The following is a 72,089-nucleotide window of genomic DNA, read 5'->3' on the forward strand; positions in this document are numbered from 1 at the left end:
GTGACCCAGTTTTTCTCCATCCTTGCCAGCGTTTTATGTTGTCATTATTTTTTTATTTTGACCTTTCTGATAGATGTACAGTGATATCTCATTGCAGTTCAAATTTACATGTCACTGATGGCTAATGATGGTGAACATGCTTTCGTGTGTATATGTCATAGGTATATTCTCTTTGAGGAAATTTTGTTCATGTCTTTTGCCCATTTCTTAATTTTTTTACAATTTTTTTGAGAGTTCTTTATTGTATATGATATTTCTTTGTCAGGTATGTGGTTTGCAAATACTTGTTCCTAATCTGTAGTTTATCTTTTCATAGAACAAAAGTTTTAATTTGAAGAGATGCAATTTATCAATTTCTCATTTATGGATCATGCTTTTGGTATCAAGTTTAAAATCTTTTTGCTTAACACACAGAGCCTAAAGATTTTTCTTGTTTTTTTTCCTAAAATTTTATGGTTTTATATTTAAGTCCAAGATGCATTTTTGAGTTAATTTTTGCATAAGATGTGAGACCTAGGTTGAGATTGTTTGGTTTTTTTTTGGCTATGGATATCCAGTTGCCCCAGTACCATTTGTTGTAAAGACTATCCTTCCAGGACTTCCCTGTTGGCGCAGTGGTTAAGAATCCACCTGCCAATGCAGGGCACACGGGTTCAATCTCTGGTCCGGGAAGATACCACATGCCACGGAGCAACTAAGCCCATGCACCACAACTACTGAGCCTGTGCTCTAGAGCCCACGAGCCACAACTACTGAGCCCATGTGCCACAACTACTGAAGCCCGTGCGCCTAGAGCCTGTGCTCCACAAGGGAAGCCACCACAATGAGAAGCACACACACCACAACAAACAGTAGCCCCCGCTCGCCACAACTAGAGAAAGCCCTTGCACAGCAACGAAGACCCAACACAGTCAAAAATAAACTAAAAAAAACCCACAAAGACTATCCTTCCATCCTTCCTCCACTGAATTGCACTTTTGTCAAAAATCAATTGAGCATATTTTTATGGTTCTACTTCTGGGTTCCCTATTCTGTTCTAGTCCACTGATCTCTGGGTCTACCGCTTCACTAATACATTTCTTGATTACTGTAGTTTTTTAAAATATTTATTTATTTTATTTTGGCTGTACAGGGACTTAGTTGTGGCACGCAGGATCTTTGTTGCTGCATGTGGGTTTCTTAGTTGCAGCATGTGGACTCTTAGCTGCAGCATGCATACGGAATCTAGTTCCCCCACCAGGGATCGAACCTGGGCCCCCTGCATTGGGAGCTCGGAGTCTCACCCACTGGACCACCAGGGAAGTCCCCACTATAGCTTTTTAGTAAGCCTTAATGTCACACAGAATGATTCCTCATGCTATTCTTTTTTGTCAATATTATTTAATTATTCTAGTGCTTTTCCCATTCCACATACATTTTAGAATAAGCTTGTTTAGGTCTATGAAAAACTGCTGGGGTTTTGATAGGATGTGATTTTGAGGAGAACTGACATCTTTACTATGGTGTCTTCCAATTAATGAACACAGTATGTTTCTTCATTTATTTAGGTCTTTCTATTTTGATTTGTTCCATAAGCATTTTGTACTTTTCAGTATACAGATCCTGTACACGTTTTGTTAAGTGTATACCTAAATATTCCATATTCTTTCGAGTGATTATAAACGTTACTGTTTTTGTTTTCACATGCTCATTAGCCTGCAGAGAACAGATTTTTGTATGTTGATTTTGTATCCTGTGACCCTACTTAAATCACTGATTAGCTGTAGTTTTTTTTAGATTTCTTGGATTTTCTGTGTAGAAAATCATGTGCAAAAATTCAGCAGCTGTTCCTTAAAGCAAGATTAATTTAGAAACTGTTTAAACATTATAGTTACCCCCCAAAAATAGCCTATGGTGAAATCCTGCAGCCATTTACTTTAAAATTGGAAATATAAATGACTCCTATTGCTTCTATTATTTAACATTTTGGGAAATTATAGCTAAAGAAATAAAAAAACACCAAAAAGTTTTATTCATTTCCAATTTGTATAACTTGGGTTTTTTTTGCATAACTCAACTAAATCACACTTGGAGTAGAATTCTTTTCATACATTATGGGATTTGGTCTGCTAGTATTTTGTTGAAGATTGTTGTGTCTAAGTTCATTAGAGGTAATGGTCTGCAGCTTTTTTGTTTTGTTTTTTTTGGTACTGTCTTTGATTGTAGTATCAGGGTATTACTGGCCTTATGAGTTGGGAAGTATTCCCTGTTCCTGTTGATAAAATTTGTCCTGTTGACAAAAATTACAGAATAGGCCAATTTCTGGAAGAGGCATTTTCTAGAATAGATTTTTTTCTTGCAAGAGATTGTTTTACACTGGTATTAATCCTTCTTTAAATGTTTGGTATAATTTTTCAGTGAAATCATATGGGCTTGGAGATTTTTTTCAGAAGCCATTAAATTATGAATTAAAAAAATTTTAATGGTACAGGGCTATTTAGATTATTTCACATTGATTGAGTTTTGATGGTTTATGTTTTTTGAGGAATTGGTCCATTTCTTCAAATTTATGAATGTAAAGTTATGTATTTCCCTTTTATCTTTTTTTTTTTTTGTGGTACGCGGGCCTCTCACTGTTGTGGCCTCTCCCGTTGCGGAGCACAGGTTCCGGACACACAGGCTCAGCGGCCATGGCTCACGGGCCCAGCCGCTCCATGGCATGTGGGATCTTCCCGGACCGGGGAACGAACCCGCGTCCCCTTCATTGGCAGGCGGACTCTCAACCACTGCGCCACCAAGGAAGCCCCCCTTTTATCTTTTCAATGATTATAGGATCTGTAGTGATTTGTGTCTTTTTCTTTTTGTTATTCTTGCTAGAGGTGTATGTCTTTCTCTAACCAGTTTCATGGATGCCAAGCAGGCAGATTAATAAAGACTGGAGTTTTGCCAAGTGAGTTCAACAAAGAAAGGAACAATGGAGTTGAGAGTGTATGCAAGGGAGCGATTATAAATGATAATGTACTACAGACTCTGGATGAGGAGAGATGTGAGGGTGTGAGGGGAGAGGTACTGTGAAAAGGCACTAGGGTTAAAGGATCGTAGGTCCTAGTGAGGTCTAATGATTGCTGGAGTCAGGGCCTTTCCAGATTAAGCTAGAAAAAGACAGGAGTAAATAGTGAGAGACTAGGATGCTTGAAACTGAGATTAAGGAAGAGTTATAGTTGTTGGCAATGACAAAGGAGTTGCTAAAGTTGATTAGATATTAAGGTCATTAGCAGAGAAGTCAAGGGACTGAGAAGCATCAATTAGACAGTGACAGTGAAACAGAGACTAAAATCTCTGGGGAACGAGGAGGAGTGAACCAGGGATGCTAAATGACTATGGGTGGTATAGTCTGATGATCATGAAAAACTTAAAGCTGGGATATTTAGGGAAGGAGAGAATGGTCTGCAAGTAGCACTCCCAAGATAAGAAAACCATTAGTGGAAAAACAAGTACTAAATGACAGCCTGCAGGAGAGAGCCAGGGTTCAGTTAGAGCAGTGATTCTCAAACTTCAGTGTATATTAGAATCACCTGGAGGGTCAACTATAGGTTGCTGGACCCCAAACCAAGAGGTTTTGATTTAGTAAGTCTGAAGTCTGAGAATCTGCGTGTTCCCAGATGATGCTGATGCAGCTGGTCCATGGACCACACTTCCAGAACAACTCAAGAACGAAAAGGAAAAAAAAGGAAAAAGGTTGATTATATAGAGAATGTTGTTAACACAAGTAAACTCCGTGCAAGAAGTTAAGAGAAGCCAAACAATTTTGTACTAAAAAATAATGCGTAACATAGGAAGGATCAGTCATACATCAATAATTTCTCTGCAGAACTGCCTTCAATCAACCTACTAAAATTTTGTTGAGTATCTGCAATGTGCCAGGCCCCTTACAGACTGAGCAAAGGTTCAAGCGTGAAATTGGTTAAACTAAACACTGATCACCATAACATAGCTCTCTATAAGGACTGCTGCAAATGTTTACAGGAAAACCTCAAGTAAGCCATTTAATGTAAAAGGATATGTTAATGAAGCTGAACTTTCTTTTTAGATATAGACAAAGATCATTCATTGAGCAGTTTTATTAGTTATTGAAAGGCAGTTGTTGAAAGGTTTAATGTGTATGTGACAGAACTAAATTCTTATTTACTATTTTTATTCTCTTCAAAATGGAAAATTTCCCACAGATCATAAAAGCATTACACAATCAATATTTAAATGAACCAGAAAATACTGAAAAGTCTACAGAAAATGGAAAAAAACCAAAAAGCAAAAAAAAAATCCTGTAATCCCATCACCTAGAGGTAACCACTATGCATTTCTGAAGTATCTAAGACTATATATATAAATAAACATTAGAATATATATCTATATGATCTTTTAGGAAAAACAATGCATGCTGTTTAGTATATGCATACTAATTTCTTGGTTAAAAATATAGTTTAATAGGTATAGGTATGATTTTCACTTTAATTCTGGCTATGTTTCATGAAGGTATCGTCACCATTTTAGCTACTAGTTAATCATGTTTTCAAAATGGTCAATAGTTTAAAGATATTTCAAAAAATATCATATTGATTATAAAAATAAACGAAGCCAAGAAAACTTTCTTTTTCTACAATACACATACACTTTGAATTTTCACTTTAGATGATACTGGAATAGTGCCTGAATGTTACACTTCAAGAGATCAAAATTTTAAAATACATGAAGCTGATATACATGACTTATACATAATTCCAACTTGAGAATGATGAAACAAAACTATTTTACAGACTTAAATACTTAGTAAGTAAAACTTTAGATTTCCATTGCTATCACATATGCATATTAAGAAATGTATAGATTCTTATAAAAACTTGCATACATAATTAATATCTACTGCTATTTTGCCTCAAATTCAACATCTTTCAAACCGTAGGTAATATAAATATTGAATATAGAACCAATAGAGAATCTTATGTAACCTGACACTCAAAGAAACCAAGTATGGTTTGTTAGAGGTTCTAAATATTTTTGAAGGCAGACAAATATTTGTTTTAAAAGTTAAAAACTCATGGTGATCATTTTGTAATGTACAGACGTATTGAATCACTATGTTGTACACCTGGAAATAACAGTGTTGTAGGTTAATTATACTTCAATTTTAAAAAATAAATAAAATACTGAAACATCTGCATTACAAAAGGGCCCATCACTCCATAAAATAAGGTTTGAACTCCATTAAATGACAACTCCCTCTAAAAAGCAAAATTAGAAACTCAACAAGAACTATATTTTTGATACCCTTGTATAGTCTTCATATTTTAAACAGGAAGACACCATCTCTTTAGGATTTTCATTGATTAGACAGGGCCTATAATATATAGTAGACTATTTGTAAAATGAATAACATTTGGGAATTTATTCAATTTTTAGGGATCCAGAACTATAAAATTTCCTGTAAATTATGTCATTAAAAAAATGAACATATAGCTATTAAAAAATGTTAAGTGAAAATTGTTTAATCATCTAAGAGCAGTCAAAATACAGTATAAGACTGGTATATTGGTGTCTGAAAGCAATTATTTTACCATTTGCATTTTAATCTTTTGTATTATTCATTTAAGTTGATGGTTAATTAAAAAACCTAGTTTTAATCAAAGTTGTTTTCAAACATTGTCATAATGTCACTTTGAAGAGTCATATCAATGGTACCAGCCATCTGCAGAAAAGAAGAGAAAATGTAAATGTTACTTAAAAAGTTTATACCTTCATTATGTTATATCTATATGAAAAAATGATAATGCAACATTTGGAACATACAAAATGAATGCAATTTATTTAACATAATGAGTTTGTACATAACTTTTAATATCTGTTCAAATACTATCTGATTTTTGTTAAAATACTGTTCATATAATAAATGAAAATAAGTTTAAAACTTACAAGAACACGAAGAACAAGTTTAACCTATCTCTCCAATAAAGTTCTCAGTGTTAATATATAAACATGAATTGAGATTACGTGGTTTCATGTATCTCTCCAGCCAACACAGTGCTAGACACATAAAATTATTTTCTGAATGAACTAGTATCTTACCTATGTGAGAGAACTATACTATGTTTAAAGCCAAGGGCTTTCCATGATTTTGCCAATTACTGTGTAACCTAAGGCAAATGATCTAACCAAGTTTATTTTATATACAGATATTTATGAAGAGCAACCAGATTGCATGTATAACACTCAGTACAATGTTGTTTATTAAATGCTAAAAAGCTAAATAAAATAAGCTAAAGTATAGGAAAAGCTAATTAAGACAAAAGAAACAAATGTTTCTTACTATACTCTGAAGCCTTCTCTAAAAGTCCTTGTGATACAAGTTAGATAGTATTTGCCACATCTGAAATGATACCAACTAGGAAAGTTCAAAAAATGTTTTGTTTTGTTTTTTTAAATCAGTGAAGAGTAGCAGCCCAGAGTAGTAGGTAAAAGCACCAGTTTGCAACCAGTTGGTTGACTTCCTGGATGGGAATCGGTGTTCTCTGGCTATGTGGAAGAAGACTTGGAATTATGACTTAGCTACCAAAAGGATATTAAGAAGCTATGTGTGACTCTTAAAAACTATGAAAATTTCTTTAAACATGCCTTAGAGACAAAAGGGTAAATTCTTAGATCTTAGCCCAGGCTATTTTCCTAATGCCAGCTCTTAGGATACCAAATATCTAGCCCAAATAGTTCCTTAAAAGTTCTATTTTAACCCTCCAATGAGAGTTGGATACACTGTCCTAGTTTAAATATCACTGATACTCCTAGAAGTATCCAAACATACTGCAAAATTCCAAAAATATGTAATGAAACTTGTTTTGTTTAAAAGTACTTTGGGCAATTTGGAGTCAAGATGGCAGAGTAGGAAGACACGGAGTTCACGTCTCCCCACAACTAGGGCACATACCAGACACTGGTGGGGGACCTTGACACCCAAGGGGATGGGAAGAACCCCTGAGTGACTGGGTAGGACGTGGAGGGGAGCGAGTGGGGAGGAGTGGAGACTGGATGGGACTGGCGCTCCTGAGGGGTGGCTGGGAGAGGGGAGGGGTTCCCACGCCTGGAGGGACCCTCAGGAGTTTGGAGGATCAGACTGTACTACAAAGCTACAGTAATCAAGATAATATGGTACTGGCACAAAAACAGAAATATAGATCAATGGTACAGGATAGAAAGCAGAGATAAACCCATGTACATATGGTCACCGAATTTATGACAAAGCAGGCAAGAACATACAATGGAGAAAAGACAGCCTCTTCAATAAGTGGTGCTGGGAAAACTGGACAGCTACATGTAAAAGAATGAAATTAGAACACTCCCTAACACCATACACAAAAATAAACTCCAAATGGATTAAAGACCTAAATGTAAGACCGGACACTATAAAACTCTTAGAGGAAAACACAGGAAGAACACTCTTTGACATAAACCACAGCAAGATCTTTTTTGACCAACCTCCTAGAGTAATGAAAATAAAAAAACAAAAATAAACAAATGGGACCTAATTAAACTTAAAAGCTTTTGCACAGCAAAGGAAACCATAAACAAGATGAAAAGACAACACTCAGAATGGGAGAAAATATTTGCAAATGAAACAACAGACAAAGGATTAATCTCCAAAATACAGAAACAGCTCATGGACCTCAATATCAAAAAAACAAACAACCCAATCAAAAAATGGGCAGAAAACCTAAATAGATAACTCTCCAAGGAGGACATACAGATGGCCAAGGGGCACATGAAAGGATGCTCAACGTCACTAATTATTAGAGAAATGCAAATCAAAACTACAATGAGGTATCACCTCACGCCAGTCAGAATGGCCATCATCAAAAGATCTACAAACAATAAATGCTGGAGAGGGTGTGGAGAAAAGGGAACCCTCTTACACTGTTGATAGGAAAGTAAATTGATACAGTCACTGTGGAGAACAGTATGGAGTTTCCTTAAAAAACCAAAAATAGAACTACCATATGACACATCAATCCCACTACTGGGCATATACCCTGAGAAAACCATAATTCAAAAGGTTTTGACACATGTACCTCAATGTTCATTGCAGCACTATTTTCAATAGCCAGGACATGGAAGCAACCTAAATGTCCAACGACAGATTAATGGATAAAGAAGATGTGGTACATATATACAATGGAATATTGGTCAGCTGTAAAAAAGAATGAAATTGGATCATTTGTAGAGATGTGGACGGACCTAGAGACTGTCATACAGAGTGAAGTAAGCCAGAAAGAGAAAAACAAATATTGTCTATTAATGCATATATGTGGAATCTAGAAAAATGGTACAGATGAACCTACTTGAGGACAGGAATAGAGACACAGACACAGCGACTGGATTTGTGGACATGGGGCGGAGGGGGGGGAGGGGGTACTAACTGGGAGATTAGGATTGACATATATACACTACCATGCGTAAAATAGATAGCTAGTGGGAACCTGCTATAAAAGCACAGGAAGCTCAGCTCGGTGCTCTGTGACTTCCTAGATGGGTGGGATGGGGGGGTGGGATGGGAGGGAGGTCCAAGAGGGAGGGGATATAGGTATACATATAGCTCATTCACTTCATTGTACAGCAGAAACTAACAACATTGTAAAGCAATTGTACTCCAATAAAAAAAAAATTTAAATAAAAAGTAAAAGTACTTTGGGAGCTCCCTGGTGGTCAGTGGTTAAGACTCTATGTTCCCAATGCAGGGGGCCCAGGTCCGATCCCTGGTCAGGGAACTAAGATCCCACATACTGCAACTAAGACTGCGAGCTGCAACTACTGAGCCCACATGCCGCAACAAAGAGCCCGTGTGCCGCAACAAAGACCCAGTGCCGCAACGAAGACCCAGCACAGCCAAAAATGCATAAATGAATTAATTAAAAAAATAAACTAACTTTAAAAGAATGAATAAATAAAAGTACTTTATTTTAGATTCTCTTCCATCTTGACTAAATCTGAACTAGTGGAATACTTATTGATATCTAACTGGTTATTGCCTATACCAATTAACCTTAGATACCATGATTTAAATATTAAGGCTCTCTGCAGCTGACACCATAACCTGGATATTCCTTTTTTCAGTGGTCCTAATATACACTTCAGCCATTCAAATTTAAGATAAAAAATTGGGTCAAAGGAACTGGCAATAAGCTCTGGTAGGGAGCTTATGCTAGATGTCAAGTTTTTGCAGCTGTTTACAATACGGATCTGTCAAGTAGCAGCAGCATTAAGAGTTTGGGTTGTCAAGAATGATAGTAGGTAGCTCCAAAGTCAGGTTTTCAAATGTCAAGCTGCTAGAGGTGGCATTTTTAGTCACATTTCAGTGGGTTCCAGAAAAATGCTTGGGGTTTAGAAGTTATATCAGGTTACCTAGTTGGGTTGTTAGGTGGCAGGTAGGTTGCTGAGATGTCACTTGTGGGTGACTGAAGTCAGGCCCTTGTGAGTACCAAAAGGAAAAATTCCTAGGTCACTAGAGAAATACTTCTATTAAAGTACTAATTAAACTTTAATAAAGAACTCCTAAAAAACAAACAAAAAAAAAACAATGTAAAAACTTTGCTGTTTAAATTAATTAAAATTAAATTAAAAATTTAGTTCCTTAGTTGCATTAGCCACATTTCAAGTGCTCAATGCCATATGTGACTAGCAGCTATTATATTTGATTGTATAAAGCACATTCCTATAATTGTAGAAAGTTCTATAAGACCATATTGCTCTAAAGTAAACTCCACCATATGTTACAACACTGCTAAATGCAATTTGTTTCTGCCTTCATACTATAGATAAGAGGCTGACAAAACTTTTTTATATTATTTCCTAGGAAATTTACTTGTATCATAATCAATATCACAGCCAAAGCCAGTGGATTTTTTCTTCTGGAACTAATGTTTCTGTATGTCCTATGAATTCACATGAGTTTTCCAGGATTACAAAAATATCCAGCACCCAATAAGGTAAAATTTACATCTGGCATCAATGGTTACCAGGTAAGCAAAGAAGCAGAAAAACAATATCTGTAAAGGAGATCAATCAATCAATCGAAACCAACCTGGAAGTGACATAAATGTCAGAATTAGCAGAGAACCCATTAAACAGTTATGATAACTGTATTCCATTTGTTCAAAAGTTTAATAGAGATACTAAAAACATTAAAAAGACCCAAATCACCTTCTAGATATGACAACTATAATGTCTGAGATGGGACAACTTCAAGTGGCCTAATACAAAAGAAATTGGAGTCACTAAAAGGATAAAAAGGAGGGGCTTCCCTGATGGTGCAGTGGTTGAGAATCTGCCTGCCAATGCAAGGGACACGGGTTCGAGCCCTGGTCTGGGAAGATCCCACATGCTGTGGAGCAACTGGGCCCGTGAGCCACAATTACTGAGCCTGAGCGTCTGGAGCCTGTGCTCCGCAATAAGAGAGGCTGCGATAGTGAGAGGCCCTCACACCACGATGAAGAGTGGCCCCCGCTTGCCACAACTAGAGAAAGCCCTCGCACAGAAACGAAGACCCAACACAGCCATAAACAAATATAAAAAAAGGAGAAAAGGGGGAAACAGAAAAAATATGAAGAAATAATGCCCCAAATTTTTCCAAGCTTGATCAAAACTATAAACACATCGCTCCAGTAAGTTCAACAAAGCACAAGACACACGAAGGAAACAATTAATGAAAACCCAGTGATTAACTTGGAAGCAACCAAGATGTCTGTCAATGGATAAACTGTGGTACATTTATACAATGGGATATTACTCAGCACTAAAAAGATATGAGCTAGCAACCTACAAAGACATAGAGGAAACTTAAATGCATATAACTAAGTTAAAGAAGCCAATCTGAAAAAGGTATATATACTGTATGATTCCAATTATACAACATGCTGGAAGCGGCTAAACTATGGTAGTAAAAAGATCAGTGGTTGGCAGGGGTTCAGGAGGGAGGGGTGAACAGGAGGAGCACAGTGGACTTTCAGGAAAGGGAGAGTATTCTGATGGTACCATAATGGTTGGTGTATGTCATTATACATTTGTCAAAACCCATAAGAAGCACAACACAAGGAGTGAACCCTGATGTGAACTATGGACTTTCCTTGATAAAATAAGATTGATAATGGTGTGGCAATGTTGGTTCACAGATCGTGTAGCAAATGTACTGCACTAAAGCGGGATGTTAATGGTGGGGGAGGTTGTGAATTGGTGGGGCAAAGGGGAGAATATGTGGGAACTCTTTATACTTTCAATTTTGCTGTGAATCTAAAACACTTTAAAAATAAAGTCTATTAATGAAAAACAAAGGCCAAATAAAGATATTTTCACGTACACAACAGCTGAAAGATTTCATCACCAGCTGACCCACACCACAAGAAATGTTAGAAGGAAGTCCTTTTAGGGAAAAGGAAAATTATACCATTTGGAAATCTGGATCTAGACAAATCAATAAAGAGCACTAGAAATGGTAACTATGTAGGTAAATACAAGGGTTTTTTTTAAAAATGTCATTTAAAACTTTTAGAGACAATTTGACTGCTTAGACAATGGTCTAATGGCTAGGAGGGGGCGAATGGAAGTACACTATTGCAAGGCTATTACACTAAATGTGAAGTGGTGTGATATAACTTAAGAGAAGACTGTGACAAGCTAAAGTATATATTGTAAACGCTAAAGCAACCACTAAAGTAACAAAACAAAGAGTTATTGATAATAAGCCAATAAAGGAAATAAAATGGAATCATAAAAAATACGATTAAAAGAATGCAGGGAAAAAAAATAACAAGAACAGAGGACACACATCAAAAAATAGCAAGATGGGGCTTCCTTGGTGGCGCAGTGGTTGAGAGTCCGCCTGCCGGTGCAGGGGACATGGGTTCATGCCCCGGTCCGGGGAGATCCCACATGCCGCAGAGCAGCTGGGACCATGAGCCATGGCCTCTGAGCCTGCGTGTCCGGAGCCTGTGATCCACAACGGGAGAGGGCACAACAGTGAGAGGCCCGCGTACCACAAAAAAAAAAAAAAAAAAAAAAAAAGCAAGATGATGGACTCAAACGTAACCATATCAATAATCATATTGAAGGTAATTGGTTAAACACTCCTATAAAAGACAGAGATTGGATTTTTTTTTTATGTCAAGACTACACTACATATTGCCTGTAAGAAAATAAATTTAAAGCACAGATAAGTTAAAAGTAAAAGGATGGAAAAAATTTTTGCACCATGCCAACACTAGTCATAAAAAAGGTGAAGTGGTCATATTTCACAGGAAATAATATTACCAGGAGTAAAAAAGATCATTTTGTAATGAAAAGGGGGTCAATTAATCATGAGGACGTAACAATTCTAAATGTCTATGCACCTAATAACAGTTTCAAAATAACATGAAATAAAATTGATAGAATTACAAGGGTAAAAAGACAAACCTATAATTATACCATTGTAGGTGCCAATGCCCTTTCTCAGTATTTGATAGTGCAAACAGGCAGAAAATCAGCAAGAATTTAGTAGACTTGAAAAACATTACCAACCAACTTGCCCTGTTTAATAAATACTCTACCCAGCAGCAGCAGAATACACATTCTTCTCAAGTGCACACAGAACATTTACCAAGGTAGATCATAATCTGGGCCATAAAACAAGTCTTAGTGAATTCAGAAGAATTCAAGACATTGTATGTTCTCTGACCACAATGGAGTTCAATTAGAAATCACTAATTTTCTATTATTTTCACTAGCCAGAAAATTTCCAAATATTTGGAAACTAAATAACACACTTCTAAATAGTCCACAGATAAAAGAATAATCCACCTCAATAAAAAAAGGAATTAATTCTACTTTTTAAAACATCAGTTTTTAAATATTAAGGACTCCTTAAACACAAGTCTTTTTTTTTTTTTTTTTTTTTGGTTTCCAGTTTTGTTAAGATATAATTGACATATAACTTCTTCATCTAGTGTTCAACTAAATAAACACTGACTAGGGACAGATGGCATATCTTTTAGCCACAATTCATAGGCAGTTTATGGATTTTTCAACAGTAATAACAGTAAGTGATTTTACCTCTGTGCCAGGCATTTTCAGATGTGCTTAATACACGTAAATTCATTTCACCTTTTACCTTTATTATCCATACTTTACAAATAAGGAAATTGAGGCACAGGGAGGTTAAATAAATAGCCCAGGCTCCAACATCTAGTTAATGGAAGAACCAGGATTTGAACTCAAAGTCTAGTAGCCTCCAGGATTGATACTCTATTATTACACTATGCTTGTGTCTTCTGACTATGAAATTTTAATTTTACTCTCTGATTTTAGAACCTGATCCTCACCAAAGAGGTAACTGTCACTGAAGAACCACCCAGAATACATCTTTGAACATGTAAAGACACTGCTCTGTTAAATCTTTCCTTTGTTCGTTAGATTTAATAAACTAAAATTCACTTACTGCTTCTCTTCTCCTCCGCTCTTGCTCTTTCTCCCTTGCTAAATTACGGTCTTTGAGAAGCCAGAGTTTGCCTCCATCTTGAGCTTCCAGTGACTGCTGATGTTCTTTCTGCTCTTCTCCAAGACACTTGTTTTGCATTTTATTTGGAAAAGATTCTAGAGTGAAGCCATGGTCCCTTAAAGAAACAGTGAAGTTCAAAGTAGGTTTCAAGCTCCTTAAAAGTTTTTATTATGAAGATACGTTGTTAAATGACAAATATAAAGCAATGTTCTAGGTACCCTTTTTTGTATGTTATGACATTATTTTTAGTATTTTTGATGTCAAATTTTACATCGGGTAATCTATGTTAATGAAGAGAAGGTTTTAGAAAACTATGACCAAGGTTTACCATCATCTTCTTACACATAGAATGGAAATATTAAGACATTTCTGGAAAATAATGATGTCTTTATAATTTAGCAATATTGGTATCTTTAATAGCTTCTTCAATCACTTGATTATTTGTATCCCCTTCAAAATAGATACTACTACTTACCAATTTTTAAAAAATCAATAAAAATTTACTTTTTCTAAATATAATTTGCTTTGTGGTCTACTAAATAGCTGAATTATAGCCACTTACAAAAACGAAATTTATTTTAAATACATGTCTGTATCTCTCAAAGCCTCCATTAATCCAGTAAATTACAGACCTTTGATTTCCTTGAAATACTTTTGGTTCCTTTGTATTCTGTTCCAGATGTTTCTGTATTAGTTCCTGTGTTCGAGCTCTCACTTCCTTTTCTATCGCTGCTTTTCTAAATTGGTTGAAGAGCTCATCTGATGATTTCACTACCCCTGATGTTTTGACTGGTTTGCCTAAACTTTTCCAAGAATCTGCATTCTTGATCTTTATATCCTAAAACAAATATTTGATTCAGTATATGTCTACAGATGTCAACTAAATTTTGGAAGAAAAGCAATATTTTTTGATATAGTAATAGATCAAAAATAAAGATTCCAAAGGCTTCATAACTTTACTAAACTTAAGTTAAAGGTTACTAAAATAGAAAAAATAGGATAACAGATTAACTAAATTCAACTATTCATCTAAGATCAAATTAAAATAGCATGCTTGACAATTACTTCAATTTAATATGAAACATGTATGTTAAGGGTATGACAATCTGTTAAGAATATAAAAATCCCCATGTCACTGTAATCAAGATATTTATGAACAACAAGGTCCTACTGTATAGCACAGAGAACTATATTCAATATCCTATGATAAACCATAATGGAAAAGAATTAAAAAAAATATATATATATATGTATAACCAAATCACTTTGCTGTGTGGAATAATTAACACTGTAAATCAACCACACCTCAATAAAAAAAATTAAGTTACAAAACTTAAAAAAAAAAAGACATTTATGATCTTATGAGAAAAATAAAGCAAATATACAAGTGATTAATCAGAGGGAAAGTAAGACGATGCCAGAAGAACAGCACAGTGTTTGTTGAGAACCCTCTGACATAGCTATGTTTTCCTTTCTTCGGTATGAAGAAAAAAATTAACTGATTGTGATCACTGTTCTTAACTGTGATATGCCAAGGTCTAGATCAGTGCTGCCCAATAGAAATATATATAGTTTAAAATCTTCTAGTACCACAATTTTTTTAAACTAAAACTTTTAATAATATATTTTATTTCACCAAATATACCCAAAGCATTATTATTTCAACATGCAGTCAATATAAAAGACTGAAGATAATTTTATTTATTTATTTATTTACTTACTTACTTACTTATGGCCGTGCTGTGCGGCTTGTGGGATCTTAGTTCCCCGCCCAGGGATTGAACCCAGGCCCTTGACAGTGAAAGCCTGGAGTCCTAACCACTGGACCACCAGGGAATTCCCTATATTTTTGTAATGTCTTCTAAATTGGTGTTTTACATTTATAGCACATCTCAATTCAAATGCTTAACTTTGATTAGAAATCATTGATCTGTAATTAAACTTCATAAAACTTACAGTTGAAAAAGTAGATATGCATAATCAAACTGTTCCAAACATCCTTACGCTCTCCAATAATTGAACTGAGTATAAGTTTTTAAATTTAAGTTAATTGTAAGTTCTAAAACTAAGTTTCTCAGTTGCACTAGACATTTCAAGGGCTCAATAACTATATGTGGCTAGTGGCTACCATACTGGACACTGGATATTACATGTCTAGATGGCCCTTCTAATAGTTGTCGTATTCTCCAGGATAGTTAATGTTATACCACAAAACAAGTCTTATAAATTTAAGAAGACTGAAATCATATCAAGTGTCTTTCCTTACCACAATGATATGAAACTAGAAATCAATTACAAGAAGAAAACTGGTAAGTTCATAAATATGGAGATTAAACAACATGCTGCTGAACAACCAATGAGTCAAAGAAGAAATCAAAAGAAGTTAAAAAAAATACCTTGAGACAAATGAAAATGGAAATACAACATACCAAAAGGTATGGGATACAGCAAAAGCAGTCCTAAGAGGGAAGTTCATAGTGATAAATGCCTACATCAAAAAACAAGAACTATCTCACGTAAACCTAATTTACACCTCAAGGAACTAGAAGAAGAACAAATGAAGCCCAGAATTAGAAGAAGGAAGGAAACAATAAAGATCAGAGTAGAAATAAATGAAATAGAGACTATAAAAAGACCACAGAAAAGATCAATGAAAATAAGAACTGGTGTTCTGAAAAGATAAGCAAAACAGACAAACCTTCAGCTAGACTCACCAAGAAAAAAAAAAGAGGACTCAAATCAATATCAGAAATGAAAGAGAAGGGACTTCCCTGGTGGCGCAGTGGTTAAGAATCCACCTGCCAATGCAGGGGACATGGGTTTGAGCCCTGGTCCAGGAAGATCCCACATGCCATGGAACAACTAAGCCGGTGCACCACAACTACTGAGCCTGTGCTCTAGAGCCCACAAGCCGCAACTACTGAGCCTGCGTGCCACAACTACTGAAGCCTGTGTGCCTAGAGCCCATGCTCCGCAACAAGAGAAGCCACCACAATAAGAAGCCCACGCACTGCAACGAAGAGTAGCCCCCGCTCACTGCTACTAGAGAAAGCCTGCAAGCAATGAAGACCCAACTCAGCCAAAATCAATCAATCTAAGAAAAAAAGCAAAAAAAAAAAAAAAAAAAGAAATGAAAGAGGAGATATTACAACTGATACCACAGAAATATAAAGGATTGTAAGAGACTACTATGAACAATTATATGGCAACAAACTGGACAACCTAGAAGAAACTGATAAATTACTAAAAACATACAACTTACCGAAAGTGAGTCATGGAGAAATTGAAAATGTGGACAAATCAATTACTAGTAAGGAGACTGAATCAGTAATCAAAAAATTTCCAAAAAGTCTAGGACCAGATGGCTTCATTGGTAAATTCTACCAAACATTTAAAGAAGAACTAATACCAATCCTTCTCAAACTCTTCCAAAATATAGAAGAGGAGGGAACATTTCCAAACTTAACTAGGCCAGCATTACCCTGATACCAAAATGAGATAAGGACATCACAAGAAAAGAAAATTACACAATTTTAATACACAATTTTAATACAATTAATATCCTTGATGAACACAGGTGCAAGAATCCCCAACAACATATTAGCAAACCAAATTCAACAATACAGTAAAAGGATGATACACTATGATCAAGTAGGTTTTATTCCAGGGATGCAAGGATAGTTTAACACCTGCAAGTCAAACAACATGATACACCACATTAACAAAATGAAGGATAAAAATATGATCTTAATAGATGCAGAAAAAGCATTTGACAGAATTCAACAGCCATTTATGATAAAAACTCTCAGCAAAGTAGGTATAGAGGGACTATATCCTAGCATATAAAGGCTATATATGACAAGCCCACATCTCATATCATACTCAGTGATGAAAGGCTGAAAGCTCTTCCTCTGAGATCAGGAATAAGACAAGGATGCTCACTCTCACCATTTCTAGTCAACATAGTACTGGAAGTCCCAGCCAGAGCAATCAGGCAAGATAAAGAAATAAAAGCACTCAAATCAGAAAGAAGTAAAACTGTCACTATTTGCAGATGACATGATATTATATATAGAAATCCCTAAAGACTCCATCAAAAACATTAGAATATAGAAATTCAGTAAAGTTGCGGGATACAAAATCAATATGCAAAAATCCACTGTGATTCTATACACTAACAAACTATCAGAAAGACAAATTAAGGAAAAAATCACATTTACAATTGCATCAAAAAGAATAAAATACCTAGGAATAAACTTAACCAAGGTGAAAGACCTGTACACTGAAAACTATAACAGTGATGAAAGTAATGGAAGAAGATACAGAGAAATGGAAAGATATTCCATGTTCATGTACTGAAAGAATTACTATTGTTAAAACATCCATATTACCCAAAGCAATCTACAGATTCAATGCAATCCCTATCAGAATTCTAATGACATTTTTCACAGAAATAGAACAAACAATCCTAGAATATGTATGGAACCACAAAAGACCCTAACTAGTCAAAGCAATTCCAAGAAAGAACAACAGAGCTGGAGGTATCATGCTCTCTGATTTCAAGCTATATTACAAACTTACAGTAATCAAAACAGTATGGTACTGGCATAAAAACAGACACATAGCACAATGGAAGTGAATAGAGAGCCCAGAAATAAACAAATGCACTTATGGTCAATTAATTTACAATAAAGGAGTGAAGGACTCATTTCATACTTGGGCACGTGTTCTGCTGCAGAAGAAGATGGGGAAAGAGGAAATTAAAAGAGCAGTGAAGGAAAATAGTGTGGATAGGCTAGCCTTCATATAATTTGGCTTGGCCTCAGAGTCTTGTGGGAGAGAGCCAGTAGCCTCATTGTTATTTCATTGGAAAATTTAACTTTCTGTTACATTTAAAATAAAGGAAAATGACCTACAAAAACAAACAAACAAAAAGGAGTGAAGGATGTAAAATGGGTAATGGACAGTGTCTTTAACAAATGGTATTGGGAAAACTGACCAGCCACATGCAAAAGAATTAAACTAGACTATTATCGCATACCATATGTAAAAATCAACTCAAAACGGATTAAAGACTTGAATATAAGACCTAAAACCATAACTATAACTCCTAGAAGAAAACATAGGTGGTAAGCTCCTTGACATCCATCTTGGTGATAATTTTTGGATCTGACACCAAAAGCAAAGGCAACAAAAGCAAAAATGAACAAGTGGAACTACACCAAACTAAAAAACCTTCTGCTTAGCAAAGGCAACCAACAACAAAATGAAAAGGCAACCTACTGAATGGCAGGAAATATTTGAAAATCATATGTCTGATAAGAGATATATATAAAGAACTTAGAAAACTCAACAGCAGGAAAACAAACAAACTGAAAAAAAATGGGCAGAGGACCTGAATAGGCATTTTTCCAAAGAGAACAAACAGATGGGCAACAAGTCCATGAAAAGGTACTCAGCATCACTAATCATAAGGGAATATTAATTATAAGGGAAGTGCAAATCAAAACCACAATGAGATATCACCCTCACACCTATAAGAATGGCAATTATCAACTGTTGGTGAGGACACGGAGAAAAGGAAATCCTTGTACAGTGTTGGTGGGGATTTAAATTGGTATGGCCATTATGGAAAACAGCATAGAGATACCCGAGAAAAAAAAAAAAAGTAGAACTACCGTATTATGCAGCAAATCCTACTTCTGAGTATATAGCCAAAGGAAATGAAATCAGGATCTTGAAGAATATCTGCACTCCCACGTTCATTGCAGCATTATTCATAATAGCCAAGATCTGGAAGTAACACCACGTGTCCATCAATGGATAAACAGAAAAAGGAAATGTGGCATATATACATGATGGAATATTATTCAGCCACAAAAAACCAAGGAAATCGTGGATGGAACTTGAGGGCATTTATTATGCTAGTGAAATAAGTAGACAGAGAAAGACAAATACCATATGATCTCACTTATATGTGGAATCTAAAAAAACCCCAAGAAACACCACTCCCCCAAAAACCCCCCAAATTTATAGATACAGAGAACAAAGTGATGGCTGCCAGAGGAGGGGGAGTGGGGAGTGGGCATAATGAGTGAAGAAGGTCAAAAGGTACAACCTTCTAGCTGTAAAATAAGTCAGTCCTGGGGATGCAATGTACAGCATGGTGACTATAGTCAATAATACTCCATTGTACATTTGAAATGTGCTTAGAGTAGATCTTAGAAGTTCTCATCACAAGAAAAAAAATTTTAACTATGTTGGGAGAGGGAGAGAATAGACTTCCTGTGGTGATCATTTCTCAATATATTAAGTTGTATACCTGAAACTAATAATATTATATATCAGTTATACCTCAATTTAAAAAAAAGAGTTAGCCTACTTATCTGGGGTTAGGAAAGACGACAATGCAATACCTGAACATCCTCTGTTTAAATTTTTTTTGATAAATGTCTCCTTAATAATTATGCTTGATTCCTCTTTTCATATTATTTCCATGAAATATTAGGGAGAAATTTGTCCAGGGTCCCAGGTAAAGCAAAAGAAAATTTATGACAAGACTTTTCCATAAGCCTTTTTAATTTCCATCCTGAAGTAATCTCACCCCTACTGTACACACAAGACCTTCACCATAGGTCACCCAGTTGTGTTTATGAAGTCTTTCCTGTATGCTGCCAATAAAACCTGTTTTCGTTCTTACCCATGGAATGGGCTAAATACTAGTTCCAGACTTCATTTTTCTACTGAGTTAGTTAAAGAATCTTGCCTTCAGATAGAGATTTGAAACAGAACAGGTAATACCTGGTAGTATACTTAATAGGAAATAAAGGGAGGATGAAACCCTGGTCTCTGGCTTGATCCCGGAAATGTCTATCTAATTGCAATAAAATTTTGGCAGATCCTAAAACAAGAAAGTTCATAATTGGGTTTGGAGTACAGTACAGTTTTTCAGACATCACAGAGAAGAATAAGAAGACTTTTGACAGGCAGAGATGAGGATGGAAAGCATTCCTCACTGAAGAAAGAAAATCATAATTAAAGATATTACTAGATATATCCGGAGAGAAATGAAGAGTTCAATTTCAGTGAATTACAAGGCATATATAGTTAAGACTGAAAGGCTAGATTGGAGTCATAAGGTAAAGGTGTTTAATCTTCACTCTGGAGTCAAAGTTAGAAACTACTGAAGGTTTCATACATATTAGTAATGTGATCAGAGCAATACATCAGGAGGAACAGTGTAAGAATGTTAAAAGCAGAATGGATTAGAACAAGGAAGGTTTCAAGTTAGTCTGACCAGTTACAAATATTACAAAGAGCTCAGACTGAAAGCAATGAGGTCTGGTCTCTGAGGCAGAAGTGGAAAAGGAAACATGTTGAAAGTAAAACCCAGAGAATTTAGCAATTCCTTGGCTGTAGGGGACTGAGAAATCAAAAATGATTAAAACTCACAGGATGTCAGGTCTAGAACTATATATTTGAGTCATCTGCAGAGAGACTGTAACTGAAATCACCACAGTGGATGTTCAACCAGAGAGAGAAGTAGTAGAAGACCCTGGACTCCTTACCCTATCAAGACTTTGGGAGGGATGCAGCAATTTTAGACATCATTGGTTCCTCTGATAGGACAAATTACAGGAATGGGGAACAGCTGGATTCTAGGTAAAATTAAGGTACTGCTTCACAACTGGGGTGATTCTCCTTTGCCCAGGGAAGACCTATGGCAATGTCAGCAAAGTTTTTTGTTGTCACGTAGTGGTAGGGGAAAGGGTGTTGCTAGCATCTAGTAGATAGAGGTTAGGGTTCCTGTTAAGCATCCTACAATGTACAGGCCTACTCCCAACAAAAACTTATCCAGCCCAAAATGTCAATAGTGCTATAGTTGAGAAAGCCTGGTTTAAAATGTAAACAGGTAGTGGAGAAATGAGACAAAAGGAATAATAGAGACTATAGAGATGGCAGGAGAGCTCCACAAAAATCTGTTAAATGAAAGAAAATGAAGAAAAGAGATAGAGAAGTCTTGGCAAGAAGGGATACCTTTTCTTGAGGCAGAGGTAAGTAAGAGACGAACAGCAAAGCTAGAGCTCTGAGTAAAACAACAGAGGTTGGGAGCTTGTTGAAATGTTTTATTTTAGTATCAGCTCTTCTTTGGGCAAGATGCTTGAACTGTCTGGGCCACAGTTTGTTCATAAAGACTAATTCTCAAAGATCTGTTCTAGCACCAAAATTCTGTAGCCTTTTTTTTTTCCAGTAAGTGGTAATAACACTGCTAATAGTGAGTGAGCAACGGTAGGAAATAATGTCAAGGATGGAAACAGTTTAAAATCAAGAAAAAAAAAAAAAAGAATGGAAACGGTTTGTTGTGAAGAGAACAAGCCACATAATCCCATTCCTCCTCAAGCTTTCAACATTCTAGTTCTTACTATATGCTAGACATTAGAAATCAACAGAGAGTAGACTTATGTCACTTTTACCTTTAACACAAACTTCAATGGTATGACATATACTTGATGTTTTGCTGCTTATTTTTGCTGTAATCTCTTTGCCCTTTTGAAAATTTTCTTACTGTTTTCAAAATTTATTTTGGGTCAGTCAAAATTACAGTTTTGTTAAATGAGAAACAAAGATTTTAGTACACAGTAAACCAAATATTTGAGAAACTCTGCTGCTTTATTCTTTGCATCCTAAAGGGGACAGATGACACTTTCAATGTTTAAACAAAAAACAATAACAATAAAAAATTTATGCTGGATATCAGGAGAGGCACTTTTTTTAAAAAATTTATTGTTTTTTTATTTTCCCCCTTGGCCACACTGCTTGCAGGATCTTAGTTCCCTGACTGGGGATTGAACCCACGCCCTCGGCAATGAAAGCAAGGAGTCCTAACCACTGGACCAGCAGGGAATTCCCAGGAAAGGTACTTTTTAAATGGTTCTTATCAATAACAAAACACCCATATTAAACATAGGTCATCTTTGATGATAATAACTATTAGCAGAGCAGTATGTAAGAAAGTCAAAGTTTCTAAGAATAAGAAAAAACAAGGGCCAAAGCAATATGCTCCTCACGGTGAAATGTCAGATATTCCTAAGTGTGCCCAAGCAGTAAGATTTGTCCTCTGAAGTACTTACAAGGAAAAAAGAAAGGAAAGAATGGAAGGAAGGGAGGGAGAGAAAAAAGAGGGGATATGTGAATATCTCATTCATAGTCCATTTCTGACAGTTACTAGATTCAAATGTCTAGAATAGTACCTGGTGTATCTAATGTATCCCAAACATCTAGAATATTTGTTGAAAGACTGATCAATGTGTGGTTTGAGATTAAGTGCACCAAAGACTCCATGAGGAAATCACCTACAACAGATTCTAAAAGATTGTTTTATAACATGTTTTAAAATCAGGATAGCTGGCAAATACCAGCATTATAGAATTTACAATTAAACACAAATATGGGGACTGAAGGTAGAGGGTGGGAAAGAGTGTTGCTCACAGGTTAACTTTTTTTTTTAAAAGTAGGCAAAAATTAGGCTTAGAGATCCAAAATTCATTCAAATTAGGGCTTAAAATACCTCCATGCCATTTCTATATTCAATTTTAAATCCCCCAATATTTGTGAGAAAAAATAACTTTACTCTTACCTTTTGCACTGGAACTTGACATTCTGATTCTAATACCACTGTGTCATTATCACCGGACTGATGCATCACAGTTAGGCCATTCAAGTGTTGTTCAGGATTATCTAATGCACACATTTTTAGAATAGTATAGTCAAGTTATTTCATCTTGATTCTCCAGAATTTGACATTTCCACCACCCCCACCCCCCCGCCAGGTCAGAAACTATGAAAATAAAATAACTAGTTTTTTTACGCTTAATTTTGGAGTATTCTTAGTTGGAGAATTGTAATACTGTAAAATAAACATTTTCACTTGAAATTTTACCTCCTTTATTTCTTCTCTTTTTCTTCTTCTTCTTCTTCTTTTTTTTTTGTCAGCATAAAGTATAGCTGACATTGTGGCTCACCTACCAAGACCTATTTTAGCTTTCCCCATGGTATAGCAGTCTTTCAGCTTGTAAACTGACCTCAGCTCCAGAGATGGGTCTTCATTGGCCAAGCTAATTATGGTAATCCTACCCCCACACCAGTGAATCATTTAGAAAAGAGGAGGCCTTAAGCCACTGTAGGGCTTCTAAGGAAAGATGCTTCCTGGTAGCCAAATTGAGAACAAAGAAAATACAAAGAATTGAAGAACGAAGATACCAGACACCTAAACTACCCAGTGGGGAATAGGAGTAAGAAATGCAAAATGTTGTTTGAGGTGAAGAGAACAAACCACACAATCCTGTTGACTGTAAAGCTTTCATACAAATATTTCATTTATTACAGGTGAAAATAATTTCAGAAATAGAGCTTGAGCCTTTGTCAAACATGTCTAAATGACTGACCTACTTCTGGACTACAGTATGTATGATAACAAAATTCCTTGTGTAAGCCAGTTTGGAGCTGAATTTTCTGCATTTGTGACCAAAAGCATCCTGGTGTATGAAATTTAATTAGGTCATTTCTGTTTCAGGTCTCTCCAGCTCTTGTCTATAGGTCCTAACTAGTAGCAAAAGGACAGAGGAGAAAAATGAAAACTTGAGTTGCTATCTTTTTGTTAATTGGCTGAAGCTCATAAAATCCTGGCCACTTAGAGTTATAGGAACTTACATTTAAGCTTCTATCACCCATCAATTCCTTTGATTCTCTGGCTAAATCACACTAGTTGAATGTGAGGCTTGAAGAAGGGAGGAACCCTAAGGGATAGGAGTGAGCACAGGAGGGTGAGACAAAACAGTCAGTGGACGGATGAATGAAGGAACAAAGTTTAAATTTGTGTGTTCCTATGTGGCCCAATGCACCTATTTTCTCAGTTCAACAGGGAATGGAAAAATAGGGAGAAAAAGTCTAAGTACAGAACTACATCCCCTCTCTGCCTGGGATCAGATATTATTTAAGAAGTAGAAAGAGTATTATGTCAAGAGAAGTATATTCTAAACGACTCAGTTTGTTGACTCTAAGTTAGTAAGTGGTGACAGTGCCATTATTAAGAACTAAAGAGGAAAGATTTAAATGTAGGAATTAAAAGGGGGAAATTCAGTTTTGACATGCTGTATTTGACATGCCTATGTGCTGTTTAAGGTATTCAGTAGAGTTGTATAAACATGCCTGGGGCTTGGATGCTTGAGTTGTAAAAATGAGACTAGAAGTCATAGACTCCAAGAAGATCATCCAGGAAGGATGTATAGATTGCTGCCTTCCAACCTTTTACATGCCATAATAAGTAGAAAATGATCAATGTATGGCATACCTGGGTAAAGGGAGGTCTTCTCCAAGCCTATTGCTATGAGAGCTGAGGGGGAGGTCCTAGCTTAGTAAGCCTATGCGTTGGAATACAGCTAGAAAAGCCTGTAGTAAAGTAAAAAGAGGCTTAAGGATGTAACTCAGAGTATTATCAACATTAAAGGTAGGCAGATAAAGTAGGTGTCTGTAAAAAACGTTCAGAGATGGGATGATCAAGAGAAGAGTGTCACAGAAGCCAAGGGAAGTGTGTCAAGGGACCGACTCTCTGAAAAACATTTTCATATGGATGCCCTCTGGCACCTCAAAACACTACAAAACTCATCTTTCCTCAGACATCTGTTCTTCATCTGTGTTCCAGGTCTGTCAACCTGGACCAGTATCCAGCCACTATCCTCTGAGCCACCAAAGCTTATACACCCCTTTGTTATTAAAACCCAGCATATATTCATCTTTTGCAGACCTGCTCACTCCACTCTTGTGATTTCTTTCAACTATACCTTTTTCTTTCTTTCCATCACTTAATTTTTTTGTACTACTGCAACAGCCCAGTTGGTCTTTTCCTTCTCTGGTCTCTGTTCCCCATCTCTCCAACTGACCTACACAATATTGGCAGAGTAATTACACTGAAGCACACTCTGTTCAAAAAATCTTCATTGGCTCCCCACTGACTATACTATTATAATTAAGTCCAAAAGTCTCTAGGTATTGAGGTTCTTTATGATCTGATCCTGATCTACCTTCCCAAATTTATTTCCCTGTATTCCTATTTATTCAAGCAAAGCTTTAATTACATTGAATTACTGGTCACCTAAATACACTCATTCGTGTTGTTCCCTCTATCCAAAATGCCTTTTGATCCTACTATACATCAATACACATCTTTCAAAGAGGTCAGGTAATTCTGCCTTCCTCATCTCCTTAAATTTCATTTTGGGTTCTTTTAGGGCACATTATTTTTACTTTATTTTAATTTAAAAAAAGTTATATACACATACACACATATCCACAGACATATTCATTTATTTGGTGTCTTAGTTGTGGCAGGTGGGCTCCTTAGTTGTGGCATGTGAACTCTTAGTTGCGGCATGCATGTGGGATGTAGTTCCCTGACCAGGGATCAAACCCGGGCCTCCTGCATTGGGAGCGCAGAGTCTTATCCACTGCGCCACCAAGGAAGTCCCTATTTTTACTTTATATACCAGTTGTTTACTTCTCCTACTAGATGGCAAACTCCTTGATTTACCTTCTCATTTGCCATGTTAATTCACATTGATGTGACAGCATAAGTTTTTTTAAAAAAAATTTCTTAATACAACTGAGTGAAGATATTTTAAAGAGCTCTGGAAGGATAAATTATAAAGTTTAGTAATCCTTCATGACTAAAAACTTCAACTTATTTTAAGGAAAAAAAATTAGACATCTTCCAGTTCATGTGGAGATGATGGCAGAGGTTTTGCAGAAAACTGATAACACTTAAAACTTCAACTTCTTAAATATTTATGTACTCTAACATACATTTATGTACTCTATGTAACTCTAATTTATGTACTCTAATTTATTTCCACCAAGATTACACTCCAGAAAAGTAAAATTCTATATACATTTTATAGCTTATATATATTTGCAGTTTCCCTTGGGCATAGTGCCACCTACAGTTGGCAAATGCAAACCACTTTGGTTCTGAAATATCTGCTTAAGTGCAGTAGAACAGCCATTCAGCATCATCCAAACTTCCCCTCTACACAATATTATTACTCACAATCACGTATAAACAGAAATTGAAGGAATACAAGAAACGGAACCCGAATGAAGATTTAGATATTTAAAGCCTGACTTTTCATAGATAGGACGTTTTCTTAAAATAGGAACAAAAGACCATCTTGACTGCATTATTTCCATTATTTTTCAATATCTTTATTCTTCTTCAAAGCTATCCCTATCATTGTCCTAGGAACTTACTATAATGAAAACAGCAACTTTTCCCTACTCTGGTTCTTTGCGATTGACCTCCAAACTCGATCAAATCTCGCCGATTTCAAAATTCAAAACAAAACAACCTCTCTCCCAGTCTTAAAAAAACAAAAACAAAATACCTATCTTCCTGTTAAAGCCACAGCTATCTTCCCATCCTCTTCAATAAAATTCTTGAAAGACTGGTTTACATTCAGATTCCATTACTTCTCAGTTTACAAGAACCTGCTTCCATCTCAATCACAGTAGCCATAAAAGAAGCTTTTGTAAAAGCAAAAAAATCTCACATTGCCAATTTTAATCTTCTCTCCTCATTCCTCATGGTACTTTAAGGCTTTGTATATAGTAGGACATGATACTCGTGATGATGATTTCCTTCGAAAAACGTATCTCCTGGGCTTCTATTATACCATTTTTCCTTTTCCTCTTAGCTTTGATTACCTCTTCTTTTAACTTATTAATTTTTTCTACTTTTACAGAGAGGGAGTTTGGTTACCCAGAATTTTGTCCTTGACCTTTCTCCTCCTGCTCTGTACATTTTCCTTCATTCTCATGGCTTCAAGTAGCTTCTACATATTGGTAATTCCTAACTGTAGTTCTTGTTACACCCTATTAGTTCCAGAAACCTATTTCTAGTTATGTATTTCCAATTAGATATTCTGCAGCATCTTAAACATGTCCAAAATGAACAATGTCTCTTATTTTCAAGCCAACTGTTGGATAATACTCTGGTAAGACACTTATTCTAATAAAGCTTAGTAATTCTGCCACAAAAATATCTAATTTAGCCACATCCTTTCTGTACGTACTGCCTTAGTTTTGGTCCTCATAATTTCTTTCCTAGACTATAGCACCCAGCTTCCTTACTTGGTCCCAATTATATCAGAGCATCTTCATTTTAGTCGATCCCTTATACAGCAAGCAGCAATCTCTTCCTAATGTAAAATCTGATTTTGTTATGCTCTTGTTTGAAGCTACTTTCTGTGTGCAAAATAAAAGATCCAAATGTAGCACTGGTATTTAAGGTAATTTATGACCTAGAACAACTACATCTTCAGTTATTCTCCTGAGTATCTTGAAAATATTTTTCCAGAAAAGAATGGCTATAAATATTTCATACTTTGGATCTTTGTTTATACTTCTTCCTGGGATGCCCCCCAGTGTTGCCTCAGATATTTTTTCTCTTGATCTCCACTCCTTCTCCAGAGTCAAGAGCTATAACTCTAGTTAAATGCAAAACGGAATACTCAAACACAGAATAGTAGGGAGCGTTTACTGGAAGCAATAAAGGAGGATCAAAACTTTTGTGTTCCTCCTAATCTGTGCTTCAGTAAAACAGCTTAGAAATTTCTTCTGTTTTGGAGAAACCCCTGCCATTGGAAGGCCAGGGAGCAGTCTAGACAGAAGGAGACATGGATATGGAATATTCACATCTGCTTCTGTCTAGGCCTGAACACATTTGTGTCTCAAAGTTCAGGCACTCCATAAGCTGGGCTCATCATTATCAGAGAAGTATGCTCCTGTGCCACACATCCCCAGGAGGACCAGGCTGAGAAAGGTGATACGTTCACTTCTGATAAGACTAACAGATAAGACATTTATAAAGTCAAATGAACCTAAAAATACAAAAATTTTCAGTTTTAGAATATGTTTTTAGTAAATAGGAACCACCACTAGGCAAGTATTTCTAGCCCAAGTTTCTTTAACTGTAAACTGTTTTTAATGTTTATAACTTCATTTCTCTACCTATAGAATCTCTATCTTTTCCCTATTCTAATCTACCTTTCCAACCCACACAGACATCATGGAAATTAGAGCAACATTTCGCAAGTCTGCTCAGAGCTTGCTATGAGCTATGGCAGTGACAGGTTTTTATGCATGGCTCACATGCCAATGTATATAATCTGTATGAAAGTAAGTTGTGTGTGAACTGCACATACAATTTTCTTTCATTCAAATGTAATGAGTACCTTGGGGTATAAAGCAATATGCTTCAGGGATTATTTCTAACCTGGAATTTACTAGTTATGATTGTCAGTATTCCAGATACATAACATTTAAGATAATCTTGGCATTTTCATTTAGAAGTCAGTTGTTCAATCACAGTCATTTACTTCTTAATTTCTTACCTGAAAGAGGCAGAATTTGTAAAGGTGAAATGTTTTCCACACTCTGTAAACATTCTGATTCTTGATAATTAAATACTAACTGGTAGGGATTTGGTGGTGTTCCACCTGAACATGTAGTCTGATGAACAAGACTAGTTTTCCCAGAGGCTGTATATTGCACAGATGATTGTATCCGCTAAGACAAAGTTAAACAAAACTATCTTTCAGAGCTTAACCACACAAGAAGTATAACTAAGAAAACAGAAACACAAGAGGATAGAATATAATTTAATACTGTCTTTGAATATGATATTAAATTAAGTCACACAAATTTATAAGGTATAAATATCACTATCTTACAAATGAGAAAACTAAGGTTTAGAACGATTAAATAACTTGGCCATTATATAGCTTATAAGCAGAGTCAAAGTCTATGATCTTAGTTGCTAGTACACATAGACTTATACATGTTATTAAACAGTGTTGCTTATTTTCAAATGCTTCCCTGTGATCTACTGAAAATAAAAACTGAGCTTTTATACCAAATCTAGAGACTAATCCACTTTCTTTACCCCCTTTTCCTTAGTGAATTATAGATATAAAAGGAGGGGTGTTTAAAAAAAGAATAACATGATGGTTGAGCCATAGACTATCAACAAATTCTGATTCCAAACTCTTGTTAACTACTTATTAAGAAAAAGTGTATTATAATAGATGATATTTAGTTAACACTTAAGATGTGCAAGGCACCAGGGTAAGCCTTTTATATAGTTCTTAATTTCTCACACTAATCCTATGAGTTTGGTATAATTATTATCCCCATTTACAGTTTACAATAGGACTTAGATATAAGGAAGGTAACTTAACCTAAAATCTCACATCTATTCAGTGGCAAGCTAAGTTACAGTACCAAAGCCCAGGTACCTTGTCTACTAAGTTCTGAGTTATAGATAGTACAGAGATGAATAAGACAATCTTCCTTCTCCATCTAATAAAGGGGTTAGAGTGAGTGAGCCGATAAGGCAAGTGTATGAATACCTATGCTAGTTTGAATAAAACGAAGGGCATAGGAATGTTTATCCCAACAATAATACAGACCCAAGCCCAAAGCTTAAAGGCAAATGCTGAGATTTAAATCAGCAAAACACCACTTTCTGAAACACACAAATATGTGCATTTATTCATGATCCTATAAATATATTTCCTCTTTTGTCTTAAATGAGCATTTTGTTCTTCAGTGAGTGACACTGAAAAAAACTTGGTCACAAACAGATCATAAACATAGCATTCTATGTGCTATGTACTGAGAATTATTCCAAAGTTTGTTCATAACTTGACATAATTTTCTGATTCCACTAATACCTATGGCAGACAGATCATCTGGATCTTCCTTCCACTCAAAAACCGGTGAGAGCTCACGCCTACCTAACAAATTAAATATTAACACTTTATCTAGGTGTGCAAAACCCTCCCTATTATATCTCCAAAGCCAACTAATCCCATACAAACACCCTCTGCTACCATATTTCCCTGAACACACCTCCTGTGCTTCCCCCACCCCCCACCCCCGCCCTCTCTCTTACTGCTACTACCTCTGTTTAAAAAAGTAAGTCCCTAATCAGCATGTCAATATACTAACCATTTCTTCCCTTTCCCTATAATTTAAAACCCATTTTAAGCATTCCCTCCTTCAGGCAGTAAATATATATTCCTCCTTTATTTTCTCAATATAGTATGAATATAGATGATTATAGCACTAATCATACAATCTCTTAACGGTATGATTATCTCTCTTCTCACAACTAAGAGATACTTCAAGACAGTATTATTTATGTTGTATTTCCCCTAACCTAGAGTTAGATGTTGTTAAGTAAGTTTATGATTTAATAAAAGGTATACACCTGTAATTCTATATTTGGGATGGGTACAAAGGATTAAAAATTTTATGAGGATTAGTAGTAAAAGATAAAATTACTTTTATCCTTTTTAAAGCATGTCAACTACTAATCAAACATAGATGTGCTAAAAATGAATAGTTGGTAATTGGTACGCACATGGGGACACCAAGACCTTCTCTCTGTATTTAGACTCTCAAGACTAAGCTGAAATTTCTATAATTTGTTCTATTTACCTGTTTGACTAAATCATAAAAAAGTCACATCTTGTTAGAAAAATGTAACCAAATCATTTCACTATTCAATCTTCTTTACAAAGAAATCTTTGAACATTTAGTTGACAAATTAAAATGAGTGACAACTCTTCATGTAAATAAAATCAAGAACAATTTTAAAGAAAGCTACTACTATACCAGTGAGCTATAACCTACATAATTTTAAAATTCTAAGGTAAAAATGAAGAATTAACTTACCTTTACTTTCTCTTTAGAAGAAGAATCATTCTGTTCTACTCCAGTAAATTTAGGAAACATTTCTGCAAACGTATATAAATATTTTAATATTTGCCAACTTAAAAAATTACCATTATCTAAATGACACATTTTTTCACATTAGAATGAAAGTGATGATTTTAAGAAAATGGTCAACTTCTTAACTCAAGAAATTCTTTTATTTACAAATTTTTTTGCCCTCTTGGAATCAGTCAAAATTTCTAAAGGGATACTTGCTTTGAAAAGGGATATTTTCTTTTCCACATAATGGAATAAATATCCCCTCACAAATTTCAATTTAGATTATTAGGCAAAAAGAACAATGTGTTACTTCAGAGTAAAGAGCTTGAATAAGCGACAGTTTAAAAAGAAACAAGTTACAACAGAGATAAGGGTTTAAACAAGCAGTACCAATTATACTAAAATCATCTTTAACCAAGTAGCCATTAAGAGGCTTAATTAAAATAATTGAGAATTTACAAGAGAAGGGTATGTCATTACCTGAGAGGATACAGTCTTTTATTAAAAGTGAAGCTATTTGATTATACATGATAAAGTCTGCTCTGCTTGCTAAGCATTATAATAAAGATCCCATCTAATTAATACCCTGTTTACTTCCGAGCTATCTGGCAGCCTCAACTACAGAGAAACAAATGGGTTTTATAGTACCTCCTTTACCTTTAGAAATGCCTTTACAGCTGACGCTGGCAGCAGAGTAGATATAAAAAGAGATCTCTCTGACATGGTGCTCATAGGTTCCTCTTTCTTGATCCTACAATTGATTCTGGTGCTATCCTCCCCAGTAAGAAGCCTAAGTCAGTGTGGTAAAGCACCAAACTGGTAGTTAATGCCTTGATTCACCTCTCCAGCCAGCTTTCATGAGCCTCCTGAGCATTATTTGCCTCAGGCTTCAGGGCACCAAGGCTGGTCAACACCAGGTCTTATTCAAACTTAAAACATTCTAATTTTAATAATTACCTTCTGCCTCCTGAAATGCCATCAGTTTCCGCTGGATGTGTTACTGTTCTTTCCTAAAATGTTTGATGCTGGACACTGTTAAAATTGCTAAGTGCTACTCAATGACGTGCTTTAATTTAAAGAATTCAAGTATTTAAAATGACATGGACCATCTTAATGTCACTCCACTAAGTATTATTTTAAGTGTTGGGGGTTAGGTGGAAAGGGGAAGGGAAGAAGACAGACTGCAAAGATTGAGGGTATAGATCCAGGTAGCTTTCACATTTAGGGGAAAAATTATGATTTCAGCTTTGATCAACAACAAAAAAAACAGACTTCATTAATACGATCATATAATATATGTACATCTATACATCTGTCTTTTTTTTTAACATCTTTATTGGAGTATAATTGCTTTACAATGGTGTGTTAGTTTCTGCTTTACAACAAAATGAATCAGTTATATATATACATATGTTCCCATATCTCTTCCCTCTTGCGTCTCCCTCCCTCCCACCCTCCCTATCCCACCCCTCCAGACGGTCACAAAGCACCGAGCTGATCTCCCTGTGCTATGCAGCTGCTTCCCACTAGCTACCTACCTTACGTTTGGTAGTGTATATATGTCCATGCCTCTCTCTCGTTTTGTCACAGCTTACCCTTCCCCCTCCCCATATCCTCAAGTCCATTCTCTAGTAGGTCTGTCTGTGTCTTTATTCCTGTCTTACCCCTAGGTTCTTCATGACATTTTTTTTCCCTTAAATTCCATATATATGTGTTAGCATACGGTATTTGTCTCTCTCTTTCTGACTTACTTCACTCTGTATGACAGACTCTAGGTCTATCCACCTCATTACAAATAGCTCAATTTCGTTTCTTTTTATGGCTGAGTAATATTCCATTGTATATATGTGCCACATCTTCTTTATCCAATCATCTGATGATGGACACTTAGGTTGTTTCCATCTCCGGGCTATTGTAAATAGAGCTGCAATGAACATTTTGGTACATGACTCTTTTTGAATTATGGTTTTCTCAGGGTATATGCCCAGTAGTGGGATTGCTGGGTCATATGGTAGTTCTATTTGTAGTATTTTAAGGAACCTCCATACTGTTCTCCACAGTGGCTGTATCAATTTACATTCCCACCAACAGTGCAAGAGGGTTCCCTTTTCTCCACACCCTCTCCAGCATTTATTGTTTCTAGATTTTTTTGATGATGGCCATTCTAACCGGTGTGAGACGATATCTCATTGTAGTTTTGATTTGCATTTCTCTAATGATTAGTGATATACATCTGTCTTAATTATCCAAATATGCACCTAAACAAATTATTCAATGATATAAACTCTTAACTACAGTAAAAATACAACATACCACATTAGTGTTCTGACGAAAAATTCAAGGGCATTATCTTAGTTCTCTGACATAAAACTAAAGGTCAGGACTATTATACAAACTAGCACCTCAAAATCTAAAAAGCACTAGCAAAAGGCATCAAAGATTTTTAATTAAAAAAAAAATCAAAAACACCAAATACAGTGTGCCTCAAAAAAGTCTTACAGACTATAGATAGATGAATAATGATAGCCTAAAACTCAGTATTTTGCTTCTCATTCTACTCTTATGTAGCTGACTTTCCAGGAACATAGTAAAATAAAACTGCATATTTCTGTTTATTTATGAGTTCCTGGCCTTTGGAATTAAAAGGCAAACATACACATTTTCACTATCAAGCTTAAGACCACATTTCAATAAATGAAGAAGCCCTACCGGGTCTTACAAACATTAATAAAACTGAGCACTATAGTGACAACATACACGCTTGTCAACTAACTTCACCAGGGATCTGTGATAATATGTATACCTACCTTGTGAGGATCCAATTGGATAAAATATGTTAACTACTAAACAAATGAATATTTTGCACATTATATAATGTGTTTTATTTTCACAGCTCCCCAAAAACCTCAATATAAAACTTTCATTGGAAAACTTTCATTTCAAACTAAGCAAAAATTTTAATCACAGAATCAAGAAAAAGAGAGAGATCTGGCATCAAATATTTGATCGAAAGGTTTGCTAATAACCATCACCTATCAAAGCACTGAGATCAATGCTCCAGAGACACCAAATATTATCAGCAAGCCAGTACTGACTAAAAAATTTGATAAATTGAATATGAATATAATACCATACATAATGTAAAACCAGAATGTAATGCCATTACAGCAGAAAAAATTACTGAAGATTTTTAAATTAGAAAAACAAATCACACTTCTGTTCTATAGGACAAGGTACAGAAAAGTGATTGGAAGTTATTACCTTATTTTATAGGAAAGAAAGTATGTCCAGAGATGTTGAATGATTTGCCCAAGCTTATCCCCTAATGTTCTATTGATAAAAATCAAGTACTTTGAACGAAAGAAATCTGCTCCCTTTAAAGAATGTTTTGGTATTTTGATTTAAGTGTGTGGTGCTTATGTAATATAGAAGAACAAACCAATTATAAGCTGACTCTTCCTTTTACCAAAGTAATTTTAACTAGAGTTTAGAAAGTGGAAACAAACAAAAAAACACCTAGACTGATGATTCTCAAACACTGCAGCACATTAGTCACATGGGATACATTGTTTTGTTTTTGTTGGGTTTTTTTGGCGACGCCACATGAGATCATAGTTCCTGGACCAGGGATCGAATGTGGTCCTCCTGCATTGGAAGTGTGGAGTCTTAACCACTGGACTGCCAGATAAGTCCACACATGGGATACTTTGAACATTACATTTACCTGGCCCCACTCTCCATTCAATTCAGATTTGGACACTATTTTTTAAAGTTTTACAGGTGATTCTAATGTACTGCCAAGGTTGAGAAACACTATTCTAGACAGCCTGTTTATTCAGTAAGACACAGTTTGAACAGAATATTTTTAAATTCACATGACAAAGTTTATCCCTATTTCTAAGACTCGTGGCTCAAGTACAGACCTCAATATATGCAAGTTTTTAATCAAGTCTGAGTCCTTGAATTTATCCTTCTGGGGCTTTAAAAACACTCTAATTGATGAGAAACTAATGAAAGTTTAAAATATTTAAATGATGAGCACTAATCATTTCTCTTAAACTTTCTAGCTTGAATGATGAAAAGTACTCCAAACTGTCATTTCATACTTCCTACATTTACTAAACCATTCTCCCCCTTAAAAGGTAAAATAAAATCTAAACTTGGACAAAGTTTGTCCTTTTTCCCTTGCATGAAAAAAAAATGCATCATTGTCACTTCTACAGAAGATGTGGGTTGTAGTACTAAAGAGAAACGGTTATTTTACTCCTTTTAAGTCACCATAATTAAGAAAGTTAAAAAAAAAAAAAGGAACAATTGGTACTTAAAGAATTTCATAAATTTCACTTTCAGAACATTACACTGAAGCCAATAAAAGCAAAAAGTCCAAAATATGAAGTGACAAATTCACTTTGTCTTAACCAGGTAAAGAATTGATGCCATAACCATTCAATTTCTTTGTGTATAACTGTTGTAAGAATTGAAATGATAATCATTCCTGAAAAATATCCTATTCCACACTAATCAAGTATCTGAGCTAACATTTAGACAGTTCCTGAAGTTATTTCCTACAAGGATAGAATCAAAAAAGCACTATTACCTATGAGCTGCTCCATTTGATGGTTTCTCAGTAATAGTATTAAATCTGTTAATAATATTCCTCCCTATTATATCACTCAAGATAGCCAACCTTGTTGAGCATTAGAAAACTCTCAATTGCTTGTGTGTACATTCTAGCGCAGCCCAGCTAACACAGGATATATGTATCTGGAATTCATTTTATTGTCAAGCCTCATTTATATCTTTGATCTGGTATTTAATGATATTTTGGGTTATGAAAAACAGTTTAGAAAGGTTTTATATTTATACCAATGTTTAATCATTGTTCTTTTTTTTTAGATAGGATTTTATTTTATTTATTTATCTATTTATTTGGCTGCGCCTCACGGCTTGTGGGATTTTAGTTCCCCAACCAGGGGTCGAACCCAGGTCCTTGGCAGTGAAAGCGCAGAGGCCTAACCACTGGACTGCCAGGGAATTCCCAATCATCGTTCTTGATTTCTTGGCACATGACAATTTGCATATGCCAATGTAACTCAAGAAGATAATTTAAACGGCAAAATTGAATCACATTGAAATTTGCAATTAAGTACTGCTTCTAGCCCACAGATTTCTTGCTTATAGTTTTCAAAGATTTGGGATTTCATTACAAGTCTATCTTGGAACTGATTTAGTATCTTGTTTGAAATTATAACTAAAGAAATTTTAAAATGAATCTTTCCTTGGCACTTACTCCCCTGCCATTTAATTAATCCCATTTAATGAAGCAGAATTACTCCATATTTTTCAAACATGCATAAAATAAGGTTTACGATTACATAGAACATAATAATTAATGTGTAAACAGCTCTAAAACTCTTTATAACATTTAAGTGTTTTTCACAGATGTCACCCTTAAAACATTTCAGCATACCTAAACAGAATAATATTGCAGTAAAGAGAGAAACTCATAATACAAGAAAACTACAGAAGAACCTTAAGAGTCAATACTATTAAAGAATTTCGAAAAGTTAATTTAGAGAGCTGTCCTTGATAACAGAAATTATAAAAGATTGTGACAAAAAAATAAATAGATAAATAAAAGATTGTGACTTCGTTAAGAAAACTGCATACAGTCTCAAGTTTCTAAAAAATCCAGGAAGACAGGTATTAAAAAATAGATTAAGAAAAATTACTAAAGATCAATATCCTTCTATCAGAAAAGAATTTCTCACAGAAGCTTTCAGAAAAGATTCCACTATTAAAATTTTGGGGAAATGAAATTATATGCATATGTCCTATTTTAAATAATCAAAACTCTTATTTAATCAGAATTCTGATAATCAAGATATTCCTATTTTAAGTTTCAGCTCTTGACAAATTGTAATAAATTTTTTTTTTCTTTTTTTTTGCGGTACGCGGGCCTCTCACTGTTGTGGCCTCTCCCGTTGCGGAGCAACAGGCTCCGGACGCGCAGGCTCAGTGGCCATGGCTCACGAGCCCAGCCGCTCCGCGGCATGTGGGATCTTCCCAGACCGGGGCACGAACCCGTGTCCCCTGCATCGGCAGGCGGACTCTCAACCACTGCGCCACCAGGGAAGCCCGTAAAAAATTTTAAAGTTACAAAATCTTATTTACATTTTCAGTTAATTTTTACTTATGTAACAAAGTTTTTGCTAATATATCTAATTTTCACAAATTATATTTTCTCCACAGCCCCATTTCCCCTCACCCTGAAACTTAGACTTGGGATTTGTCATCTGCTTCTTGATAACGTCATGTGCATTATTAAGAATGGTAGATGCTTTGCTTATTCTTACAATAGGTATAGCTATTGATATAGTCTGAATTAATTATTTTTCACAATTTGCAGTCCTTTTACTTATAGTTTTTGTTGTTCTCAGGAAAGTTAAAAAAATGCTGTTAGCTTACACACTAGAAATCAAGAGCCTTACAGTATTTTAATGGGTACAACTGAAGTTAACAGGAGAAAAGGTCCCATTGCTTCATTTACTAATTTATTTTATTAAGCAAAGAGATAACTGTTCTTTCCCCGTTAAGGTAAGCATTGCATTTGCAACTTATAACCTACATATACAGTGTTTTTCCAATGAAGTATGTAGTTGGTTCATAAAACAATGAAAATTTCAAAGATAAATGATAACTCATACTATCCTATCCTATTAGTAGACAAACTGACCTTAGTGTCACAAACCTATACATTATCCATAAAGTAGATTGAAATATAAAAATTTGCTACCTTGATTTTAACAGTGTTTTTAAAAACATCCCCAGTTACTTGGAAAAGATGACATCAAACAAGAATAAAATAAAATAAAATAGTCATAAAATAAAAATTAAATAGTGTTTTAAAATCAGAATTCTGAGGCTGAGTTATTCTGCTAGAAAGTTAGGAAAACATAATATATATTATACTATTTTAAGAACACAATAGATGAAAAACATTCTTTCCTTCAAGCAACATATTGGAAGATTCTATCAGAAACCGATAATTCAAATTAAAATTAAGGTACTTCACTGAAGCACTCTGAAGTACTTTTCTGCTAATACTCAAGGTATTTATTGATCAGTAGTCAATATATAATTAGATAATTTAATAAGAGTTTTATTCTACAAATAAAAGACAAAGTGCTCTAACTTATTAGGCCATAAATTCTTTATTAGATGAAATTACAAATGCTAGTCACAATTTAAAATACTAAATGCAAGTTAAGAGTTTTTTCAGTACTTTTTTATGCTTAAAAAGTCAACTATAAGAAAATAATGTATAATCTGAGTCCTAAATTAATTGAAAAATTTTCTAGTGTGACAAATTTCAACAAAAGTAAAAATTCTGTTTATTCTAACAAAAATGTTTACCACTATATACTTCAGAAATGTAAAAACAAAATGCAGACATCAGCACCACAAATTAAAGAAAACCAAAAGTGAAACAATGTACTGTAACGGAGCAGACCCTTACTACCGCACTGAAATAGGAGGGATATTCTTACAAACGGTTAAGAATTCCTAATGTGACAATATTCTCTGTGGGATGTTTTAAAGAGAGCTGAATTTCATGACAAACAAGAAATGTCTCATTTAAAATAAAGCAAAATTTTAGGCCCGGAAGTGCCCTGTATTTGAATGTGCCTTTTGGTGAACAATGATGGAATGCCTCTGCCAAGTCTGAAACCTGGGGCAGGGATTAGCTGTCAACTACACAACCATCAGTGAAAGAGTACAAAGGAAACACGAATGCCTTAAGCTTGATATAGTTGATGATAAACTATATAAGGTAACATGGTACTTTAGCATAACTGAGAATCTGAATTTAAAGTACATTTTTCTATAAATGGACAATAATCGACAGTGAAGAAAACACTGAAGTGAAAAAAATCTGCTTTACACGTTTTCTGGGATGACTGGTTTCTTAATTCAAAATGATTATTCAATTCAGAATATATTGTCACAACAGAGCAAACTTTGCAACATTAGAGTGATTTGATATATCAGAGAATAAAGTGAAAGATGTCCTCAAATAATCTTTTATTAAAAAGTGAAAATCAGCATTTTATTCTGTGCTGTTTTTTGGTATTATGGACCTGATATTATATATCAGACTATCCCACCTTTAGTAAATTATTTTCAACATTACAAGCCTGTAAGTCACATACGTATAATATGAAGTTTCACTTTACACAGTATCTCTTTTAAGGAAAATAGTTCAGATTGTCAACATGCAGTTAAATAATAAGTGTGGCATCCAAACCATAGATTCTGGGTAAGTAATGAACATTTCTTCAAACGATAAGTCTCAATATTACAAGAAAAATATTTCCCCACAAGCAGAGGTATACTTAAGGGGACAGCTAACCTGATTCGGAATCACTGCTGTCTGAAGAACTTGAATCCCTGCTACTACTTTCAGACTCTGATGAGCTACTGCTGCTGCTACTGCTGCTGCTTTCACTCAGTCGGGAACCACTTCCAATGGCCTTGGATGATTGCGTTTTCTCAGCTACAGAATACAAAAAGACATTAAAAATGGCAGACATTAGGCTCTTCCCTGCTGGTGCAGTGGTTAGGAATCCACCTGCCAGTGCAGGGGACACGGGTTTGAGCCCTGGTCCAGGAAGATCCCACATGCTGTGAAGCACCTAAGCCCATGTGCCACAATTACTGAGCCTGTGCTCTAGAGCCGGCGAGTCACAACTACTGATGCCCGCGAGCCACAACTACTGAGCCCGTGTGCCACAACTTCTGAAGCCCACATGCCTAGAGCCCATGCTCCGCAACAAGAGAAGCCACTGCAATGAGAAGCGAATGCACCACAACGAAAAGTAGCCCCCACTCGCCGCAACTAGAGAAAGCCTGTGTGCAGCAACAAAGACCCAATGCAGCCAAAAATAAATAAATAAAATAAATGTATTTTTTTTAAATGCCAGACATTAAATAGTTACAGGAACATTTTAAAAACCGGTACCTACGTTTTGTTTGATGTTTTCTAGAATTTAACTGATTACTGACATCCTGTAACTGCTTTTCCAATTCTTGTTTTTTCTGTGAATGAAGTTCTTCTTTGGACTTCATTATTCTCTTACCTGTGTGATTTAGGAGGAAAAAAAAAGAGTGAGTACGACCAAAAACTAACACAAATACCAGACTGACTTCTACTAATATAAAGAAATACATACCATGAGGTTTTACTGGTCTTTTTCTCAGACATGCAGCAACATATTTTTCCAGTTCTCTCAGTGTTGATGCTGTCAGTGTTTCAAAGTCTATATCTATCTCATTAGGGCTGGAATTTCTCAGTGAAGGCTCTCTGCACAGTATTATATGAACGACATGCCCAAGTTTATCTCCAGGGAGTTTGTTTATATCCAAGCTTAACTGTCTTTTCTCATCATAGTTCATAGGTTTAGCATTATCTTTATCTTCAGATTTCGCAGCGAAGACCTGTTGTTTCCCCTTCTTTGGCTGACTGTAACAAAAGTTAAATTTAATCAAATGTATTTTAGATAATGTTATTTTAATAAGGCATCATTAAAGATACTTACTTGCACTTGGACTTTTCCTTTAATTTTATTTGCTTAAACTTTTTCCTTGGATTTTCACCTCTATTATCAATCTTTTCTTTTTTCTTTTCCCTTTTAGACTTCTCATTCTTTCTCTTTCGCTTATTGAAAGGTACTTGGGACAGAACCGGTAGCTGTTGATGAACAGCTTTAAGCTGATAAAGGAAAAATTCTTTAAACATTCATGGCTCTAAATAATTAAAGACAGTAGAAAAAAATGAAGGCACTCAAAAGTCAACATTATCCTTTGTGAAATTCATTTCCTTCAGGTTGATATTTCATTTCACAAATTCATTATTTTGAAAGGCGTATGTTAAATTTCAAAGACTACCATGTACTCAACCCATAAACTTAAATATTCATCTAAAAACAGAACAAGAATCATTAATTTTTCCAGGCAGTCTTAAGTCTTAAATCATTGATTTTTCAGGATTGAGCTCAAAGCAGGTTAACATTTTATCACAAAAGGTAACAAATGTTAAATAAAGATCTCATCCATAAACTATCCAGGTTATGTCATATAAATGGTTTCAATGAGAATTGTGATTAGGCATTTATTGTGATTAGGAATTGTGATTAGGAATATAAATAACAGAATTTTAAGATGTATATATTTTTGAGTGGGAAAAGACTATTAAACATTAAAAATGTGCCAAGAAGTAAATAAAGTCACAGTTAATACGTGATCTAAATATAACAGCTTTTAATCTACAAATAGGATTTTATAATAGATCAGCAGCAGCAGCAGCTCATAGAAAGAATATAAAAACTTTGTATCAATATAAACAACTACCTGCTCCTGAAGCTTTTCAAGACTCTGAGCTTGTTCATCTTCAGAATCACTAGAAGAGTCATCTGCAGAGGAAGCTTCACTACTCCTTTCTCTACCAAGGGTTTCTGTGGTATCTGTTTTGATGTAACATACAGGCATACTCTCAACAGGTTCATCTGGGATCTTTGCAAAATGCATTTCGAAAACATCCTATAATGGAAAATCAGACTGTTAAGGTCTTCTGCGTTTCTGATTTAATGCAGCAATAACACCTTTTAAGAAAAGGTACATTACAGTGTCATTTTTTTTTTTCTGTCTGTACCTCACAGCTTGCCAGATCCCAGTTACCCGACCAGGACTGAACTCGGCCCCTCGGCAGTGAAAGCACAGAGTCCTAACCACTGGACTGCCAGGGAATTCCCTCAGTGTCTTTTTTTTTTTTTTTTTTTTTTGCGGTACGCGGACCTCTCACTGTTGTGGCCTCTCCCATTGTGGAGCACAGGCTCCAGACGCACAGGCTCAGTGGCCATGGCTCACGGGCCCAGCCGCTCTGTGGCATGTGGGATCTTCCTGGACCAGGGCACGAACCCGTGTCCCCTGCATCGGCAGGCGGACTCTCAACCACTGCGCCACCAGGGAAGCCCCTCAGTGTCATATTTTGATGAGAATTCTATTTTTCCTTGTGGTACTCATTTCACAATATATACATATATCATAATGTATACCTTAAACTAATACAATGTCAATTATATCCCTATAAAACTGGAGGACAAAAAGATTTACCAGAAATATAATAAGACTCATGCTTCCCTGCCTACCAACCTTAGCAACTTTTCTCCATTTTTCCAGGTAAGACAGACCTCTCAGATTATATAGGGGAAGTCCTTTTAAGATCTGCCCTGTGGCTGGTGCATCATTCTACTACCTGCCAATGGCTTAGCCTCAGAAGTCCTTGAGCCTTCCCTTCAGTGGGACACTGACTGCAGTCAACCCTCTCTCAGATACCTACTGTCCTCTCTTCACTACTACTTCCCCAGTACCTTCTATATGTAGGGCAGCTTCATTAACAGATTTACTACAAATGGATGCTATGCCTCAGAAAACAAACAACCCCCACAATTTTAAGAGTCTAAATTATGCTTTACCACTTGGTGGGGGTTGGGGGGTATATTCTTTATCTCTTGAGTTATGGTTCTAAAATTTTTAAACTATGTTCAGAGGAAACTCACTTTCAGTGCACAAGTAAAAACTCACCTGAAGCATTCTTGCCATTGTAACTACTTCATGATCTGGAGGACTGTATTGGTAGCAATTCATGAACATTAATCTAACATCTGCAGCAAATTCATACGCATGTTTATATTCTTGGTTATCCATTTTTGCCTAAATTAAGGAAAAATTACAGGATTCATCAACAATATAGTTCAATAATTGTTTGAGCACCTATGTTAAGTGTTTATATTATGAAATAATTCAAACATACAGAGGAATAATAGATAATACCAAAACTAGATACCCACCATCCAGATTTGACAAACATTAAAGTTCTGCTACGCTTGTTTTGTATTTTTAGACTTTGAAAAATCCAGTAAATTTTGACAAGTAGAGACAAAGGAGGGTGTTTCAAGTAAAGAAGAGAACAGGAACAAAACCACAAAAGCAGGAAAAAAACAGTGTTTCCAGATAATCTTGGATAGACCAGTTTGATTATGGGAAAACAATGAATAAATAAACTCCTTAAATGAGCCTTGAACATCTAAATGAAAGGTTTATACTGTATTAAAATTCTCCTGGGAATGAAAAGACATTAAAAATTGAACAGAAGAGAAATATCAGGATGGGTTACATTTTTAGGTAGCTGCATATAAAGTGGATAGAAGTGAGGATACAGAGTAGCCAGTTAGGCAGCCACTATAAAAAGAAAAATGAGCAGTCAAGAAAATCCTATAGACTGCTGGGCAAAACAAGTGTATATTAACAGACAATCCATGAATAAATACAAAAGGCCAATAAACAAATACAGCATGCCAGACATCATTTGTAATTAAAGAAACACAAAACTAAAACAAGAAACATAATTTTCTACCACTCAGATCACTGGCAACTGGGAATGATTTCGGAGAACTAAATTAAATAAAGTCACTATCTTCTTATCCCTGGAATTCTATGATAGCCTCCTGAATAACCCAGTCTCCACATTGCTGCTACAGAAGTTACTGTAGGAATCAAATATGAGGCCATAATCCTCATGTCTAATGCCAGCTCTAGGCCTCTACAATGAGGGTCTTTCATGTTCAAGCCCCCGTTTCCATCCAGTCTCTTTTTCCCCTACTCACTGCTTCATATTGTGTCTCATGTTGGCTTAAATATTGTATTCTGGATGCTTTTATGATCTGAGGGCCTTCCAAGTTGCTCCCCCTGCCTGGAATGTCCTATAACTCAGGGGTCCCCAACCCCCAGTCCTGCTAGGAATAGGGCCACACAGCAGGAGGTGAATGGCGGGTGAGCAAGCGAAGCTTCATCTGCTCCTCCTCGTCGCTTGCATTATCACCTGAACCATCCCCCCACCGACCCGTCCATGGAAAAATTGTCTTCCACGAAACCGGTCCCTGGTGCCAAAAAGGTTGGGGACCGATGCTATAACTTACTAAGTCTTACTTATCCTTTAAGACTCAGCTCAGGTTTACCTATTTCAGGTATTGTTTCATGACCTCTCATGTAAGTATTAGGGGAAAGTAGAAAAGCATATTTTGAAGAGATAATGCTTAAAATTTTTTTAGAACTTAAAACATGAACTTCAGATTGAAAGCGATAATTTCCAATCAAGATGAATAAAATTAAATGCACAACCAGCGAGAGGAAAGACAGACTGCCTACAAAGGGATGACAAGTAGACTGACAGGAGACTTCCTAGCAGCAACAATAAATGCCAAAGGATATTGTCCTAGTGCTGAGGGAAAATAACTGGTCGTTCTAGAATTCTATAGTCAGTTAAAGAACCATTCAAGAATAAAGACAAAATACAGATACTTTCAGAGATAAGGCTATTAAGAGTTTACTACCTATAAATGCTCATGGAAGAACCACTGAAGTTGGCACTTCAGCAAAAAGAAACACTAAGAGGGGAAAGAGTAAGAAGCAAGAAATGAGGGTAAGCACTAAAATTAGTAACATGTTAATAAACAATGTTGATGATGAAATAATAAAACAAAACTGTGTTTAAAAGAACCAAACTTCTAGACAATAATAAAGAACAGGGAGTACAATGAGTAGTCATTCAGGAGGAACACTGAGATAATGCATCATTTTGAAAATGCTACAGTTCTACTCTTTTAGTAGTTTCCCTTAAAATGAATACACATAATTAAATTTTTCCAATAATTTAAAGCTTCCAAATCAGCAATAAAGAAAACTTACCAATCTGGCAGAAGACCAAAAAATGCAGAGAGGATTAGAAACCACATAAATGCCTTGCCAAAAAAACCTTTTTTGTGTTATAATTAAAAATACTTTTAATATATAACAAGAAAATATCTACAAAGTAAAAATTCAGGGTAGAGTTGTATTACATACTGTAACTCAAACACTGTGGTAAATAACCATGAATGTGTCTGAACTGAAGAAAATAAAAACATAACACTTTAAAATGTTCCCATGGGGCTTCCCTGGTGGCGCAGTGGTTGGGAGTCCGCCTGCCGATGCAGGGGACGCGGGTTCGTGCCCCGGTCCGGGAAGATCCCACATGCCGTGGAGTGGCTGGGCCCGTGAGCCATGGCCGCTGAGCCTGCGCGTCCGGAGCCTGTGCTCCGCAGCGGGAGAGGCCACAGCAGTGAGAGGCCCGCGTACCGCAAAAAAAAAAAAAAAAAAAAAAAAAAAAAAAATGTTCCCATGATTTACTTCAGGTGGTATGACTACTAGTGATTTTTTCTTTTATCCTTTTCTGAATTTTAAATTAATGATGACAAGATTACTTTTATAATCAAGAAAAGAAGTTCCTCCTATTAACACAACATTTACCTTGATGGTTCCAAGATCCATTGGATTTTTCACAATATCATTGTAGTTATGCAGTCCCAAAGCATTAATGTCAACAGGATTATAAAAGGGCCATGCATATGACAAGTGTTTCTTTGCAAGCATTTCTTTAAGAATCTCATTACAGTGCCTTAATTGTTCGGTTACTTGAACATTCTTTACAACTTTATATTGTTGCTGAGAATCCGTCAAAACATTCGTCAACACATTTTCTTTTATAGGTGGCATTTTCCCTGATTTTTTTTCTGTAAGTGTTGGGGAAGATTCACCACTTGCTTTAACGACTGAAGCTGTAGGAATTGTATCTGCTTTCCTCTTCATACCCTTTGTAACCTAAAACAAAACAATTTAAAAACAAAAAGAAAACTATGTATAAGGTGACATTCAGAGCAACAGTTTTCACACTTTGATCATTACCCTTATCAGTTAAAAAAAGGAAATGATATTTAGCACCAAATCTTCCGTGTATTAGTAAAGGTTAATTTTTCTTTCATAGGTAAAATAAATAGTTCAGATATTTCCTTCCCACATCCCAAAGAACTGTCTGGTACAAACCTTTGAGACCAATGAAAGATGGGGGGAAAAAGTCATGGTTATATCAAAAAGTTTCTGAATACCAGAAACCAGCTAGGGTATACAATTTTAAAAAAGAAAATTATCAACCCACCAAGTTGTGAGCCAATAAAAGTTATATCACCCAAAAAAGAAAAAAAAAAGTAGTTAGACAACTGATATTAATACTACAAAGATACTAAATCAGTTCAAATTCTACCTAAGGAATCTCTAAAATTTGGTTTGCCTCCCAGGTCTCTGTTCACAAAATGTACACAGACAAAAAGACTGACTGCTGTATGCTGAAGATCAATTTTCTTATCAACTTATAAAAAGGTATAAACTAACACACCATTGTAAAGCAATTATACTCCAATAAAGATGTTTAAAAAAAAAGGTACAGACATCACATCAAACTTACACTGAAACATTTTAGTGCTACAGTAAACTTACTTGGGTGCCTGTTTGTGAGGCAGAGTTCAGTGGAGCACTTTGTGCCATGTTTGAAGGAGAAATAGATGTTTCGGGAAATACAGAGGGAATTGCTTGCTGCTTAATTATTTTTTCCAGTGCTTTGAGGGATTGTTTTTCTTTAACAGAAACTGCTGCATTCTGTTGAGTATCTAGTAAAGTGTGAACCAGAGTCAGTATCTGAGTAAAACATAAAACTATTTTTCTTTTAGCATTCTATTTTAATACATTTAGTTCAGCTTTTAAAAATACAAACACAGTTTACACTCCCATTCCCCTTTGAAACCCTCCCACACATACTTGCTGACAGTTAGACTGATTTAGATATAATACTGGAGACTTCAAAACCTGTTATATTAATGGTAGGTTTATCAATTTTATTCAAAAAGGTGCCTGGCTTAAACTCAGACTAACAGAGCTCTGTGATTTTAGCTTCAGGTTGCTGTAAACCCGAGCAAAAATTTCAGACGCCCTGGTGATAACTATGTGGTACTACGTGAGGTCTTCAGAATGCTCTGCATAAATATCCTAGGACATTTGTTTCAGAGAGTCCATCACTGGCTAACACAGAACAACAGATGTGAACATAATTCTCTTATCAAAGGAACATTTGTGCATGTTCTTTTGCCCTATACGTTCCCAGACAGTGCTAGGACTGGAGACATTTGGATCACATCACCTTGAAATCTATTACAGTCAGCACTCAGTATCCATAGGTTCCACATCTGCGGATTCAACCAACCTTGGATACAACACTCAGAGGCAACCCACGGATACGGGGGACCACTGTACTATGCCATTTTATATAAAGAACTTGAGCATCCGAAGATTTTGGTATCCACGGATGGGTCCTGGAGCCAGTCCCTGTGGATTCTGAGGGATGACTATTTCAAAAGCCCATCCTTCCATCTAGGCAACTCTATTCTTCTAATTGCCCAGGCCAAAAACTTTGGAGTCATCTGTGACTCCACTCTCTCTCAAACCCAATTTCCAATCCATTAGCAAACTTTTTTGCTCTATCTTCTTATCCAGAATCCAACTATTATTATAGGTGGTAATAACCCTGAATTATTGCAGTAGCATCCTACAAGGCCTTCTTTCCTTCTGCTTTTTTTTTTTTTTTTTTTTTTTTTGCAGTACACAGGCCTCTCACTGTTGTGGTCTCTCCTGTTGCGGAGCACAGGCTCCGGATGCGCAGGCTCAGCGGCCATGGCTCACGGGCCCAGCCACTCCACGGCATGTGGGATCTTCCCGGACCGGGGCACGAACCCGTGTCCCCTGCATCGGCAGGCAGACTCTCAATCACTGCGCCACCAGGGAAGCCCCCCCCTTCTGCTTTTTACATCCTATAGTCTGTTCTCAAAACAGCAAGCAAAGGGATCTTTTAAAATTCAAATAAGATCATGACACTCCTGCTCAATGTCCAGTGGTTTCTAATCTTCTCTCCAAGTAAAAGCCAAAGTCCTCACAATGGCTTGTAAGGAAACATGTGACCTCTCTACTTTTTCCCCCTACCTCTGCGCTCCTTCCAACCTCACTTTCTATCACCCTTCCCCTCACTTATTTCACTCCAGACTACTGGCCTGCTGTCCTCAAGTTTGGTAACCATAAGCAGACTATTTGCTCTGCCCGGCAGGAGACAGCCTCATGGCTCACTTCAACACTCCCTTCAGGCTTTACTCAAATGTCACCTTCTCAAGCCACCCTATATAAAGCAACCCTCTCTATTCCACTACTCTTTAGTTCTCTTATTTTTTCCATGTCATTATCATATTTGACATACAACATATAGTATCCCTGACTCTCCAAATTCTATAAATCTGGGAGTTAATAGAACACAGATGGATTTTATGAAAATATCTAATATCAAGCCCTGAAAAATACCTCAATATTTAGAGATTGAGTAGAAGAGGATGATAAGGCCAAGAAGACTACAGAATGGGAAGTAAACCCTCACAACTAGTGTGCACCAAGAAATAAAGGCATTTCAAGAGACAGCAGCCTTCTGAAGCAACTGATAGGGATCAAGTAAAATGAGAACAGAAAAATATTACTTAAACTTAGCAACATAAAGACTACTGACAAGAACCTTTCTAGTGATGTAGTAAGGCTAGAACCTATACTGAAGTGAGTTCATGAGTACGTAAGAGGAAAGCAAAAAACAGGACAGTGGCTGGAAGGATATAGGGAAAAGATGAGTTTTAAAGATGAGATACTAGAGCATGTTTATAGTATAATAAAACTAACCTGATAGAGAATGAAAGATTAATGACGCATGAAACAAAGGGGATAACCAAAGGAATAAAATCCTTAAGAAGGTAAGGAGGGAAGCAAGATCCAGGTCATAAATGAAGGCAATGGCCCAAAGTGATGGAAGGGAAAAGGCCTTTGCCCTAGCTGAGCCCTCTGCCTGGAATGTTCTTTGTTCAAATCTTAACTTCTCAATGAGGCCTACTTTGAACCTATCATGTATGTCTCTCTTTCACTACTAGAATGTAAACTCCGAGATGGCAAAAGTTTTTGTTTTGTTCATTGATATATCCCAAGAATACAGAACAGTGTTCTGGTACATAAGAGGTACCCAAATATTTGTTCAATCAGTAAATCAACACCAATTCAATGTACTACTTAAAAAATTTTTTTTCTTTGCCATAAAGTATCAACATGTAACCACATTATTTAGACTAGCTACTGTCACATGGCAGTTTCCCTACCACTGTGCATGAAAAATGACATGACTTAGGCAGTAGAAAGCTCCTACTAAAAGTTACTTGGAAACCTAGACCTTCACACCAAAGCCCAATCCTACCTATCTGTCAAGGCCAAACTCAAGTTCTATCACCTCTAAAGCCCTTCGCAGCTTTTCCAGTGCAAGTCAATTTCTCACTCTTGAACCATAGCACACACCACGTGTAATTTCACCTGACACTTATTGTAATGCATTGCCTTATTATTTTAAAAAGTTTTATTTCTAACTTAAATTTAAACTGAGAGTTAGGGTGGTTATACTTTTTTGTAGTCCCAAAGTACGTGCCTTACAGGGACAAACATCCAAGTAGGTACTGACAGAAAAACAAAGTCAAAGAACTTTTGTCTAAGGGAAACCTATGCTTTTAGCAATAACCTGAGCACCTGAAATAAGTAGCTACAACTTAACCATCAAGAAACTGTTAAAGTGTTGTTTTAAAGGAAAACATTCTAAAGGTAAGTAATTTTCACCTTGCTAGAGATAATATTTTAAGTCAGCAATAATTATCACCTTGTTTTAACAATTTAAGTAACATACTGATCTATGTTTTTTGCCTCACAAGGGCTTATTTTAAACCTCTTGTGGAAACCTATGCTTATATGGTCAGACTTACGATCAATCTTCTCCAAAAATAACAAAATAAAAACTTTATTAAACAGTGAGTATCTCACAGGATGGATGGAAAGCAAGCTATAAGTCATGACCCATCCTAAAGATCTATTAACAACCAGCAAAAAAGTACATCATACTATCAATAAAACAACCTCAACCATCACCTGAATTGGTACAAGTCTCATATGTCCCAGCCACTTAACATATACTTTACAAAAATTTACAACCATGAAAGCTAAATATTTTCCAGATATTATAGATGAGGAAACTAACATGGAATGATTAAGTAACTTAACCAAGATTTACAGCTTCAGTGACCCAAAGATAAACCAACATTTGACCTATGACAATCTTGATTAACCTCTACAATAAACCCATCTGAATACTTAAGATTAATTTTATAACTTCATATTTAAATATTAGGATTATTAGCTGTAAAACATCTCCCCCTAAAGTTCTGAGTTAAGATCTAGGAAAAGAGAATCTTCAGACCCACCAGCAACACTTCATTCTTAGCTATGGGATCTTCTGACACAGAGAAATGCTGGCAATTTTGGCCCTCTTAATTAGTATAGCACAGATACATGATCTACTAAAATAGTAATAGTAACTGTGAATTACTTGGTGCCTACTAAGTGAATGGCACTATTCTATAGGAAACTTTGCTCCAAGGCCATAATCTATACAGTCCTCCCAATCTTGTATGATAGGCATCCTTGTGCTCAAGGTTTAGCAGATTGTTTAAAGGGACGTTTTAGATGTAAAAGGACTTCTAGATGTCTACCTCCTTTCAGGTATTTATTATTTATTTTTTTATTTTTATTTATTAATTTTTTTGGCCATGCCGCATGGCTTGCAGGATTAGTTCCCCGACCAGAGATCGAACCCGGGCCCTTGGCAGTGAGAGTGCCAAGTCTTAACCACTGGACTGCCAGGGAATTCCCAGGGATTTATTATTTAATTATAGTCATTATACTTATACACACATTCAAATATATATGGAAAAGAGAAAGAAAGAGAACATAAACCTTTTCTTGCTTACCTTTCTTTATTCTTTCCTTACCACCCACAACTTGCTCTTCTTGTGGCATCTGAGATAATTTCTGTCTGAACAGCTTTTCTAGAGCTTGTGCCATAAGAACGATGTCATCTCCAGGCTAGAAAATATATAAAATGTAACATAAGTTTACACAGTATGGTCACTGTATCAAATTTCTATAATTCAGGCTGCCTTAGTGAAGGCAGTGCCATAGTACTCTTAGACAATATTTACTAAACAGTATTTATCACTTCTAAATTAAGTATAGCAGCTCGCATTTAAAATTCTAACATCCTACCCCTATAACTTCTAAAAAGGACTGAGGATGCCATTCTGAGCACCAAGGGTTAAAATCCAACCAATCCTACTAATACAAAAAGGTATTAGAAATTAGAATTTCTACCTTACAAATAGGATAAAGTAAAACTTGTTCATGGCTGTGAAAAGTACCTCATGGTTTGACTTGATGTGATTCAATTTTCAATTAACTAAGCAATAAAGTGACACTGTAGAGCTAAGTTTTTAAATCTTAACTATCTGCTTAGAAGTCTTCATCTTGCTTTACTTGACTACTGAGAAAAAACTAAATTACAAAGCAAGGCCTAAAGCAGACACCTATTTCTAAGTTAGGTAGTTCAGGAAAATTACTGAATTTTGTTTTAAAATATTAAATGTAAGAGGACTCTTTACAATTATTAAATTAAAATGAATTTGCCAATGGTACTTACAGAATACCATTAGCTCTGATTTTTAAAAAAAATCATAGTAGCTAATAGTCTTAAATCTATTATACATAAGGTGGCACTGATGATTACCTTGGAAACTAAACCAACATTTCTATTACATTTCAGTGTCACTAGTGATTTTGAATAAATGGAAAATAAGTTTTAAAAATTTTAGATAGCATAGAACAGCTTGAAAAGGATGCAGTACTTAGGGAAACAGGAATCCTATATGGAGGAAAATTGAATACACAAATCCAATTTTATGGATGAAGACAAAAGTGAAGATTAAGTTCAAAATGTCCACATATATTATCATACAGGCTAACACATTAACACAAATGCAAAACTACTACTGAGATATAACACAGTGTGTCTGATCTTTAAGTTAACTTGTATGAAGTTTAGAAGTATGTAATTTGGCCTTCCCTGATGGTGCAGTGGTTAAGAATCCGCCTGCCAATGCAGGGGACACGGGTTCGAACCCTGGTCTGCGAAGATCTCTCATGCCGCAGAGCAACCTAAGCCCATGCGCCACAACTACTGAGCCTGCGCTCTAGAGCCCGTGCTCCGCAACAAGAGAAGCCACGGCAATGAGAAGCCCGCGTGCCCCGCTCACCGCAACTAGAGAAAGCCCGCGCCCAGCAACAAAGACCCAACTCAGCCAAAAATAAATAAATAAATAAATTTATTGAAAGAAAAAATAAGTATGTCATTTGTTTGGCTTCTTAGATTATAACTAGAGATCCATACCATAAAAATTTAACCAAGATTAGTGTATAATAAGATTTATCATTCATATTTTAACTAAAAAGGCAGAAGTGTAGTAGAGAACATTTTGAGATAACACTTTATTCACAGAAACCAGCAATCATTAGTATTTTATTTTTTAAAACATAATAAGCCATTATAGCTATTCAGACAAAAATATAGCAAAAAATATGGCAAAATGAACAAATATTGATACATGAAAATTAGGAAATAAAGTAAAAAACATTATCTTTAAAAATATGGAATGTACCCCAAATCAAGACTTGAAATTTGAAATCAGCACACTTGTTTATACATATCTCTTTGCTCTGTACGTAAGAGAAAAGAATTAGCAAGTATAGCATAAGGCTTACAGACCTTGTTGTATAAATAACAATTTGAAAACATTGTATTGAAGTCTTCTATACATTCCAAAGCTTTCACATAATATTTATGTTCCAAGCGTTTCCGGATTGTATTTAAATCCATTGGGTTTTTTATTATGGTGTAATAATCCTATGGTGTAAGAAGAAATTCTAAATGTTAGTAGTAAGAATGAATTCACTACAACAATTGGTACACAAATTTAAGAAGCTATACACCTGTAACTAGAGAGAGCAACTGATTAAAAGCGATAATATAGAAACCAAAACCTTTTGCGATGAGAAACAAAGTTGATTACCATGGCATTTTTCTTCAGAGAGAAGGAAAAAAAAGCCAATAAAGAAAGAATAACGAAAGAATATAAGAGTAGAACCATCCTGGAAAATAACAAGGGCATGAAGAAAAAGAAACTAGAATTTATGGAGTCTGACAAATCCAGAGCACAATCCCAGCTCTACAGTTTACAAGTTATATTACAAATTACTTAACCATTCTGTTATCAGATGGCTAAAATTCTTAATATAAGACCTAAAGTTGAATTCTGTATGTGAAACACCTAAGTCTGTCAGGACGTGTCAAGAGTGACTTCTTGGAGAAGGGAACACTTATGACAACCTTACACCAAAAGGTCAAGGGACATATGCTATAAACAAGAAAGCATATGTTGATACTTAAAATTTACCACAACTTGCTAAAATGAGAATTTCAATGCTCAGAAAAATGAGTTTTTTGTTTTAGGAAAAAATAGTCATTGGGATATTCTTTAGTGGTGCTGAATAATTTATTTATTAAGTTAAATATATTTCATAATATTTCTATCAGAGGATATTTACAGGGTTTTACTTGTTTTAAACTAATATAATTATAAGATACACTCACAGGCAACTTTAGTTTGACAGCATCCACAGGCTGCTGAAAAGGCCAGGAAAAACTATGCTTCCACAAAGCCTTCAGGACAACTTTTTGTAGATACTGCAGTTGATTCGTCAATCGCCCATTTTTCTTAGTATTTATATATGCTGGTGGTGGAGGGTTAACAATAGCTGTTTGTCGACTTGGCAGAGACATTCTCAACTGCTTCAAGTCCTTATATTCTAATGTTGTCTATAGGTATATGCCCTAAAAAGCAAACAAAAAAAGAAACCAGAAAACAAACAACAAAAAAACTGAGTTATTTTCAAAGCACCTTTAAAATGGTTTTTATAGGAACAGAAAAGTTTTCTTCAAGAGTAGCAGATTTCATATTTTAAAGCATATCATGACTAGGGCAGCAAAAAAAAAAAAAAAGAAGAAGAAGAAGAAAAAAGAAAAGCCAAATGATAAATTTATTTGTAAACAAATACAAACCTTTTCCTATGGAAGTACTAAAAGTTGTTTCATTATGTACGCTTCCATTTTGGATGATTTAAGTTATTCCAATCTTTTACAGTAATTTCTTTCTGTCTTTCTTAGACACAAATTGAGGTCTCAGCAGGAAAAGTCTATAAATTCCTGGTAAAAATGAAATAACAGGGAATGTTAAAGAGATGGTTAAAGAATAACTATCTGAGTACATCGTTATTCTACAATTATTAATCAGTGAAGGGAGAAAGGCAAAGGAATTTTTCTGGCTAATGTAAATAAAGTGATTTATTTTAAAAGTGAATTATTAGGAAGAAAAATGACAAGTGTTAATATGCTACTCTTTAGTGGATATTTCTATACCTAAAATAAAATACTTTAAAGCTTCACGAGTATTTCAGAAAGATGGTATCTAACATTCCTAGACAACATTATTACTTTAAGGATAAAAGAGCAAAGGTACTACCAAGTGTATCAGCGAAGTATGACTATTAAATAAATTGTCCATTTTTCAGTGTTAACATTTAGCCAATTTACCTTTTTTTTTCATTAAAGCAGTGTTAGTTTTCAGCTCCTGCTGCATATTAATCACTTGTGGATCCTTCATTTAAAATTGTGGCTAACTACATACAGCATAAAATTTACTATCTTAACTATTTTAAGTGTACAGTTCAGCAGTGTTAAGTATATTCATATTTTTGAGCAACTAACCTCCTGAACTTGTTCATCGCACAAAACCAGAACTCTATACTATACCTATTAAACAACTCCTCATTCTCCCGTCTCCCCAGCCTCTGGCAACCACCAATCCATTTTCTGTTTCTATGAATGTGACTACTCCAGGAATCTCACATAAGTAGAATCATACTGTATTTGTCTTTTTGTGACTGGCTTATCTATTTTAGCACAATGTCCTCAAGGTTCATCCATATTGTAGCATATGTAAGAATTTCCTTCATTTTAAGGTTTAATAATATTCCATTATACGTATACACATTTTGTCTCCCCATTCATTCATTGACAGACACTTGAGTAGCTTCCACCTCTTGGCTATTGTGAATGGTGCTGCTATAAAAACATGGATGTAGGGGCTTCCCTGGTGGCACAGTGTTTGAGAATCTGCCTGCCAATGCAGGGGACACAGTCTCCCCTGGTCTGGGAGGATCCCACATGCCACGGAGCAACTAGGCCCGTGAGCCACAACTACTGAGTCTGCGCGTCTGGAGCCTGTGCTCCACAATAAGAGAGGCTGCGATAGTGAGAGGCCCGCGCACCGCGATGAAGAGTGGCCCCTGCTTGCCACAACTAGAGAAAGCCCTCGCACAGAAACGAAGATCCAACACAGCAAAAATAAATAAATAAATGTAAAAAAAAAAAAAAAAGGATGTATAAATATCTCTTCAAGACCCTGCTTTTAATACTTAGAGATATATCCCCAGGGTGCAGAAGTGGAACTGCTAGATCATATGGTAATTTGGTAATTTTATTTTTAATTTTTGAGGAATCCCATACTGTTTTCCACAGCAGCAACACTGTGTTACGTTCCCACCATCTACAGGGTTCCAGTTTCTCCACATCCTCACAACACCTGTTACTTTGTTTGTTTAACAGCAGCCAATGTAATGGGTGTGAGGTGTTGCGGATGATTTAAAAAATACCAATGCCCTTCTGAGATGGCCCATCTCCCAAGGTCCGCTTGCCTTTTGAGACGGACCACACTCTGTCTATAGAATGTGTATCTCTCTAAATAAATCCACTTCTTACCTATCAAAAAACCCCCCGAAAAACAAAGAAACAAGAAAACAACGCCTAGGTCCAAACCTCTGGAGATACAGCTTGAGAATCAGTTTTGTTTCTTTTCTAAGTTCCCTGGACATCCTGATGTGCAGTCAGGTTTCAAACCACTACATTAAAATGAATTAACTTGGAGATGACTTATAATTTTATCTCATCATTTCACTTTTCTCCTCATCTTATACAAATATGAACTAGAACTCAATAAAAAGTCATTAAGAAAAAAAAAAAGTCATTGAGGGGGCTTCCCTGGTGGTGCAGTGGTTAAGAATCCGCCTGCAAATGCAGGGGACACGGGTTCGAGCCCTGGTCCAGGAAGATCCCACACTGCAACGAAGAGTAGCCCCCACTTACCACAACTAGAGAAAGCCCACGCACAGCAATTAAGACCCAACACAGCCAAAATAAACAAATAAATAAACAGATAAATAGATAAATAAATAAATTTTAAAAAGTCATTGAGAAGAAAGAAGGTGCTATTCTAGTGTTGCAACTGCAACTGGCTCTTATCCTGGCTTTGCAATTATTTAAAGCTAGCCTACCTTTTGAATATCCCAATCACTACACCCTCCCTTCTCCACAGAGATAACCACTACGATGACTTCTATCTCCATACATTAAATTGTGACTGTTTCTGAACTTTTACATAAATATAGTATTATTTACTATGTATTACACTGTGCCTAGCTTTCTTTCACCAATATTGTTTTTGAGATTTATCCATGTTTTTGCCTATGTTGTTTGTTCACTTTCACTTTCATTACTGTATTCTATTCTGTATACTGTAAAATTATACTGTATTCTATTGTAAAATTATACCAAAATTTATCCATTCCTGTTGAGACTTTTGGGTTGTTTCCAGTTTTTGACTATGACAAATAATACTATGAAATGCTTTAGTGTATACGTACATGCATTATGCTGGGTATAAACCCAGAAGTAAAATTGTTGGGACATAGGTTATGCATATGTTCAGCTTTAATAGACACCACCAGTTTTCCAAAATGTACCAACTGATATACACAACAGCAGTCTAAGAATTCCAGTTATTCCATATCCTTGTCAATATTTGGTATTATCAGCTTCTTCCATTTTAGCTATTCTGGTGGGCGTATGATGGGATCTCATTGTGATTTTAATTTGTATTTCTCTGATGAGTCCTCCTCCAAAATAAATCTCAGATTCTCACTACTTCCACCACTATGACCCTAGCCCCAGTCATTATCACCTCTAACAAAGACTAATGCCATCGCCTCCAAACTGATCTGAAACCTCCCAAGGTCTGGTTCATTGTTCTGTTCCTTCCACCTCCACTCCTACTCTCCCAGCTCAATCACTTCACACCAGCCATCCTCTTCTTTGAGTTATTTGCATCAAGCCAGTTCTGGTCTCTGGGCCTTTACACTCTGCTTGAAATGCTCTTATTCCAGACTGATTCAAAATCATCAGCTCCTGAGGGAGACTTTTCCTTCACAACCTCATTTTAAATAGGCATACTTACCCATCCTCCCCAATTCCAATCCATCAGCCATTTCTCTGCTTCACCAATATATTTTTACCTACTTGCTTACTGTCTCCCAACCCACCCTCCCACCAACTCCCAGAATGTAAACTCTATGCCGGCCACGGACCTTGTTTGTATTGATCCAATGCATAGGACAGAGCCTACATATGCTGAATTTAAGTGTTCAGGTTCAATTTTATGTTAGAAATAAAGCAGATGTGACTTGTTTATACAGGGAGAAGTAGGGAGAGAAATCAAGGATGATTTTAGTTAGTTCCTACTGCTCAGGAATCCGCCTTCAAAAAAAAAATATATGAATGAATGAATATACATCAATTATAAAATGCTTTTTCCAAACCTGTTCCACTCCTCAAAACCTCAGGCCCACTATACCCATTTGCAGAGGATCTCATCTTAGTTTACATGAGAAACTTTTAAAAATTAATTTCTTAGCTTCTTTTATTTCCTACACTATTACCTCTTATTTAATAAGTGCCTCACCTCTTTTCCATAAGGACCTTCTTTCCCTTTTTCCAGAAACCTATTATTTCATTAATAATTCCTTTATCTCCATTATTGTATGTTTCTTTTTTATTAGGTTTATGAAGCCTTTCCTCTATTTAAAGATTATGCAACACATAGTTCTGTTTCCTGCTTTGTCTTAAGGCTTCATTTTTATATTTGTTTACATTATTAGCTTCTGCTGATATCTCTGCCTACAGACATGTTCTAATCAGCGTCTTAAAATTTTTTTTCTTAAAAACACCTTTCCATACGAAAATCTGCACGCAGACGTTTATAGCAGCTTTGTTCCTAATTGCCAAAACCTGGAAGCAACAAAGATATTCTTCAGTAGGAGAATGGATAAACTGTGAAGCAATAGCCAGACAATGGAATATTACTTAGTGCTACAAAGAAATGATTTATACAGCCACAAAAACACATAAAGGAATATTAAATGCATAATAAGTGAAAGAAGCTAATCTGAAAAGGCTACATACTGTATGAATCCAACTATATGACATTCTGGAAAAGGCAAAACTATGGAGACAGTAAAAAGATCAGTGGTTGCCAGGAGCTGGGAGAAAAGATGGAGCATGGAGGATTTTTAGGGCAGTGAAAATACTGCCATTATACATTTGCCCAAACCCTTAGGAATTACAACACCAAGAGTGAACCCTAATGCAAACAACAGACTAAGTGATAATGCTGTGTCATTGTAGGTTCATCTATTGTAACGAATGTACCCTTTTGTTGGGGGATGCTGGTAACAAGGGAGATTATGCATGTTTTTGGGCAGGAGATATACAGGAAATCTCTGTACCTTTCAATTTTGCTGTAAACCTAAAACTGCTCTTAAAACAAACAAACAAACAAACAAACAAAACTTGGGTGCAAAAAATCTTGTAAAGGTCAAATACATCCATCTGATTTCTCCAACTCTTCTGAAACTGCTCTACCAAAGACCACTAATACCTTGAAATATTCCAAATCCCTCACTGGTGTTCCTAAGTTATCTTCCCAGACTCCTCTGTAGTATTTGAAATGGTTAGCAACACTCTTAAAATTGTTTTCCTTTGCATCCCATACATCCTTAGCTACTCATACCACTTCATCATATGACCGTTATATTTCAACCACACTAGTCCACATTTTCTTGCTTCTGGTACTTTGATCAGATATCTGCACCAAATTAATCAAATCCAATACTGAAGTTTTTATAGTATTTAGGAAAATAATACTAACTAGAAAGAACTTAAAATAGCATATATTGGGTTAAAAGCCTATATATATATATATATATCTCCTGATAAGACAAAATACAATCTATATAGCATCTTTAAAGGCTTTTTGCCAAAAATGTGTAACAAGCTTCTAGATTTAACTTTTCTGTAACAGAAAATTCAAGGGCTACAGCTGCATTGTCCAATGTGACAGCCTCTAGCCACATGTAATTCTGTTTATTTATTTATTTTGGCCAAACCACACAGCATGTGGGATCTCACTTCTATGACCAGGGATCGAACCCACACCCCCTGCACTGGAAGCATGGAGTCTTAACCACTGGATCGCCAGGGGAAGTCCCTAGCCACATGTAACTCTAAATTTAAATTAACCAAAATTACCTAAGTTAAAAACTCAGCAGCATTTTAAGTGCTTAATGGCCACATATGCCTACTGGCTACTGTACAGGACAGTGCAGCTATAGACCACTGCCATCATTGCAGAAAATTTTTTTGACGTGCTAGAACAAATGAAACGAAAATCATAAGGAAAGAGACACATGTAGAATACGGAATATTTTATAAGACAAATGGCCCATCTTTTATAAAAAGCAAGATTGTTAAAGAAAATGAGGAACTGCTCTGAATTAAGACATAATAACTGGGGACTTCCCTGGTGGTCCAGTGGTTAAGAATCCGCCTTCCAATGCACGGGACGTGGGTTCGACAGCTGGTCGGGGAACTGAGATCCCACATGTCACGGGGCAACTAAGCCCACGCACTCTAGTGTCCGTGCCCTCTGGAGCCCACATGCCACAACTAGAGAGAAGCCTGCACGCCGCAATGAACAGACCACTTGCCACTACGAAAGATCCTGCATGCCGCAGCGAAGATCCTGTGTGCCGCAACTAAGACCCGATGCAGCCAAATAAATAAATAAATATTTTTTAAAAAAAGACATAACAACTGAACTCAACGTACCATCCTATATCAAATCTTGGTTTGAGATCAACTACTAAAGACATTTTTGGGGACAACTAGGGAAATCGAGGGAATTTTGATAGGTGTGAGAACAGTAGGGTAATTATGTAAGGAAAAAAAAGTTTAAATACATGCTCAAAAAATTTGGTGTGAATAGCCACATCTGTGAAATATGTTTAAATGGTTTTGGGGAAAAACCTATATAGACAAGCAAACATGGCAAAATGTTGACAATTGTTGGTAGTTATACAGGTGTCCTTTGTACTACTTTATCCGTTATTCTATATGTCAGAAATTTTTAATAATAAACTTAAAGTGCACTGCGATTGAAGGCAGCAGATGGACTGACCATGGACAAGAGCTCTGATAATTATCATTGGGCAAAAGAATAGCTAATATTTGGTAATCTGATGATGATCTCAGAAGTGCTCTGCATTGGCTACAGGCCCTGGTTTCTTTGAGGTGAAATTCTGTCCAGCAATAGAGAGCTAGGAATTATCCCCTTTATAAAATATTCTTTGTAATTATCCCAGTCTTACTGTTCAAATTATTTTAATCTTTTCTTTCTTATTTAAAATTTTTTAAAAAGGAGCTATGTGGCTTTAAAAGATATTTGGCAAATTTCTGTTAGATAGCTGCCAATTTCACTGTTTTATTTTACATTCTCTAAAGACTGTTATTATTTTTAGCTTTTACTCTTAATTAAGAATAAACAAAAAATGCCAGCATCATGGTCCAGCAACATACCCTCTAAAAGATTCACCTTAATTGACATAATGGTAGGTCACAATTAGTAAGGTGTCAGAAGTAATTTGTCATTTAAATAGATTGGTTACTTCAAGATTTTCTCTAAAATTACTTCACTCCAACTTACTGAACTATGGAGTTACAAGTCTACTGGGAACTATGCATAATCCATGGCCTATACTGCTTATGTGAAAATCCACTGTTGTTTCTAATGGTTATGATGAGCTGTCATTTTATTGTTATTTCTGCTTTCAAAACATTTTTTACCCATGGATATATTTCTAAAAAGAAAGATAGCATGGGCAGATGAAATCTAATGTCACTAAGAATTGAATGTTATGTAACAACCACCAGTTACAACTGCTCAAAAACAATGTATCATAAATGATTATTAAAAGTTCTGGTTTAGGGTCTTCCCTGGTGGCACAGTGGTTAAGAATCTGCCTGCCAATGCAGGGGACACAGGTTTGAGCCCTGGTCCGGAAAGATCCCACATGCCGCGGAGCAGCTAAGCCTGTGCGCCACAGCTACTGAGCCTGTGCCCTGGAGCCAGAGAGCCACAACTACTGAAGCCCACATGCCTAGAGCCGGTGCTCCGCAACAAGAGAAGCCACTGCGATGAGAAGCCCACGCACTGCAACGAAGACCCAACGTGGCCAAAAATAAATAAATTAGTTAATTTTAAAAAAATTCTGGTTTACTTTGATAAAGATAATCACATAATAATGTAGCATCACCTTGTCAATTATTCTACGGTTCCATGGGCAAGTTGCCTGAAAATCAGATTCCTTTTGTCCACACAATAGCTCATTATAAAATAATCTTGGGAATTCTGGAGAAATTCTTAAAGACAATATATCATTTATGGATTTCAAAAAATAAACAAGTTTATTTGAATTTTAACATCCACATGGTTTGAATGGTATACAACAAAGTTTCCTTTCCCATTCTTGTCCCCCAGCCAACCAGATCCCCCTCCTTACTCTTAGCAATTTCTTGGGTATCCTTTTAGAAACTGGTTCTTTACACTTAATTCATCTTAGAAAATGTCCCAGAGCAGCCCCCTCCCTCCTTAATGCCTGCGTAGTATGTAATCTTATGGATGTGGACATATGGATATTATAAGCAATGTTGCAATGAATATCTACTCACTAATAAGTAAATATATTGTTGCATATGTATGCCAAAACCTATTGGATATATTTCTTCCTTTCTTCTTTTTCTTCTTTTGGCCTGGCCTACTGGATTTATTTCTATTGGCAATTTCTGGGCCAATGCATTTAAATTTTGCTAGATGTTTAATTGTTCTCTATAGGTTATTCCAACTTATAGAGTGAAATTTTAAACTTCTAAGAAAAAGAGAGCCTTTGGGATTGTTGTGAATGTTTCAGTCATCCCTGACAAATACATATAGGCCAAAGATTTCCTGAAATGCATACACAAGCTAAAAAATGTTTCCAAAATGTTACAAGAAACATATAAGTTATTTTGCTGTGTGGTGGCACTTCTGGTTGGGTTCATAGATCTTACACATGCAGGGAAGCAGTACAGCATAAAAAGCTTGGATTCTTTAAGAGTTCTCATCACAAAAAAAAATTTTCTTTTCTATTGCTTTAATTTTGTACCTATATGAGATGATGGACATTTACTAAATGTATTGTGATAATCACTTCATGATATATGTAAATCAAATCATTAGGCTGTACACCTTAAACGTATACAGTTCTATAAGTCAATTATATCTCAATAAAACTGGAAGAAAAAAGAAAACAATAAAAAGAAACCACTGTCTAAGAATCTATTGGTCTCGTCTGATTTTCTAATTTAGTTTGGTTTCTATACTTAACATGTCCTGAAATTTACCTTTTTTTCCCTGTTTTAAATTATTTTTTCTTAAAAGCCTCTGGTGTTATATCCCTCAAAGCATTCTCTTTTTTTCTATTTGGGTTTTGTGTGTTTATTAGGTTTGTAAAAGTCTGCTTATTAGTTTCTTTTCAAATACTCCTATCTCCTGTATATCCTGAATAAAAGTGGTGATAGTGAGGTGAAAAAAAAAGTTTGGATTCTGAATATCAGATGCCTCTAGGGCTCAGAAAGATCAAAAGCAATCTGCCCTGTGATGAGCTCAAATACTGACTAAAAATCCTGCACCATCAAATTAGCCATCTCCAGTTCAAGGGAGAAAATGGTTTCTTTGAAATAAAATCAGGCTTTATTTAAGGTCAAACAGGTAATTTGTAGAAAATGTATATTCTTCACAATGCTTCAATCTTCTCATCTGCTCCTTCCTCAATCTTCTTGTCTGAACTCTTTTCCCAGATACTCTAGATAACACCCCTGCTGAAGGTCCTTGCTCTCTTCTGCCTGTATCTTCAATACTTCTATATAAGCTTACCCTCCATATAAACTTTCTCAAGTCTCCTTAAAAATTCCTCTCTTGATCCTATTCTATCCTTGTAGTCTCAATCTTCTCTCTTCTGTATCTCACACCAGAGCATCCTAAAAAATGACAGTCTTTACTCCCCACATCACACATGCCTTTTTCCTGCCATTCCTCTAAAACTCCCCTTACACTAAGGTTAATACTTACGATATTTACTTGTTAAATCCAATGGATTCTTTTTGAATCTTATACCTTACTTGACCTCTCAGCTATATCTGTCACTAGACTATTGTGACTCTCTTGAAACTCTTTTCTGGTTTCCAGGATACCACTTTCCCCAGATTCTGTTTGTTCACTTACTAAATATTTACAAAGCACCTACAATGGTGGCAAGCACTGAGCTAGGAATTGGGGGATACAATAATCTCTTTACAGAGACTTATAAAATAGGCAATTCCAACAGGATACATATAATTATTGCTGTGACAGAGGTTAAGAGAGTGCTAAGGGAACAAATAGGTGGGTCAGATTAGAATTCCAGAGAAATCCATAATCTCATCTTCTGCTAACCCATTAATATCCTCCAGTTTTTCCTTTGTCTTCTTTACTACTTTTCTGCAGATCTCAGCCACTCCAAGGCATCAAATACCTCTAAACAACTGACTCTTGAATATAAATTTACATATTCTGAATACTTATGGTGTTCCTAATTTCCATCTCCCAAACCACTCCTTTTGTTCAATCACTTGTTATCTCCCACCTGAATTCATGCAATGGTGATGCTGTGATTTTTGTTCAGCAACTTAAGATCATACTGCTCAACCTATAGCCCTTCATGACATACCAATAAACAAACCCTCTTATGGCCCCTTGCCTATCTCACTAGACTCATCTCTTCCTACTCTCCCAACACAGTGCCAGCCATGTTCAAAAATCTGCCAGTTTTCCACTGTCCCACCTACTCTTGTGCTCTCACGTCTATGCTTTTGGAAAATTTCCCCTCCTCACCAGAGCTCCCCTCACTCTTTAGACTAACTTCTATTTCATCTCAAGACCCAGCTCAGTTATTGCCTACCCAGAACCCTCCCTTGCTCCCTTCCAACCACCCGGGCCCTTCCCACAGGTCCCAAAGCACCCTGTACATACCTCATTTTAATTCTTAACACAATCCAGCGCCTTGAGGCCTGCCCTAACTCCAGATTCCGCAACACCCAACAGAGGGTTTAATATGTTCCAAAGGCTTAATGTTAGTTGAATGAATAAATGAATCAAGGATGGGAAATTTCCTGTCCCAAATGATCACGCCCAGAATAAACACAACAAAAAAAGTCAGCTACAGCTAAAGTTCCATGTTTTCTCCTTCATTCCCGAAACTACAGTACAAGCAGCGATCCATCAATCCAAGACCTAAGAGAACTACAAAGGCCATGACTGTTTTTCAAATGGGGAGGTGGCTGGACAGGCATTCCTTGGACCAACCTTCCTCTTCTCACCCCTTCCTTGGAAAAAAAAAATAACCACCACCACCACCAAGCGTAAGAGAAAAGCCAAAAACATTTTAGAGGGTCCACTGGGGCAATGAGCTTGCAGCTGGTAAGGCCAAAGAAAAGCAATCGGCAGCTCACCTGGGCTAAAGGCACACGCCGGGATGGCCTCTCTAACGGCCTCTGCTGTCGCACAATGTTGATGGGGGAGGGGAAGAGAGGAAAAAACGGTTATTCCCCACCCAGGGTGACAGCGAGGGCTCGGATCCCAGAGTAGTGCTTCCCGCAAGGGGCTCCCTTACCCCTTGTGGAAAGGACCTTCTCTGACTGTCCGCTTCAGCTTTCACGAGATGAAGCGCTGCAGGGAAGCACCTTTCCACCACCCGTCGCCGCCAACTCTCGCCCCAATGGCGGCCGCTAGCGGGCAGCAACTGGCGCCTTTATTGGCGGTCCTCCGGGGGCAACCTGCCCATTGGCTGGAGCGCATCACGTGGCCCGGCCTGGAGTTCGACCGCCTGAAAGGTGCTTGAGGTCTGAGCTCTGCGGCCCCAGGCTTGAGCGTGGATCGGAGATCGTTCACTCACCACGTGCACGTTTGCTGTGTGCTTTCTGAATGCCAGGCCCCGTACAGGGAGCTGAGGATTTAGGAGTAGGAGCGCCGTCCTGAAGGCTTTTACCCTCAAAACAAGTCAGTGGATTAGCCCCCATGTCGTTTAGGGGATTCGTGAGTTTTGCCTTGCGGTGTTGTCATGTTTTTCATACTTTCCTCCCACCCTCCCCAAAGCTCCATTCTCTTGAACGTAGTGAGTACTCAGCATGTGGTAGCAGCTGAGGTTGGAGCCAACATGGTTCATTGGGTTTAAAATAGCACTTAAGATCTGTTTCACAACAGCTGAGTAAGGAGACTGAGTTTGGATTTTGAGAGTCTTGACCACTACCTCATCATTATTTGTGGATGTGAATTAGAAAAATGTATTCAGCACAGTAGTTGTCTTTTGGACCCAACTGCAAACAGTGTTTCTAAATTCGTTAATATTCATTCCTAGATGGAAGGGTGGAAGAGGGAGGGGAGGACAAAAACAGATGACAAACTGCTTGAGAAACCCGTCAAAAACCAATCAACCTCCAGTTTCCTGAAGCGCAAATCTGAGGGTCATTAACAGCTTGGCATGGCTTGATTCAGTCGTTTTTATGTGAGAGAAAATGTCCTCAGGACTAAGTGTTCACAAGAAAGCCACACACTACTAGAGGTCAACATAAATAACTAGCTGCAGGCATTTTTACATTAGAGAGACTCTTCTTACTCAAAAAGCTGAAAATGCTTTTCTTTAGTGAAAGAAAGGACTAAAGGTCTTTGTTTCCAAGTAACCCAATGACCAAGAATTGTGTGGAAGAGTTAATACCATAGCGTTTACTTTATTTAGATTTAATACTTGTGTTCTTGTTTTTGTTGTATAAAATCTCATTATGCAGGGAAAAGGTAAGGCTTAGGGTGTAACCTAGGTACAGACCTCTGGTGTGACCATCACACCATGAAAGAGCTAAGGGTTAGAGGGGTGGGATAGGGAGGGTGGGAGGGAGATGCAAGAGGGAGGAGATATGGGGTATATGTATATGTATAGCTGATTCGGTTTGTTATAAAGCAGAAACTAACACACCATTGTAAAGCAATTATACTCCAATAAAGATGTTTAAAAAAAAAAAAAAAGAGCTAAGGGAGGTCAAGGGAAATAAAACCCAGGAATGACAGTGCAAATCTTGCTCAGTGTCAACTTTTTGGCTCTCCTCCTGAGAACCAGTGGAAGGGATAAAGGCACACTCCACCGAGAAGCCTGAGTAATCTTTTTAAAAAAGCTAAATCTCATCATGTTAACACTCTTAAAACCATTCAATTATTTTCCATTATTTTAAAGATAAAGATCAAAACTCTTAGGATGAACTACAGGGTCTTACGTGATTTATCTATCTTCAGCGGCAACCACCCCTCCAGCAATGCTCCCATCTCCAGCCACTTACCTTTCAGCTCTTCCCAGTACCCTGTTTCCTCTCTCTCTCTCTGCTTCTGTACTGGGCTCTTCTCTCTTCTTCTTCCATCCCACACTCAGGTGTCAACCTAAAGTCATTTCCTCAAGGAGGCCTCCACTAGATTAGGTCTTCCTGTTACACTCATTACACTCTCATTACAACTTAATTACATAGCACTTATTACTAAATTGTACTTATATAGCCGGGGTTATATTTCATGTCTTATTTTCCCTGCTAGGCAGTAAGCACCATGAGTGCAAGGTATCAAAAGCCTCTAAAGTGTATTATCATTGAGTATATTATCCTTTGATCCTGCTGGGTTTTAAGAACTGTGACAAAATCACATTTGAATTAAGGGTGGGGATGGGTGGGGAAAGGAAGTGTGACAAAACCAGATTTGAGTTTTTGAAAAACTTAAAATGGTTGCAAAATTGAAAAGATATGGAGAATGGATTTATTTGGGAGTAGACTCCCCAGGATTTGGTGTTAGATGAGATGTAAAGATGACTTGGGGTTTCTGGCTTGAAGAAGGCACCATTTACGGGGAAGGGGATTGTAGGAGGGGAAAGCAAGTTTGATGGAGTGGGGAGAGCATTAGTTCAGTTTTTTTGGGGGGGGGCAGTTTATTTTTCCTTCTGTTCTGTTCTTAGTGGAATTTCTATCATTTAGCAGATTTACTTTCAAGAGTTCTCCTTAACTTTATCTTCCCATTCATTCTACTGATTTTTATTAATTTTATTTTTTTAATACAGCAGGTTCTTATTAGTTATCTATTTTATACAAATTAGTGTCAATCCCAATCTCCCAATTCATCACACACCCCCACCCCCCGCTTTCCCCCCTTGGTGTCCATATGTTTGTTCTCTACGTCTGTGTCTCTATTTCTGCCTGGCAAACCGGTTCATCTGTACCATTTTTCTAGATTCCACATATATCTATGGTATTTGTTTTTCTCTTTCTGACTTACTTCATTCTCTTTGACAGTCTCTAGATCCATCCATGTCTCTACAAATGACCCAATTTCGTTCCTTTTTATGGCTGAGTAATATTCCATTGTATAATGTACCACATCTTCTTTATCCATTCGTCTGTCGATGGGCATTTAGGTTGCTTTCATTACTGGGCTATTGTAAATAGTGCTGCAATGAACATTGGGGTACATGTGTCTTTTTGAATTATGGTTTTCTCTGGGTATATGCCCAGTAGTGGGATTGCTGGGTCATATGGTAATTCTATTTTTAGTTTTTTAAGGAACCTCCATACTGTTCTCCATAGTGGCTGTATCAATTTACATTCCCACCAACAGTGCAAGAGGGTTCCCTTTTCTCCACACCCTCTCGAGCATTTATTGTTTGTAGGTTTTCTGTTGATGCCCATTCTAACCAGTGTGAGGTGATACCTCATTGTAGTTTCAGTTTGCGTTTCCCTAATAATTAGTGATGTTGAGCAGCTTTTCATTTGCCTCTTGGCCATCTGTATGTCTTCTTTGGAGAAATGTCTTTTAAGGTCTTGTGTCCATTTTTTTGATTGGGCTGTTTGTTTTTTTAATATTGAGCTGCAGGAGCTGTTTATATATTTTGGAGACTAATCCTTTGTCTGCTGATTTGTTTCCAAATATTTTATCCCATTCTGAGGGTTGTCTTTTCGTCTTGTTTATAGTTTCCTTTGCTGTGCAAAAGCTTTTAAGTTTCATTAGGTCCCATTAGTTTATTTTTGTTTTTATTTCCATTACTCTAGGAGGTGGGTCAAAAAAGATCTTGCTGTGATTTATGTCAAAGAGTGTTCTTCCTATGTTTCCTCTAAGAGTTTTATAGTGGCCCATCTTACATTTAAGTCTTTAATCCATTTTGAGTTTATTTTTGTGTATGGTGTTTAGGAGTGTTCTAATTTCATTCTTTTACATATAGTTGTCCAGTTTTCCCAGCACCACTTATTGAAGAGACTGTCTTTTCTCCATTGTATATCCTTGCCTCCTTTGTCATAGATTAGTTGACCATAGGTGCATGGGTTTATCTCTGGGCTTTCTATCCTGTTCCATTGATCTATATTTCTGCATATAAAAATATGCAGGTCTTTCTGTAAGAGACCATATTGTCTTTTCTTTTTTGCTCATCACAGAGTTTATTATTAATCCATGGTGGTTTCAGTTTGCCCATTCCATACTATATTATTTCTTAATCCAATGGTTCATCTGATTTGCATATACTGTCTTCAGTTTTGTTCCTTCAAGGCTTGTTTTTTTTTACGTCTTTATTGGAGTATTAATTGCTTTACAATGGTGTGCTAGTTTCTGCCCTACAACAAAATGAATCAGCTATACACACACATACATCCCCATATCTCCTCCCTCCCACGTCTCCCTCCCACCCTCCCCATCCCACCCCTCTAGGTGGTCACAAAGTACCGAGCCATATTGTCTTGATTACTGTAGCTTTGTAGTATAGTCTGAAGTCAGGGAGTCTGATTCCTCCAGCTTTGTTTTTTTCCCTCAAGATTGCTTTGGCTATTTGGGGTCTTTTCTGTCTCCATACAAATTTTAAGATTTTTTTTGTTCTAGTTCTGTAAAAAATGCCATTGGTAATTTGATAGGGATTGCATCGAATCTGTAGATTGCTTTGGGTAGTATAGTCATTTTCATAATATTGATTCTTCCAATCCAAGAACATGGTATATCTCTCCATCTGTGTCATCTTTGATTTCTTTCATCAGTGTTTTATAGTTTTCTAAGTACAGCTCTTTTACCTCCTTAGGTAGCTTTATTCCTAGGTATTTTATTCTTTTTTTTCCAATGGTGAATGGGATTGTTTCCTTAATTTCTCCTTCTGATCTTTCAGTTTTGAACATGATGAATTCAGGGTGCCTGTAAGATATCTGGGTAGAGATTTTGAATAGGGAGTTTATTATAGAGTTCAAAATACAATCTAGGCTGAAGTTGGGAGAGGAATGCAAGAAGGAGGTTAGGAGGGTGAAAAAGGTTTAAAATAATTATAGAGAACAGGAGAAAAAGCTGACTGGGGACAGGTGTTAGTAAGACATATCTGAGACAGTTGAGACCCAGAAATTGGTGACTGTTCATGGAGAAGTAAGATAGTTGCTTTTATCCAACACTGAGATTTGCCAGGGATGTGTGGCACAGACATGTAGAGAAAAGTAGCTTCTAAAATATTGAAAAGAAAGTGGCTGAAGACCAGGATAGTAAAACTAGGATATCACAGGACTATTCTAAGACAAATGTAAATAGTTGTAATTACATTTTTTAAGAAAAGCAACAAATGTAGTTCCATGAGGTATGCATTTTAGTTTAAATCCAGATATCACATGAACATAGCTAAAAGACATTTTAAAGTTTCCATCCTTCATTCTAGCATCAGATTCAACAAGAGGAAGCCTAGCTCTCTGGTCTTCCATGGATTCACAAGTATCCCCAGAACTCAGAGTTAAAAGAATTTAAATGTACAGATGGTTTTGTATAGGAATTTGGAGGCAATAAAATACATATAGACATAGGAGTTGATTCATCACTAAAAATAAAAATATTTGTTACCTCTGTGTTGCTAAATCTAAAAGTCAGTTTTTGCTCGTTCCTTCTTCATCCTTGTTCTCAGTGTTGAAATGCTCCAATGTTCAGTCCTTGGACCTTCTCCCAATTGATACATCTGGCAGTGTATCCAGTCCCAAGGTTTATCTGCTCTTGGCTACCAAATTTACATCTTTCTAGCCTGAACGTTTTCCTGAACTCCAGACTCATACACCCAACTGCCTACTGGATACTTCCATGTGGAGAGTCTACAGAGCATCTTAAACGTGGTATATCCAAACCTGAGCTCTTGATATCCACCTTCGAACTCCTCCTCTCAGTCTTCCCCATCTCAGTAAATGACAACTGCAATCTTACAGTTACTCAGGCCAAAAATTTCAGTCATTCTCTCTCTCACCTCTGACAGCTAGTGAAGTCCAAAAAGAGTTGATTCATCAACAAATCTTTATGGTTACATTTTCAAAACCTATCCAGAATCCAAACTATTCTGAGTCTATATAATTTTTCATCTAGTTTATTGCAACAGACTTCTAACTAATCTCCAATGCTTCTGCTTCTCCTTTTGGCCTTCTTCAGTTTAGACTCAACACAGCCAAAGAATGATGTTGGTAATCAATTCATGTCACTCCACTTCTCAAAATGTTTTAATGGCTTCCCACTTCCCTCATAGTAAAAAACAAAGTCCTTGCAATGGTCTTCAATGCTCAACATTAACTGCTCTTTATCCTCCTCCTTCCTACGCCCCCACCCCACCATTAATACTTGATCTTATTGCCTGCTACTCTCTCCCATGCTCACTCCACTGCAGCCAAACTTGGTGCTCCTAGAACACCCTACCCACACTCCTGCCTCAGAGCCTTTGCTCTAGGTGTTCCTTTTGCCTGGGAGGCCTTTTCCCCAGAGAGCTGAATGGCTTACTCCCTCAAATTCTTCAGATCTTGTCAGCTTTTCAGTGATATCTTCCATAGCTAGCTTATCTAAATTAAAGCATTATATAGGTACACATACATGTATTTCTTATTTCCATCCTGCTTTACTTTTCTCCTTAATTCTAGTCACTAACATACTATATATTTGTACTTATTTATCTTATCTATTGTCTCCTTACCCTATTAGATTGTAAACACCATAAGGACAAGGAGTTTTATCAGTTTTGTTCATGATGTGTCCCAAGTACCTAAAACTACCTGGCATATAGCAGACCCTTAATAATTATTTGATAATTGAATTAGTTAATACATGTTTGGATTGTTCTTCTCTATCACAGAAAGAAGATATGTACCTATGACCATATAACAGGAAAAAAGACAGTTAAAATAAAGAACTAGGATAACCTGTGTTTATATATACATCATCATAGGTAAGTTTACCTGGGTTGACCTACTTAGTGAGTCATATATTAAGAATAAGTAAATTTGGGGGATGCAAAATGCTAAGAAGAATTACAAATATGATTTTGAGAGAAGACAGAAGAATAATACTTGTGTTGC

At 36.3% G+C, this 72,089-nt stretch overlaps 1 protein-coding gene across 1 annotated transcript; it reads right to left on the reverse strand.

The window, feature by feature from the left end:
- Nucleotides 1–5,653: 5,653 nt before the first annotated feature.
- BRDT (bromodomain testis associated) lies at nt 5,654–54,146 on the reverse strand (the record flags this gene model as incomplete). The annotated part of the gene is made up of 17 exons (XM_082677099.1): nt 5,654–5,722; nt 13,487–13,661; nt 14,179–14,384; nt 23,184–23,284; nt 28,990–29,164; nt 31,343–31,398; nt 39,789–39,932; nt 40,402–40,515; nt 40,609–40,898; nt 40,975–41,147; nt 41,786–41,974; nt 43,019–43,147; nt 45,782–46,132; nt 46,805–46,974; nt 51,226–51,340; nt 53,073–53,210; nt 53,958–54,146. 17 exons carry the CDS (start codon nt 54,144–54,146, stop codon nt 5,654–5,656), a joined length of 2,784 nt encoding a protein of 927 aa, XP_082533225.1.
- Nucleotides 54,147–72,089: the final 17,943 nt, after the last annotated feature.

Source organism: Grampus griseus, assembly GCF_964374135.1.
Source record: "Grampus griseus genome assembly, chromosome: 1".
Classification (NCBI taxonomy): domain Eukaryota; kingdom Metazoa; phylum Chordata; class Mammalia; order Artiodactyla; family Delphinidae; genus Grampus; species Grampus griseus.